This window comes from Rhododendron vialii, chromosome 10a (genome assembly GCF_030253575.1).
Source record: "Rhododendron vialii isolate Sample 1 chromosome 10a, ASM3025357v1".
NCBI classification, from domain to species: domain Eukaryota; kingdom Viridiplantae; phylum Streptophyta; class Magnoliopsida; order Ericales; family Ericaceae; genus Rhododendron; species Rhododendron vialii.
The window spans coordinates 31,051,222-31,122,546 of record NC_080566.1 but is presented as its reverse complement, the minus strand read 5'-3'; the positions used below and the strand labels follow the sequence as shown (position 1 = coordinate 31,122,546).

At 38.5% G+C, this 71,325-nt stretch overlaps 4 protein-coding genes, 1 long non-coding RNA gene and 1 other non-coding gene across 12 annotated transcripts in view; 3 read left to right on the top strand and 3 right to left on the bottom strand.

Annotated features, from left to right (window-relative positions):
- The window catches only part of LOC131304661 (putative protease Do-like 14), a 26,820-nt gene extending 16,183 nt beyond the window's left edge, over positions 1-10,637 (bottom strand). The window contains exons 1-9 of one of the 3 annotated variants that reach the window (XM_058331995.1): positions 10,510-10,637; positions 10,048-10,163; positions 9,827-9,898; positions 9,541-9,679; positions 9,135-9,448; positions 8,800-8,860; positions 8,040-8,159; positions 7,709-7,826; positions 1,611-1,703 (exon numbers count right to left, since the gene is read on the bottom strand). In XM_058331995.1, the coding sequence (XP_058187978.1) occupies positions 1,611-1,703; positions 7,709-7,826; positions 8,040-8,158 (330 nt within the window). In that variant the 5' untranslated portion in view covers position 8,159; positions 8,800-8,860; positions 9,135-9,448; ... (2 more) ...; positions 10,048-10,163; positions 10,510-10,637. Of the gene's footprint in view, positions 1-1,610; positions 1,704-7,708; positions 7,827-8,039; positions 8,160-8,799; positions 8,861-9,134; positions 9,449-9,540; positions 9,680-9,826; positions 9,899-10,047; positions 10,164-10,394 lie in introns of all 3 variants that reach the window. The other 2 variants (XM_058331996.1, XM_058331997.1) reach the window with 2 other exon arrangements.
- A 9,846-nt stretch (positions 10,638-20,483) lies between these two features.
- Positions 20,484-25,586, bottom strand: LOC131304343 (uncharacterized). 2 transcript variants are annotated; one of them, XR_009192376.1, is made up of 3 exons: positions 25,220-25,586; positions 20,962-21,378; positions 20,484-20,570 (listed from the first exon to the last, which is right to left on the bottom strand). XR_009192376.1 is itself a non-coding variant. In XM_058331562.1 (2 exons), the coding sequence occupies exons 1-2, from the start codon at positions 25,484-25,486 to the stop codon at positions 21,127-21,129; spliced, it is 519 nt and encodes a 172-aa protein (XP_058187545.1). In that variant the 5' UTR covers positions 25,487-25,586; the 3' UTR covers positions 20,945-21,126. The 2 variants fall into 2 exon arrangements, 1 of the variants encoding a protein (XP_058187545.1); XM_058331562.1 differs by lacking the exon at positions 20,484-20,570 and having other exon boundaries at positions 20,945-21,378.
- An 11,516-nt stretch (positions 25,587-37,102) lies between these two features.
- Positions 37,103-37,798, top strand: LOC131304211 (uncharacterized). The gene is made up of 2 exons (XR_009192327.1): positions 37,103-37,257; positions 37,562-37,798. It is a non-coding gene; the product is annotated as an uncharacterized LOC131304211 (long non-coding RNA).
- Positions 37,799-38,598: 800 nt separating this feature from the next.
- LOC131303965 (protein MIZU-KUSSEI 1-like) lies at positions 38,599-39,669 on the bottom strand. Its single transcript, XM_058331051.1, has one exon. It carries the CDS (start codon positions 39,533-39,535, stop codon positions 38,792-38,794), a length of 744 nt encoding a protein of 247 aa, XP_058187034.1. The 5' UTR covers positions 39,536-39,669; the 3' UTR covers positions 38,599-38,791.
- A 4,899-nt stretch (positions 39,670-44,568) lies between these two features.
- LOC131303683 (4-alpha-glucanotransferase, chloroplastic/amyloplastic) lies at positions 44,569-68,985 on the top strand. Of its 4 annotated transcripts, none has more exons than XM_058330667.1 (16): positions 44,569-45,055; positions 47,469-47,531; positions 48,585-48,673; positions 48,764-48,824; positions 57,660-57,738; positions 59,546-59,682; positions 59,796-59,954; positions 60,057-60,133; positions 62,383-62,522; positions 62,615-62,646; positions 62,732-62,806; positions 65,091-65,163; positions 65,291-65,379; positions 66,332-66,376; positions 67,162-67,311; positions 68,682-68,985. In XM_058330667.1, exons 1-16 carry the CDS (start codon positions 44,708-44,710, stop codon positions 68,784-68,786), a joined length of 1,722 nt encoding a protein of 573 aa, XP_058186650.1. In that variant the 5' UTR covers positions 44,569-44,707; the 3' UTR covers positions 68,787-68,985. The 4 variants fall into 4 exon arrangements, with proteins under 4 accessions (XP_058186650.1, XP_058186651.1, XP_058186652.1 ...); XM_058330668.1 differs by having other exon boundaries at positions 44,632-45,055; positions 59,546-59,686; positions 59,800-59,954; XM_058330669.1 differs by lacking the exons at positions 65,291-65,379; positions 68,682-68,985 and having other exon boundaries at positions 44,632-45,055; positions 67,162-67,310.
- On the top strand, positions 58,881-58,987 carry LOC131305814 (small nucleolar RNA snoR100). Its single transcript, XR_009193371.1, has one exon. It is a non-coding gene; the product is annotated as a small nucleolar RNA snoR100 (small nucleolar RNA).
- Positions 68,986-71,325: the final 2,340 nt, after the last annotated feature.

Genomic DNA, 71,325 nt, shown 5'->3' with positions numbered 1-71,325 from the left:
TTGAATTAAGACAGTTTTATCTTTTAGGCTTTTGACTAAGGCATGGATGTTTAAATTGGTTTTCATACATTTATAATATAGTCTGTATATTAATGCAACTGAATGACTTCCTTCTAGCATATTGGTGATTGCACCAGAAGTTTGAATGTTCAAAGTTAATGATTTTAGTAAGTTTTTGTCTCTTAAGCTTAAAGGTAAGTCTGGGTAACAATTAAAGTAAATTGGTCCATTATATAAGCTTGACTCCATTAATCCTAACAGACTGTCACTAAAATTGGTAAATCTACTATCCCTTAATGACAGTAATATTGCAGAATTTAATCCAGTCCTAATGAGGGGTTTGACTGCTACTTGTACTAATCCTACGTGGATGTAATTGTAACCTCGTTCTAGGTGTCTTTTGATTGACTCCTTACTAAGTAGAGTACATTTTTCTTGCTTTTTTGTAAGAGCATAAACTTGCTCTGTAGTTTTTACAACTTGATCAGTTTTAAAAGTATCATTTAAAAAACTAGTTTTGTATATTTTTTTAATGGAAATCTTAGGTATATTCCAATATCCTAATTCACTATCTAAATTCTAATATTCATATTCTTCTTCGTGTACTGTATCCGGGATTTCTGACAACGAAGCCATAAAGGAAGAACTGGCTGAGGAATTACACCTAAATAATCTATTCATGATTCTTTAACTTCAAAATTCCAAACTAGTATTCTAATTTGTAATTGTTTATGTTTTGGAACATACCCCTATTCACACATACCCGATTCCGACCTAGCTCATACCGTCACATACACACATGCCATTTCGATCTAATCCAAACCCTCAACTGCCCTACCCTGGGACTTACCAACGGGAATTACTGGGAAACCTACCCGAGGCGGCTTAAGTGAAACAGTGTCTAGACGATGGGTGGCTTTACTGGGTGCCCAAACTCATAATATTACAAACCAGACGACTAGTCCAAAACTCTAAAACCAAGATCATAAACAGAAACAGAAAGTGTAATTAGACTACCAAGAACCTCAACGTGGCTTTGATACCAAAAGGGGGGGGCGGAAGCACAGCACAGATACAGTAGAAGAACAGAAGAAGAAAATACAGACAGTGTATTCACAGGGATAATTCCAGATAATGCTGGATCATGTATATATATATATATATATATATATATAGGAAATTGAATTCTACACTCCCATTTTTGACATCTACACTCTTTTTTTTGGATTTTAGTGTTGAAAGTGTAATTTTTTTGCTAGAAGACAAAAAAGAGTGTAGATGTCAAAAAAGGGAGGGTAGAATTCAATTTCCTATAAACATATATATGTATATAAACAAGTATATATATACATATGTATATACCGACGTGTCCTCCCAACGTGTCGTGTCCCTCATTTTTTGAAAATTTGCATGTCGGCGTGTCTATCTCGTGTCCCGTGTCCGTGTCCGTGCTACATAGAGATCAATGAAAGCTTGAGAAAAAGGAAAAGAAAACACAGAAACAGATTATCTTCAATCCCTTTGTTCTCCATGGAGGCATTTCTATACATTGAGCTATTTAAGTAATACAATATTGCCTCCCTCTAAACAACAATGGGAAAAGCATGTACCTCCAAAAAACCTCGAACAAACTTTTTTCCGCGTTCAACAATAACATCACCCGGGAGTATTCCAGCTTGTTTAGCAGGGGATCCTTTTATAACCTGGTTGACAGCTTTGAGGATTAGGTAGTGCAATATGCAACCAGGAGGAATACCTCAATTAACAAGTACATTACATGCATCCATCACGGCGTACATACTAGATACTTGGCAATTTATGGTCATTTTAAAAATACTCCCTCCGTCCAATACTGCTGGTCCTTTATACCATTTTGGGATGTTTCAAAATGTATGTTTCTTTTCAAAACTAAAAGCATAAAAGTTCGTAATTTTAAAAAACAAGTGAGAAATAACCAGGCAATGTTGGAAAGAACACCTGGATCCCAGGAGGTCAATTCCATGTTCCCTTAAAACATTGGATTCCCAATAAGCAAAATATAGACATTGGGAGTACTAACTTTGACATTTATCATATCTATTAACAATCAAACACTTCAAAACCATGAATGACATACAAAATCTCATTGAGCACAAAGACAACAAAGCAAGCAATCAGCTAGGAATTACAAGGGAAAATACCAAAATTGGAACAAATAAATACTCCCTCCGTCCCAATTTAAGTGTCCTCTACGGGAAATCGTGCTAATAAAGAAGTCAAAATTTTGGCTCTAAACTTCCAAAATTAACCTTAAAACTGTCAAGTTGATTATATGTATTGAAATCACTTATATCTTTCAATACAAATCTCAAAAAATATGTAATATGGATCTTATTTGATAGACCTCAATTAGTTTTATTATACAAAGTTTTCAAAATCATGAAAAATATTATCAATTGAAGATATTATCAATCTAAAAATGACACGAATATAAAAAGCTGTCAAATCAATTATGAAGGAAATGGTACTTTTTAGGGGTAAAATTGGAAGTTTGGCATATTTTGATGGTTATTTTTAGAAAGTGGACACTTATTTTGGGACATCCCAAAATAGAAACGTAGACACTTAAATTGGGACAGAGGGAGTACTTGCTAGTTGCTCCTTTTCACTTCATGCTTAGCATTCTGCTAGAGAGGTACAAAGTGTTGAACAACATATCTAAAGTTTTTCAATGTTACAAGTCATCCCTTGTCTGAATCTAAGGATATTGGTGTATCTTGGAAGGATAAAGTCTCTCCTCCTGGGGATTGCTGTGAGCGAATGAATCTTCAATTCTTTCCTCCAGATGTTGAGGGGATAGAACTAGGGTTTCACCCCCTAGGGCAGTGGAGTTGCTTTGTTATGAGAAATGGAAGGACTGCATTGTTGGCCACTTTGTCGATAAAAAGCTTCCCTTTCCTATGGCTAGATAGATTGCATTCAAAGTTGGGGGGAGGTTTGGGTTGGAGGAGCTTTCTAATGACAAGGGTTTCTTCTTTCAGTTTGGGGTTGAGGATACTTGTAGAAAGATAGTGGAATCTGGGACATGGCATTTTGGTGGAAGATTAATGGTGTTGCAGGAATGGGATTCAGATTTAGATTTTGAGAAGGAGAGCTTGGTTAAGATTCCAATTTTGGATTCAAATTTATAATGTGCCTTTCATTGGACTTTGAACTGCTCCAGGGCTGAGCTACATTGCTAGTTCAGTTGGGAAACCATTATATGCAGATGACGTGACTGAATCTTCTAAAAGGATTAGTTATGCTTAGGTCTATGTTGAAGTGAAGTTAACTCTACTTTACCTCATTCCGTGGAGCTGCTGACTGCAACTGGTAAGTCAAGTAAGCTAGATATTAAGTACCGTTGGAGACCAGTGAAGTGTTTCTCTTGTGGGGTGTTTGGCCATTCTGAATGTAATCAGAAGACTGAGGGTGAAGCTGCTGTGACTGTTGCTACTCAGGGACAAAATATTCCTAAAGCTAAAGTGTGGGGGGTGAAGAGTGTGAGGCAGCAAGGGTGTGTTGATGGGCGGGGGCTATCATTCTGAATTCCCCTCCCTTGGTAGCTAAGGATGACCTGTCATGCAATAACAAGTTTGCTACCTTGCAGGATGCTGAGGATGCTATTCCGAACTCTGGCGATCTTGATGATGTTGGTGATGTGGCTCTAAGTGGCAGTGGAATTAGTAGTCAGAAGGTTCATCAAGTTGCTGTTTGTTCATCTCCTGTGGAGAAGGCTACTCTTGTTGTTACTGGTGGCAGTGATATTGGTACTACCTCATGTGCAGTTAAGGAAGCACCTGTTGCAGAGAATATATTATGAATACAATTTCCTCCTAATGATTGAGGCGTTGGTATGACTGACGCTGATCTGTATATCAGGCTTTAATATATGAATGAAGATGGTTCAAGAAGTCTGGAGGTAGAGTGAAGACTCCTAAGGCAGGGGAGAGAGGTAGGAAGCCTAAGAAGAAATGATAAAGTTTGCCTCATGGAATATTAGGGGTCTTAATAACAAACACCACCACACGCCCCCCCCCCCCCCCCCCCCCGAAGGCAGGGGAGAGAGGTAGGAAGTCTAAGAAGAAATGATAAAGTGTGCCTCATGGAATATTAGGGGGGCTTAATCACCCCCCCCCCCCCCCCCCCCCCCCCCAAGCAAGTGGAAATCAGAAAATTTACTGCTAGCAGTAATTTGAAACAAAAGTGAGGACTGAGAATTTATCGACTGTTATGAAGAATTGCCTCACTTATGATCGGGATTTTGTTCATAATACTGGTACTTGGACTGTTTGCTAGAACAATTGTATCCTGGTGTAAGTTGGGGCCTTCAGTCAGAATTCCTTTTTCCTCTGAGCAGATGGTGGTTGAGTAAGTTGAACAGGATCTGAAGTCTTTTGTTGTTTCTATTGTGTATGGTTTTTAACCAAGTAGTTTCTAGAAGACAGCTCTGGGAGGAGTTAAGGAGGATGGCTGGATCTGTGAGTAATCTACCATGGATTTTGATTGGGGATTTTTATACTGATAGAAGACATAATGAGAGATCAGATCCTAGTAATTTTCACTCTAGTGCTACAGATGATTTTAATAAAAGCCTGGACGATATAGATATGGAGGATTTAAACTCTAAGGGCTGGAGGTCTACCTGGCCTAATAAAAGTGATGGTCAAGGTAATGTAAGCAGCAGGCTGGATAGAGGCCTAGTTAATTCTGTTTGGCAGGATAAATCTCTGAGTCTGGCCCCAGGGGTAGGAAACCTAGCAAATTCTTCAACTTTTGGACTAACCATGCTAGGTTCTCTTCCATTCTTAATCAGTCTTTGAGTGTACCAGTAATTGATGCTTTTTTTCTATGTTGATTTTGTATAAAAAGCTTAAGAAGGTTGAAGCCAGATTTGAAGAGTCTTCTAAATGCTGAATTATACAGTGATATCAAGTAAAGAGTTATGGCTGCTAAGGAGGATTTAGATAGAATTCAAGTGCAATTTGCTATGCTCCTTGGGGATGTTGGCCTCCTTCCGAAAGAGTGTCCTCGCTCAGATATGCAGACCTTAGTGCAGCTGAAGAGGCTTTATTTACACAAAAGTCCAGAGTAAATTTTTCCATAAGAAAGTTGGTAGTCATCTAATGAGGAATAAAATCTTGTCCATTTTGTGATGAGTCGGGTGCCAGACTTGAGGATCCTAGAGAGGTGAAGAATGAAATCCTGAGATTCTATACTAAGATGTTAGGTTCCAAATTTAAATATAAAAGGAGTTCCTTAATACAGTGCCTATTGAGTATCATGCTGCCTTAACCTCCCCTGTTTCTGAGGATGAGATTAAGATGGCTATGTTTGCTATTAATGGGGACAAATCTCCTTTTTTCAGAATAACTGGGGGGGTTGTTTGCCCTGATGTGGTGAAAGCTGTTCTTTCCTTCTTTGAAAATGGCCAAATGCTGAGTAATGCTAGAGCCCTAACGCTAATCCTCAAGACTTGCCGCCCTCAAACTATGAAAGAGTATAGGCTAATAACCTGCTGTAATGTCATTTACAAATGTATTACTAAGGTTCTAGCTTCCAGGCTTCAACAAATTTTGCCTTGGGTAGTCAGCAAATTTCAGGCAGCTTTTGTAAAAGGCAGGTCAATAGCAGACAACATATTGCTTATGCAAGAACTGGTCAGAAATGATCACAAGGATTGTGCTCCAGTGAAGTGTGCTATTAAGATTGATTTGATGAAGGCCTATCACTTGGTGGATTGGGACTCTCTTTGATGTAATGGTGGCCATGGATTTCCCTACGAAGTTCATATTTTGTATCAAACAATGCATCACTTCAGCCATGTATTCAGTTTTTGTCAAAGGAGAACTAGAGGGTTTTTCCAAAGGGGAGAAGGGTTTGCGACAAGGTGACCCTATTTCCCCATACCTCTTCTTATTGGTGATGGAATGGTTCTATTCTATCTATCCTAAAAAAGAAGATGGCAGAGGGTCAATTTACCCTCTATCCTAAGTGCAGCAATCTATCCATCTCCTGCTTAGCATTTGAAGATGATCTATTTCTTTTGGATGGAGCAGATTGTTCCTTTATAGAAGTCATGAAGGCAGTTTTGGATGAACGCCAGACATTTTTCTCTAGTGTTGAGGCTTCTGTTAAGGAGGAAATCCTAGGGTTGCTTCCTATTCCAGAGGGATCATTGCCAGTCAGGTATCTCGGTGTCCCTTTGATATCTACTAGATTAAAGTATGAAGATTGAATAAAATTAAAGGAAAAAAAACTCAGCAATGTATTGCTAGTTGGTCTAACAGACTTCTATCGTTTGGGGGAAGAGCTCTGTCAATACAGTCAGTTCTATTCAGCATGCAACCCTACTGGTGCTCTCTTTTTATTCTGCCTCAAAGAATAGTGAAGGAAGTTGAGGCTACGCTTAGGGCCTTCCTTTGGTCAGGAGTGAGCCTTAACAAAACTGGTGCCAAAACTAAATGTTGATTGGGAGGCTGTCTGCACTCCTAAATGTGAAGGAGGGCTTGGTCTGAAATCTCTTAGCTTATGGAACAAAACTACTATGTTGAGACACTTTTGAGCCATACGTACAAAGGCAGATACCTTGTGGGTAATTGGGTGCATAGCTACATCATTAAAGATCAAAACTTCTGGCATATGAAACTCCCTACTGACTCCTCTTGGACAATTCGAAAGCTCCTGAAACTAAGAGAGCAGGGGCAGGGATTTGTTAAGCGTATCATTGGGAGAATGGACAGAATACCAGTCTTTGGCTAGACAACTGGCATCCAATGCGGCCTCTCTACAAGACTTATGTGGATGCTGTTGTTCTTAATTTGGGAAGGTCCTTAACTCATGAGGTCGGTTCAATCCTTTCTAATGGTACTCGGAATTGGCCTAGACCAAGAAATAGGTTTATCCAACAAATTTAAGCTGGCACTCCTAGTGATTTTCTCCCAAGGGAAGATATGGAAGATGAAGTGGTTCGGTCTCTCTCTCCCAATGGGCAGTTTTCCACCAAATCAACATGGGAAGCTTTGACGCAGTCCACCCTGAATGTGTTCTCTGCTCTGAACAACCAGAAACCTAACAACATCTGCTCTTTGAATGTGGATTTTCCAAACAGATTTGGAATGCTCTATTGGGTAAATTTCAGATTCCAAGAGGGGCAAGACAATGGGATTTGGAGCTGAATTGGGCAATTGACCATTGTAAAAGGAAATCTTTCCAGATGATGTTATTCAACCTGTCCCTAGCTGCTGCTTTGTATTTTATTTGGATTGTAGAATTTTTGGGGCCAATTCCAACTAGGCCAGTGTGGTTCTTGCTACTGTGGCGGAAAATGTGCGTCACAGAGTTAGTTCTTGGCTGTGTTGTCCATGGAACCTCCCTCTTACATTCTTGAGGATCTAAATCTCTCCTGTAGTTGTGTCCCCCTTTTGGGGATTGTTCTTGTTGTATTGCGTCGTTTTGGGGGCTTCCCTATTTTAAATCTGTTTTGGTTGGTAAAAATGCTCCATTTACCAGGGGGAAAAATCAAAAGTTGATATGGCCCACGAAAATGGATTTTGCAGCTACTCTGACAGACTGACACCAGTTATGTCAATATTCAGATGCACAGTAAAATTTCTTGTATTTTTCTTAATGTCATTGAACAACTAAAAACTAGAATTTGCTCCAAAACAAGGCGTACAAGAGAACATACCTCTTCGACAAGTACACCTTTAGAGATGTTGAACTTTGAGATAACTTTTTCCAACTTGCCTAAGCGTGCCGTATAAAGATTAGCCAATTCCATGCCAAGCCAAGGTCGATGGCATTGCCTATGCCATGATACCAACCATTAGACCCTCAAAGACATCATAACGCTCTCATTTATTAGGCAGCAAGTTCATATAAAATCCAGAAAACTTCTAGACTACAATTTCTCTGTTTTTGGAGAGAACAGGGGAGGGAGAGTGCATATAATTGAGAAACTCTTGCAACATATAATAAGCAAAGTACTGATGTGGAAGCAATGTTGAATTGAAACATACCGATTTTTCTTAAATTGCTTCAAGCATTTGGAAACTATGTTGATTGGCATAAAAGGGGTGCAGTCCTCATCATAAAAATTGACTCCAATGACGATTGATAAGGGGTCCCCCAATACCATTCTAGCACAAAATAACCATTAGTTGAAATTTCACTCAAAATACGTACTCACTCTGTCCAATATCGATGGTCCTATATTCCATTTTGGGATGTCCCAAGATCTATGCTTATTTCGAAAGGTCGGAAAAAGCATCCAAGTTTTGAAATTACAATTATAAATGGTAATGCACACATTTCAAAGTGGGGAAATATGAGCAATATTGAGAACCAAGCTGCAAAATTGAATTAGAGTGCACATCAATACGGGACGGAGGGAGTATAATCGACTCAAATAAAACCAAGAGCACTGCGAGAGATTGCACTGTATGATCTACATTCCATCGCATAGATCTTTCCTAAATGTAGACCATGAAATTATATAACTAGGTGGACAAATCCAGCCCGAATCCTAACGGGGGCTTAATTAAAATACCAAATGTGCCCATAACTCTGTGGAACTCTTACCAACTCGCTCCAACAGGGGCAAGAAGGAGTGGGGCAGGTTTTTCTCCACTCCACCTCTACCCCTAAATGCAGAGCACGCCAAGAAAAATTAAAAGACAAAAATCCACATCATCATTCGACACTAATCCAAAATTGAACATTTCGACATGGATAGAAGAGGGGCAAGAAGGAGTGGGGTAGAGAGAGTAAAATTGTTACTTCTTCTATAATGCAATTCGCCCTGAAAAGCTCTTTACAGTCAAACCTGCAATAATCAATACTACACAGCAAGAAAAGAGGGCAAGTGAGGGTAATCATCAAGGCAATTAAAAGCATCATGATCATAAGAAAATCATCTGTGTTCAAAAAAATCATAAGAAAATCATGCAATATAGACATAACGGACACCGTATAAAATTCCAGCAAAGTTAATAAGAGCTTTGTCCAACTCTATGTTCTGATTTTGGCAAACTGTAAATGCACAAAGATACGTCTTACATTCGCTCAATTGAGTAAGAAAACTGTAACATGTAAGTTGGGTTTACATTCTGTACCTGAATTTGCCAAGAGCAGCCGTTAGCACATGGGTTCCACCAAAGGAGCGGGCAAGGGCAACAACCATATCTCCAGGACAGATTTTAAACGAGTCCGAGGGACGATGAAGCTGAAACGATTTGGAAGCCACCTCATTGTCTCTAGGGCAAAGGATCTTGCTGGGATCTATAGAGATAGAATCATCTAAAGATCTAGGACAGGCAGTAGGTAAGGCTACATCAGATGTGATATCGATGGTAGCAATGTTGAAATGAAAATCATAAGCAGACACATGACCCAAACAACGTTTACCGCCCCATAGGTACACAAAAACCTGCAAAAGTAGAGAGCCAATGCTTTGAGTTCATTGAAAAGCATTAAGCGGCATCATACTGTACCCAACACTTCTATAACAGGAATAACAACCTCAAGGCCATCTTCTAAAGCATTTGGTTCGGTTGATGACCTAAGGAGAGTAGTACTAGTTAAAATGGTACCAGTGTGCGTCCATTAACATCTTCACATCCTATAATGGTCCCAGAACCCGCACGCACCATCTTCCCACCTGGACGTCAACATAATCATAAGTACCTATCTATACATGCCTTTGTGTGTATTTCATAACATGCGAGGAAAACTCGTATGCAATGCATGACGCATACAACACGAATAGAACAATGAATCATAACGTAATAATCTGGTATATACCTACCTACTGTTGATACAAGACTGACAACGGCAGCAGCCGCTTCCAAAACAGCTCCTTTCATTTCGATAGGAATATCTACGTCCATGTTAGCATACACACAAGCATCAAGCTTCTCGCCAAAAGTATTCCAAGCGCAGTCGCGTATTCATCTCTTTACAAGGAAATCAAAAACCAATACAAGTTTAAAGGAAAACAAATCTTAAGCAACCAATTTTTTTACCTACCCTGAGATTGTGGCAGTCTTGCTCTTGCTTTCATTGGGTCATAATGGGAAATGAATTCTCGACGATTCGGACCAAAGATCCTCGCCCTTTTGGGTTCGGGTGCCAACATATTTAATCTGGAATATTTACAGAAAAATCAATCAAGGAAAAAAAAGCAAAAAAAAAACAAGCTACCTCACAGCTAAACAGATAACTATACACCTTCCAAACCGTCGAGCAAGCTCAGTTTTGAGAGTTTAGATTCGATGCAACATATTTAAGTAATTTGAACTTTATTCAAACCAAAACAATCTGGAATTTTTACAGAACAATCAATCACGGAAAAGAAAGCAAAAGAAACAAGCTACCTCAGCAGCTAAACAAAAACAACTACAGCTTCCAAACCGTCGAGCAAGCTTGAGGGTTTAGAGTTTTTGAAACTCAAAAAACAGACGGGATTGGATGCAACCCAGAAAAACATACCTCAGAAACCCCTCTTTCTGCAGATGGGTCTTTCAAAGATTCGGATTTCTCCGGTGGCTGAGTAGATTGGTGGTGACCGAACGGTTAATAGTGTGTGAGTTAGCCGCGAGAAAAACACTGTTTCTTTTCTAGACTAGAGTATATATTTTACGTTTATATATACTGTTTATACTGTGTGACAGTGTGAGTTAGCCGCAAGAAAAGCCACTAAATTTTAGTTTTCATAAAAACCAAAAACAAAAAAACATAAGGCTTTGTTTGTTTTGAGTGAGCGAGGTATTTTTGGGTAATGCAGGGAGACAGAGAGAAATGGAGAAATTAGAGAAAAAAAACTATTAGGTTCATATACGAATAGTGAGTGGTTGGTTCTAAAGACTCGATTCTGTTCAAAAATAAATAAAGTATAAAAAAAATGTTTTCAATTAATAACTTCTTTATTTTTTCGACATGTGATAAAAAGAAAGTAAAAAATATTGTACCAAATTTACAAAAATTCAAAAAGGCAAAAATCAGGAAACATAATATTTCTTTTCTGAATGTCTGTTTTTAGTGATCTTATTTTTGAAGCAGTTGATACTATTATATTATATTTGATTTGCAAACATTAGATAAATAATAATTTTACTGTTAATATTTGTTCTCAGTGACCTTTTTTTAGAAGTAGTTGATATTATTATATTTGATTTTTAAATTTTTTTCATCATGACAAACTAGAAAGTTAAAAAAACACACACACACACACACTTAGGCTCCGTTCCAAAAACATTCTTAAAAAATAAGTACTTATTTTGCCACTTCTTATTAAAAAATAATAATAAGGGTCATTCCACAAAACCAAAATTAAAAGTTCTTTTCACATTTTCAAACTCAAAAATAATGTAAATGAAAAAAAAATTCAATTTTTTTTGCACCGTATTAAAGATCTCAATGAGATCTATCAAACAAGATCCATAGTGGTAGGAAAATTATTTGCGTAAACACATGATTTTCGAGCTTGAAGTTGTCTTATACAAAAAATAAGATTATTACTATGATAATGGTCGCCGGCGGAGGGAAATCGTACCGGCGGCTGCGCCGGGCCGTCTCCAGCCACCAGACGGCCGATCCGAGCCGTCCAAAAATTCTATAAAAAATAAAACAAGGAGGCCATGCGCAGGAATCAACAGCATCCGAGGTGTGTAGGGTACTTGATCCGAGCACCCCTTTTCCGTGTGTATATATGATCAAGCACCCTACACGGAAAAGGGGTGCTCGGATCAAGCACCCTACACACCTCGGATGTCGTTGATTCCCGCTTAGGGCCCCCTTGGTTTTTTTTTTTAGAATTTTTGGACGGCTCGGATCGGCCGTCCGGTGGCCGAAGACGGCCCGGCGCGGCCGTCGGTACGATTTCCCTCCCCGGCGCCCATTGGTACCTATGTAAATTCTGAAAAAATAAATACCACCTTCTTATTTTTTTGAAACAACCCTTATTATTAGACAAAAAATAAGTTCTTATTTGTTTTCTGGAACGGGCTCTTAACACGCAACTCAAAAGAATCCAAAAAAGATGAAAACAAAGAGAGGAAAAATCATGTTTTTAGTTGGCCCAAATAACCACCAAGTGAACGAGAAATTGAACTTTGGTTAAGGATTTTTAACACCCCTAATATACGAGAGATTATTCATTACCACAAAGGAATCTCCACCACAACTAGAAGGTTGGATTGTATGTATGATAATAAAATGTTAGTACTTCTATATGTTTCTTACTTTTAGGAATCTCGAAGCTCAACAGCTTCCTTGGAATGCTTAGTCTTGCATTAAATTATTTAATTTGTCAAGCTTTAACTTATAAATTTTGGCACCCCAATGTGAAAAATCATAGTTCTACTTCTGCCATCGTGCGCACCTTAAGATTTCTCCGTATGACCGATTCCACCATTCAACTAGTGGGGGCCATTAAAATTGAGACAATGCGCCGTATCAGCCGATCGACAATGGTTTATCGTAAGGCGCATACGGATCATAGATCTTGAAAATGAATGGTTGAGATATGATTTTTAATTTTGATCGATAAAAATAATTTATTATCAATTATAATTAATTTTTAATGTGGACCGTTGATTGATGAGATTGACGGCCGTGTGCCGCCCTACACTTGCACTACACTGGGTGCACGAGCGCACTACAGCAACCCCGGATCTGGTTTATACTTTATAGCACTTTGGGAGATTTTAATCACAAGACCGAGGAAGAGGATAAACCCTATATTTCAAGCCATATAAGGAAAATGATATGGTGTCTATTTTTATGGTGTCTTTGTTATACCTTTTATGGTTTTATGTTATGCCTCTTGTGGGTTATTGATGTAGGACAAGAATTTAGAATATTTCAAATATAAGAAAACTTTATATTAGGAAATTATTTGTTTTAGTAATTCCTCTTTTAATGCCATTTGTATATGCATATTCCTCTGTGTCTTTTAAGGGTGTAGGCCTAAGAGCTCGTTTGGATGCGAGATAAGGACTATGGTTATTATTTATGAAGAGTGATAAAAATAGTATGGGGTATTGGTTAATAGGAGACGACCCACATTTATGTGATGTTTATGGAGGGGGATTAAATAGTTGTTGGTTTGGATGGTGTTTTAGCGGGCGGGGGGGGGGGGGGGGGGGGGGGGGGGGGGGGTGGAAAAAATAGTACTTGGTTTGGATGGGGGATAAAAAGGAGGGAGGGAGGGGTAAGGTTGTTTTGTAGTTGAAATGGAGGAGAAGAGAGTATTATTTTGGCCTTATCTGGGGATATTAACTAATAACACCTCAAAACTCACCCATAATTAATCTCCCCCCCCCCAGCAGGGGTATTAACCGGTACAAGAGAAGATGGGGGAAACCTAATACCCCTGCGTTATTGGGTTGCCAAACTACGTGATAAACCTGGGCCCATGGTCTTAGAAGGGGGGAAAACTAATACCCCTTCTTAATACCCCATCCAAACGAGCCCTAAGAGTTATAGTCAATTATTCAACTTTTATCAATATAATTTTATGAGTTTATCTCTCTTCTTTTGAATTCAATAACTGCTCGTGACTATGAGTATTTATCTCATTTGAAATAGTATGCAAACTATTCTTTCATGAATTCCGTTGTGTCATTTATGTTACGCCTTCTGTGGTTTTATGTTACATCATGTGTGATTTCATGTTATAAAACATGTGAGGCATAACATGGAACCACACATGACATAATAGAAAATTACAAGAGGTATAACAGAAAACCACAAGAGGCATAACAGAAAACCACAATAGGCATAATGGAGACACCGTAAGAGTAGACACCATAACACGGACTTGGGGAGCCTGTGGTGAGCTCCCTCACTACAGGGTTGCAGCTAGGAAAAATAAGATATTCGTATCGGTTCAAATGGACTAAAAATTGAGTGCTCTAATTTTCAATTCGTTTAAACCAATGCAAAGATTTTTTTTATTATTTTATCCAACAAAGTCATAATTAATTTTGATCTCTAAAGCTCTCAAGTTTCTGCTCTACAGGATCCCAATTAAAGAGCAGATACTCAATTCTGAAAGTCATATAGACAAAAATTAATTATGATCCTTTAGAATAATATGACAAAAAAAATCTTCCCCCCAGTTCAAACAAATTAAAAATTAAAGCATAATTTTTTAATTATGTATTTTTTTTACTAATATATAAACTGTCTTAAAAAATTAAATGAAAATGTCATTGTTTTGGTATTTTTGAGCATCTTTGAGGGCCGAGGGGGTGCCTCATTAATGGAAACGGCAACGTTTTGCCTAGCGGCAACCTGTGGTGCCTCACCACAGGCTCCCCAAGCCCCAAACTATCCTAATTTGACTATTTTAGCGAACTTTCCAAAGCAAACGTTGGTCAAACCGTCTAAGAGCAAGTACACCAGTTATTAGGTAAAAAAACTAGCAAACAGTATACATTTTTTATTTTACCTACTCATTTTTCTTTCAACACTACACCATCTATTTAACCTATTTTCTAATAAAATATTATTACTGTTCACGAATGACTATGTATTGTTCACGGATGTATAACTATGTACAGTTGGAGAGAGGGAGGAAAAAGAATTAAAAAATGGTTACCGAGTAAACAATGGATCGATAAAGATGCCTATGCACTATTATTTTACATCTTCCTTTCTCTCATCTGCTGCAAGCTGGTTTTGTCCCTTTCCATGGGTAAAGTAGCTTAGTTTTGTTGTTTGGCTCTGCTGGTAAACTTGCTCTAAGGCGCTAGTTTTGGTCCCGAAGGGCATGGGTTCAAACCTACTCTCAACAAATTGAATAATTCTTCTGTCTAGTTTTTTGGTTTGCTAAAATTAAACATTGTGGAAAACCTTATTCCTCCTCATTTGTTTCCATGAACAATTCCTTAAATTGTGAGTTTACTCTTATCTCTTATGGTACGGACAATATTTTTTCGTTCATTTTTGGGTTTGGTCCAACCAATATTTTGAATAGTGTACCGGCTGGAATATCGACCGATATAGTACGTACCAGTACCGATGACATAATGGGTACCTGATAAGGATAATATGACCTCCCAAGCTCAGCTCAAATCAAAGAGCCCAGCACAGCCCTAAGGGCTTAAGCTAGAGTCCCAAAAACATGGAATCGAGCCTATAAGAGCTAGCCTCTATTAACCAACCCAAGGAAAGAGGCCAGCTCGCGAGCACAGCTCATAAAAGAATATCGAGCTCAGCTCACCAAGTGAGCTCAGCAAATATGACAAACCTGCAGCCAGGACCTTATCTCGTCCGAAGAGATTGGGTCCGAACGAGATAAAGTCCGAGTCTTAGAGGATAACCATAGAGATTTGTCCACTATGAAGACTCCTAACCTTGATGACAATCACAAAGTCCAAAGGTGAAGAGACTTCTCAAACCTGATAAAGATCAGGAGAGTCCTAAGGTGAGGATGACACCACGAACACCAATCAATTCCCATTTCCTACAGATGAGACCCAAGGCTCCCAGTCCCAAAGGACTCCTCCCAAGATGTCTATATAAAGATCACACCTCCATATCACAAAGGTACACAATTAATACACGATCAATTCTATTTAGCTAAGGCAAATTGACTGACCTAGGCATCGGAGGGGCGATGGCAACAGCCACGCCGGTGCCCATAGTTTACTATTTCTATTTTGCAGGATAGCTGGAGGATCAAATGGACGATTGAGGAACCCCTCCTCCGAAGGTGACCCAAAACCACCTCATCAATACCGTTTCGCATTTAACTTTAGTAGTGTCAAAGAATTTGGCATAAACATTCAACCCCTTTGGATGGGATATCATAAGAAGAGAACCAAAAGGATTATTAGTTTTGTAACGCCCCCAATTTTGGGTACGTTAAAAAGATAATTTTATTGAAAATTGAAATAGAGTCCAAGAGTTTGGCTCAATATTACATCATAAATCTTACAAAAGTACTTTTATACAAACAATGAGGGAACTAGGGTTCCTAACTACTGCTCTTCTTCTTCCTCCATCCGGGCTAGCTCTTCGGCTCCAAAGGCCTCCAAGGTGTAGAGTTCACACTGTTCATCTATGAGGTCTGACATATTATACCGGCGTCGCCACCAATATAATAGGTCAGGGTCACCAAAAAGGTAACACCGTGAGCTTAAAAAGCTCAATAGAATAATCTAAACCCACTAACCCTTAACTTACAAACAATAGAATTTATACACCAGACAGTAACAATAACACATCCATATTCGATATTCGACTATCGTTGGTGTCCATGATTTTCTGTGTTTCTCTTACGCGACTCATCGTAGACCGCGTTCCCATTTTTCACTTTTCTTTTTCCAAATCAACGTTTCCAAAATTTGTGTTTAACACACCCAACCTCGGTTCCGCCACTCCGGGTTCCCGAGTATCCGCACCATGGTTCCGGCGCTCCGGGTTCCCATTGGCACACAATTGCATTGGCACCTCTCCGCGGTAATCAAGCCACACACCCTACCTCGGTTCCGCCGCTCCGGGTTTCCGGGTATCCGCACAATGGTTCTGCTGCTCCGGGTTCCCATTGGCACACACACCCCCAACTCACATAATGCCACCAAAATTGGTCATTATGTAGTTTCAAAATATTTCCTTCTTCGAACACTTTTTTCCTTGTTAACCACACCCTAGGTGCCATGTTTCTATCTTCCTTGATTTCGGTGTCTCGTTTTCATGCATAGACTCTGCGGTAGGACTTTTCGCATACGACATCATTCATTGTAATCTTTAATCTAACAAGATCATCCAATTCTAGGTTATTTTAGCATGCTTATACATCCATTAGCGAAATAAGTTTACTAATCATCATGCATTTCAAACATTCCAAACATAGATAACCTTATTTATTATGGAAATAACGATCAAAGTTACTCCTACTTGAACTAACGACGTCCTATTCTCCATCATACGATTCTATACTATACATAGAGTGAATGGGCTAGGATTCCTACCTTACTTCTTGGTGGTGGTCGGCTACGGTGAATTGGTTGTTGGTTTTGTGATTCGGCAGCGTAACGGCTCCGGTTTGCTTCGAAAGGAAGAGAGATGAACTTTCCTCTTCTTTGAAACAACTTGCTAACTAAACTAAGTTACTTTAAAGATCTATAGGTGGTTTTGGAAGTGATTTGGTGGTTTCTCTCAAAAACTCTAAAGAAACTCAAGAAACTTTGAACTTTTGAACCAAGAACACTTAGAATTTCAAGAGAGAAGTGAGAGCAAGAAGTGAAGGTGTGAGTTCAAGCTTGGAATGAGCTTCTATTTATAGGCAAGGCTCACCCTCTCCCTCCTCTTGGCTGGCCCCTCTCTCTCTCTCCATATCCCATTTTTTAATTCAAGAAATCAAGCTTTCAAGGAAGATCAAGGTCTAGTTTCTAGGTTTGCATGGCTAGGTTTAGTCCTTGGATTTGATTCTTGGAAGATTTGTGGAAGAAAGGAGAGTTTGTACAAGATTTTGTGTTAAACAATTGATAATTGTACAAAGTAGGACAATGGAGGTTAGATTTGTCAAAGATTGGAAGGATGAAGAAGATCATGGTGGTTAAGGCATGGTACAACCCAAATCTTTCATCTCTCTCTCTCTCTCTCTCTTGCAAAAGTACACGCACACACACACACACACACACTTATGTACAAATAAACATAGAATAATAGGTACTTTGATACTTGAGTCAAGCAAACTTAAAGGCTAAGATTCCTATTAAACTAGTTAATAAGCACATGTGTACTAAGTCAATTTATTAGTCATCCAAGTACATATATAATATATAACAAAGGTACTATGTACTCTAGGTAGTTCAACTCCCCATTAAATTAATCTAATTGGGTACAAAACCCCAATATAAAACAATATAAGAGTACTTAGGAAATCTTAGGTCTTTTAAATCCAAGGTACATACATAATATAATATAGGTACAAACACCACATGGGGATTTAGAAAATGACTAGTTTATGAAAACCCTAGTACTAGTTGGAAAGACTAACCTTATTACCCAATGGATAATAAAATCCCTAGTATTTATTGTCCAATGGACAAAAGTAATAAGGAAGCTTTTATACTAAAATAATCAAAATGTCATTTTAAACAATTATAAAATTCTATTTTTTATAAATATTAGTACTTGAACAAATCCATCAAGGAACACTTTTAATATAAAGAATGGGGTTTCTATTATCCAATGGATAAAAGTTCTCCTAACTTTTATTGTCCAATGGATAAAGAAGAAAACCAAAATAATAAAAGAAAATAATTAATAAATTTTCAAGTCTAGGGTTTAAAAGGTTCACAATGTTCAAAGATGGGCAAAAAGGTCCATCTATGGTTAGGGAAATGTAACTAAGTGACTTCCTAGTTTGGTTTCTCCAACAAGTTGATTAGAAGCTAACTAGACTTGCTAAGTATGGCTTAAAAGTCAAGAAACAATCTTTGAAGGGCTAAAGTGTAATTATAACAAATTATGGAAATTTAAAAGGAAATATTAAAAGCAATCTAAGTAATTAAAAGAAAAATTCAAATATTTAACGAAATTTTTATTGACTGAAAATCAAGGCTGTTACAAGTTTCTTGTGAAATTCCTCATTTAGATTGAACATTTTGGTGAGAAATGAAAAATAAGTACAAAAAAGAAATATTTTAATTGGTCGTTCCCTTTTTCCACCCAAAATGACAAGATTTGGTGAGAAAGAGTTCATCTTTCTTATATCTCCCTTTCTCACCATCCAAACGAGCTGTTACCAAACTGTGTAAGAAAGATGCTAATGGGGTAGAATACCCTAGAACTATGTCCGTTTTATCTTGATTTATCGTACCCTTTTTAAACCCAAAAAAAAACCATTTGGTGCCAAGATAACTCCATCAAATCTATGGTTTCGTGGCACCAAACGAAAAATAGAAACCAATGGGATTATAACCCACTCAGTGTCGGCCCCGACGTTTGGGTTGCCCAAGTCCAACCTCAAGCTTGGTTGCCCGCTTATTATTAAGTCATAAAAAATTAATAAAAAAATACAAGGCAAAAAAATCAATGTCATAATGTGCTTTTAGTTTGAATTCTATAAAAAATTAAAATTAAAAATTTTGGGTTTTAGTGCTTTATGATTTAGCATGATTCGATTCAAAAAAAAAAATTGATGGGTTTCTATTTATTTTATTGTTCGTTTTTTATTTTTTTTATTTTGATCATTGTTCTATATTTAATGATAAATTGAAAAAAGAAATATTATGGACCAACTTGAAAAAATACAAACCCGACTTAAAAAATGGTTAATTTTTTGTATTGAAGTTTTTTTTAAATTGGTGAGTTCTGTGTATACATTATATATATATATATATATATATATATATATATGCATGTATATTTTTCATATTTGCATACATCACTATGTAAATGCGAATCTGAGTAGTTGTGTAGGCTCAAGGGGGCTTTTTCTCCACAACCATAATACGCATCAACCCAATTGGAGTTGTAGCTGTTACTACGGCTGTTGTTGCTGAGGCTATGGTGGCTGCTCTTGCTGTTCTTGCCAGCTTCCATGACTACTTGAGAGAGAGAGAGAGAGAGAGAGAGAGAGAGAGAGAGAGAGAGAGAGAGAGAGAGAGAGAGAACGACTGATGTAGAGAGAGAATTAGAGAATGAGGTTTGAAAGGGGAAGAAGCAGGTATATATTGGTGTTAAAGGGTATTTTCGTCTAAAAAAGCTTAAAATTGGTGACACGTGTTCTTGCAAGGAACAGAAGGGGGCCAACTGGGTAACGGTAATATATGAGGGGATAAGTATGGGCATTTTTAAACGTTAGAGGGTGTTCGTGTTCAAAATATATAGATGAAAGGGCCTCCATATAATTTCACCTATAATTTTATCTCGTACAACAATGATTGTCTTTAAACTTTCTCATCGTCACTTTTCAAAATGTCCATGTACAAAGTTGAATACTTTTTGTCCATCATAAAGCATGCATGACAATCTAGTGATTCATGACAATTGACAATCAGTATTAAATATTAGAGATCACAAATGGTGTATGTTCAATTGAAGTTACCTCATCACTCATTAGTCATTACGATGCCATTGAAGCAATCTATTTGTGTTAATCCTCCTCAACTCCATTGTATTTTCAAACCAATCATGTAGAAGTAGACACAAACAGTAAATCATTTGAAAAGTTACCTACTAAAATACATAAACTATCTTAAACGACATACCCTCAACAGAAGTAGTGATTGTGCTACCACATAATTTATAACAAAACTTCGTGATAACCAATGTTTGTTGTGGAATCCAATTCATCCTTGAAAAGGACTTTAATACAATCAAAAGATGTGCATTTGGATACGGGTGTTAAAATTACAGTTGACACACATATTGGGATACGGGTGTTAAAAGAGATGCAATGGTTCAATGAATCAATATCTTACACATTTTTACGCCATCTTGGGTTCAATATCCAGGTATTATGCTCATTCACTTTTCAATCATTTCAAGAACTCTGTTAAAACATCTTCCTTTGAAAAAAAACAGAAATGCTACACACACATACAATCTGTGCACAGATTGTGCACAGATTTTGTTATGGGGCCCACCACGGGTCCCACACAAATCATCCGAGCCGTTCATTAAATGTAAAATATTTTTTCAAGGGTCCCCGTAAAAAATAATCTCAATCCGATACCTATAGATGCTCGATCCAATCGTATAACTTTTCATTATCCGAAAATCTGAATGAAAAGTTAGATGGTTGGATGAAGCACCTATAGGTATTGGATTGAGCTTATTTTTTACGGAGACCCTTGAAAAAATGTTTTACATTTAATGAACGGCTTGGATGATTTGTGTGGGACCCGTGGTGGGCCCCACAACTAAATCTGTGCACAAAAATCTGTACCGGTAGCAGGACTCGAAAAAAAATAACCTAACCACCAACTTCCACTGTACCATTTTACATGCATACGGAGATGAAAAAACCAACCTAAGGACCAACTTCCACTGTACCGTTTTACATATATATTCAGATATATGCTTATATGTGACAGATACATCTATATATCTGAGTGCACAGAGCCAGAGGGAGGGATGCATACATCATTTTTCTTTTCTGTGTCTGGTGTTGGAGGAAGGATTACTTGAGGGGGGATCCAAGCCCAAACACTTGAGAAAAGCTTGTCTAGCCCACCCTAGATAATGGCACGGGTGGTAATATCGATCCAAAGCTGGGGCATCGGTTGCATCCTTTGCTGAAGAGCTTCCTTCCCTCTCTTGGATTTCTTCTCTCCTTACTCTTCTTCTGCTTGTGCTTGTTCCCGCATCACCTCTAATACTATGGCTCTCACCCGCCTGCAATTATTATATGAACTACCACATTATGGTTCACGTACTAATCAATATAGAGATTAGTTGAAATGAAAATTAAACAGTCTATTGAACCTAGGGAAATCAGAAAAAGAATGGAAAGGCCATTCTTAGAATGTCATATTCTGGTCCCAGTTGGCATTGCAGAGTTCTAATTGAAAAGATCAGTTGATTCAGTTCACATTCACCTCTTGATCTTCTATTTTTACTAGATTCCTTTTCAAATAAACTCACTCTAGTCTAGCATCTCACAAGAGCATCACACTCCAAATTTTACCATTTCGTAACCTAACTTATTTATCCACGAATTTTTCCCGGGGAGTTGACCATAAAAATTGTTGCATTCCAACCCAATAGTGATAAATAACTATGAGAACTGGTACTAAAACATCATCACTAGGCCAAAAAAAATTTATTGAGACCGTAAAACCATTTTCGTTGGCCAATTGGACCTACAATATCAGATTAAAAAAAAAAATGAACCTACAAGGGTGGGTGTCAGTTGCAATAAATTTGATCCCAAGTTATCGTATTCAATTTCAGGCTCCTATCTTCGCTTTTCGAATTATAATCATGCCATGATGTTGAATTTATCGTCTGTTTTCTTGTTCCAGCTTCACTCCAATTCTCCTTGGTCATTCATCGAATTTGACTCCAAGAAATAAGAGAGAAATTTTGGAACTTATATAAGTAAAATAGTGTACCGAAACGGTAGTCAACAATAAAGATATAAACCTAAGACAAGGATCAAAAAGCAAAATGTCCAGTCTCGAGGAATAAATATTAAATATACCTTAAAACGACTGAGGTTTTCCTTTTGTCCTTGAATAGAGGACAAAATTCCCCTCGATATTATCTCATCTAAATTCTAATACATCCAGGGACAACTCCAGAAACTTTGATTTCTCCAAGTCCAAACAAAAGGTTCTCTTTTTTACCCATTTTCTAAAGTATTTACTTGAATTGAAAAATTACTGCTGACCACAACAGAACAAATACTGGTACGACCAGATTAAAAAATTCATGGGCATTAAGGTAATGTCACCATAAACACAAACACTAAGTTAACTGGTCAGAATGATAGTCGATTGACACCATGCCCTTTTTCTATTTGCAATCAATTGACGAGTGGAATTCAGGGTCCATTGAGTGGTGTATACTATTCTTCTATCATTGACACCCCCTAGTTCCTTTTATTCCTGGATCAGCTGGTGCCACAGTGAAAGTAGGATTTCTCTCTACGCCACGTAGCCAAGTCTTGTCAAAGCCCAAGAGTTGTGTGAAGCCTAAGGATGAATTAGGATTGTGTTGGTTGCGTGTTGACCTGATGGTCACATATGACATAACAAAATTTAGGTCCCTGACAGTTAATTTAATCAATAATCTTCAGTTGACAAGAGAAAGATTACCAGTTTACCACTCAGTTGGTAAATCAGGGTACACCTGTCAATATGAAAAAAGATTACCGTAAATAGAATTCACTATGTGACTGTCAAGGCATCAACGAGGTATATTCTACGTAGCACTGACACAGAAAAGCGACACGACGCTGACACTCACAAAAAATTTTAAAAAAAATGGAGAACACGACAAGTTGGAGGGCACATTTTAAAAAATATAAACACATTAAAAAAAATCAAAATAACGTTGTAGATGTAACACCATATATACCCTAAATCATATTTATCATTGCACATTCACAACAATATTTCAACCAAAAATATTTCATCATTTACGCATCTTCATAGTTCATAAAACATTATAAGTCATACAATTAAAAACTAAAACTTCAAAAAGTTTTAATTAGAGTCTACTCTTACAGTTAAAACCCCCAAGTCATTTTGCGAGTGTCAGCATCATTTTTTAGAGTGTCCCCACAGTGTTCAAACAAAAAATGTTAATAAGAACTAGGACACTTCGGAATTGAGTGTCACACACATGTCCAGAGAGTGTCAGTGTCTAATAAGTGTCTGACACTGTTATGTGACCTCCAACGAAGTACCCATGCTACAAAGGGTATACCTGATCGGAAGATGTTTTCCCACCTAATTAAATGCCCGGCTTCAAGTAATCCTTTAGAAATTTTCGAAGTCATTTAGTATTCACCTTATCTAATAAGTTCCGCAGTGGTATGACACAAATATGTTGGATTAATTTCCATGCTACAAATATGTTAGTTAATTTCCAACCTAGATCAAAACAACTTGTTGGAGTTTGTCCCACATCTCCAAAACTAGTATATGAGCCTGAGCCGCCTCTCCACTCTTTGCCAATTGGTTTGAAGTTGGATGTTTTAACACAACTGGCCCACCCACCCACTCACTCCAAAAAAAAAAAACCAACTGCCCCACTCTCAACAAGGAAAAAAAATGGAGCAAAGAGAGAGTACAAACCTAATTATAATGAGTGAGTAATATGTGGTTGGTCTTTCAACTTTGTTGTTATTACCATTAAAACTGCCCATAATATAGATATAAAATCTGAGCTTCTATATAAAATGTTTTTGATAAGAAATTCCATATAAAATGCTCAATCAAACGATTTTCTAACCTATCAAATGCTCAATAAAATGATTATCACTTCATTTGCATCTTTCAAACTGAAAATGAAGGCTTTTTTTGATGTCAGCCTTTATCTCTATTCAAAGTGACAATGAAAGCTAAATTATTTTTCCAATGAGTGGTTAACAAGGGATGTCAGCCTTTATCTCTACACAATTGAAGGACTCCCCAGATTCAACATAGGATAATATATATCCAGACATAAACAAGGTTGAGGATAAATGTTGGGGAGATTCAAAGTAATGGCACCAACTGTCCTAAACGAGTAAACTTCAACATACTGAAAACCAGTGAAACTTAACATGCAAAGCATCAACATATGGGCCTCATAGATATCGGACGGTTCCGGAAACTAGTGTCCAAATCTGTGCTCGTAGCATTTTTGTTAACGTATATACTTTTCTATACTACAAGTTTGCAAATCATCCCAATAAATACGGCCTGTGCCAAGGATGCAGAAAGAAAGGGGAAAAAAATGGACAAAATAACAGCTCATATTTAACCCATAAAGTTCTTGACATTGCTACCAAACATACCTTTACCCGTGGCACTACCAAAAACAAGTACTACTAAATAAATGTCAGATATTCTCAACTTTCTCTTCTCCTACGCGTTTTGAACTTTTCCATGGCAAAAATGAAACAGAATCCATCAATGCCACATAATAACCAAAAATACATAAAAACCACTGTGCAGCCTAGGAGTAATTATTCCATGCCCTTGGAGCTCCATGTGACGGTGCCCCAAACTTTTCTTTCGGGAGTTGACCAACACTATACCAGTTTGAAACTTAATCATCCATTAATTATGTGCACATTCTTTTCTTGTAATTATGCGTTAACATGGTAGAAACATTTTCTTGATAACCAGGTGTCCAACCAACTTATGCGCACCTCGACTAATCCTGAGAGATCATAAAATACATCGTCCACTAACGGTGCCCCATTTGAGGCCGGAGGAAACACCGTCCAATGGTAGAATCATGATCAGATGACGTGGCCATCAATATCCGATTAGTCTTATTTTTCACGAATTATTTTTCCACCCAGCGCTGCTAAATCAACGATTTGCTCAAATTAAAAATAAAAAAAAAACGATTAGCTCCAAATACACCAACAACATCAAACATAACAATAGCCAAGCCCGTTAGAAGATTTCTAAGTATTTCTAGAAAAACTCTTTAACCAATCCCAAAGGACCTAAACCTAGAGAGAGAAACCAAGACAAGAGAGAGGCACGCCTCAGGCAGCTGATTGATAACGCACCTTGGCAGTGTTTAATCGGCTGGAAGCGGCGGTGGCGGCAGAAACAGCGGTGGCGATCGGCAGCGGTCGGTGTCTGGAGGTTTCGCTGCGGCGGAGGACGGCGGAAGACGAAGCGGCGCCTGCGGCGGGGGAGGGATCTAGTCCCAAAGCGAAGGCGATGAAATAGTAAAGGAGTATTACGAGGAGAAGCATGACTATTAGCTGGATCCATACCAGCCATGGTATTCTGTGACTACCGATGAAGAGGTCGTCCCCAAAATCAAACATAGCAAACTTGGGAGTTTTTAAATTCTGGAGAAGAGGAATGGTAGGTGTGAGATTAGAGAGAGGGAGAAGGGAAGAAGAGGAATGCCGTGGAATTTTTGTATTGGGACTTGGGAGGTAAAAATATACTCCTAAATGTTTGATTTAGAGGGAAATTTCATTTTACTCCCTCGAACTTTTACACTTTTGTCTATTTTACCCTCTGAATTACCAGATCAATTTGGTTGGAACTGGAAGGTCATGAGGTGGAAAGCGGCTATGCGGTGTGGCGGCAACCGCCCCAATAATGCAAGTGGGAGTACCAACCTTTTTGAACAGGAACAACCAAAAAAGAGATGGATTCGGCTTTTTTGCGATTGGACCGGACACAAACTGCTTCACGTAAAAAAGATGAATTATTAAGGGCGGACAGAGAAAGAATTCGGTTTTCTAAATTCAGTCTCATCTCGTCCATTCATCTCAGGAATCAATAATTTAGATTTTAAAAAGACTCTTTGTGAAAAAATAGTTTCCTCCTGCGAAAAGTCTTTCAACACAATCTAATCATTAAAAACACTTTCCGCGATTAAGATTACACAAATTGCTCTATGGAGTTCGAACACAGAAGGTAAAGAAGTCATCCCCATTGGACCAGGCTACTCAAAATAGACCAACTGTTGGTGGATATTATTATGATTGGTATACCAGCAGGGGCGGATCTAGTGTAGGCCCAGATGGGTCACGTGACCCACCTGAAAATTGGGTCTCAAAGAAGAGCCCCCAAATCTAAGTAAGTAAGTAATATATATATATATATATATATATATATATATATATATATATAATATCTCGTAAATTTTTGAGGCCCCGTTCCGGAACGTGAAATAAGTTCTTATTTTTTAAGAAGGCAATTTCAAGCTAAAAAATAATAGACTTATTAAAATCTAAAAATATGCAATATGGATCTTGTTTGAAAGATTTCGATGAGATCTTTTATACGGTGCAAAAAAAATTTAAAAATATGAAATAAATACTTATTTTTAAGAAGGTATTCTGGAACGGGGCCTAAATCTGCTTGATGGTTCCAGTGGTAAGATGCCTCGCTTCCCTGCGTGAGATATGAGTTTGAATCCTTGAGCTTACTTTTTCTTTTCTTTTTTGTGTTTCAATAGTTAAAAAAAACACCCTCCTTAAATTTTTAAATAAGATGAGACTCGAACCCACGCATAAACTAACTCATGTAGTATTGGTACTACAAAGTCATTTAAAATTATGTCATTTGCCACACAAATCAAGTCCTATAACTATAAGTTCCACGTAAATTTTTTAAAAAATACTTAGTTTCTTTAACATTTTTTATTTTTTCTATGAGCTCAAAATTAACTAACACTAACAAGAAAAATATTTGATGTATATATAAACTCATTTTTGAATTAAATAATAAAAATTGATGTGAGTTTGCCTACGACTTTCAAATAAATAAAGCCGGTCCTAAAGGGGTGACCCATTTGTAGACAACTTCTGGATCCGCCACTGGGGTCACCCCTCTGTAGACAACTTCTGGATCCGCCACTGGGTATATGATCGTTACTGAAGCTAGTTTATACCAATGGAAGAAAACAAATTAGACAATTAAAATTAGAGACTAAATTCTATACGCGTGCAACGTAAACCTCTATGTTTAAGCATGTTGAATCAATAATTGACACATCATTGATTTATTAAAAACATTAAGAAATCGGCTTCGATACCATTTTAAGCCAATCCTAGCTTAAAAACGAATGGGTCCACTTTAATTCTATTTATGTAACGCCCCTAATTTTGGGTACATTAAATAAACAATTTTATTGAAATTTCAAAATAAAGTCTAGCTCATTATTATATCACAACCTCCATAAGAGTACTTTCATTACAAAAGGGAGGAAAACTAGAGTTCCTAACTACAGCTCCGCATGCTCCTCCATCCAAGCCAGTTCTTCAACTCTAAAAACCTCCAAGGTGTACAGCTCACCTTGCTCATCTACAAAATCTAACACATTATACCAACGTCGCCACCAATATAATATGTCAGGGTCACCAAAGGTAACACCATGAGCTACGAGAGCTCAATAGAATAATTCATACCCACTAACCCTTTAACTTACACACATTAGATCATAATATTAACGATTTCCACGAAGTACATGCATATCTAACAAAAATATTTAACAATGACACATCCACATTCGTTAATTAACTATCGTTGGTGTCCATGATTTCTGAGTTTCTCCTACGCAACATTTCGTAGACCGTATCACTGGTTTCACCTTTCATGTACCAAATCAATACTTCCAAAATCGTTTTAACACACCCAACCTCGGTTTCGCCATTCCGGTCTCCTGAGTATATTCACAATGGTTCCGCTGCACCGGGTTTCCATTGGCACACAAAATCTACATTGGCTCCTCTCTACGGATAACCAAGCCATATTACCACTGAGGCTACCACGTCCGGCCACATTGGCAATCTTCACAATGGGCTACCAAGTCCGGCCACATTATGATTTTCACAATCCACGCAATGGGCTACCAAGTCCTGCCACATTGCGAGTTTTCACTCACACAACGGACTACCAAGTCCGGCCACGTTGTGGTTTCCGCAAATCCACACAATGGGCTACCAAATCCAGCCACATTGCGGGTTTTCTTACACACAATGGGCTACCACGTCCGGCCACATTGCGGTTTCAAAACATACATTGCCATTAACACACCCTAAGTGTTATGTCTCTAACTTTCTCAATTTCTGTGTCTCGTTTTCATGCATAGACTCAGCGGTAGGACTTTTCACATACGTAATCATAAATTATTCATTATAATCTTGAAACTAAACTAGCAAGATCATCCAACTTTATATGATCAATCAAGTTCAAATTTACCACTTAAAGCATAACGCCACATGTACAGACGCCTTTGGAGTGAAAATCACTTATGTTTTACAACAAGAAAAGTAATACCAGCAATTCAAGTATACATACTCATAACCATCCTAAAGATCAAAATACGAATACTTCCAATCAAACGATAAATTTCTATCTTTCAAAATTCGTTCTTTCCTCATTTTAGGGAAGTTCAAAACAACATGTGTTTTTCCGAAAAATAAGGTCAAGTTATTCACATACCCCCTTCCTTTTCAAAACTTTAGTAAAATATCTTTCAAGTTCTTATGCATTACAACATACAAGCATCATAATAAACCTAGAGTTTAATGGACAAGGAAAATACTACGTATACTTAGAGATAATGAGGACGGAAAAATCTACCGTTCTTCTTGACAGTAGGTACGGCTATGGAAAAAATAAGTATGTCGGACGGAGTAACTTCCTACAGTGAGCTTTCGGTAATTTTGAAAGAGAAAGGTTTCTCTCGAAACTAGATCTTGACTGAACTACTTAAACTTTATGGATCGAAAGGGTGGTCGAGTGGCGGTTTGGTGGCGGCCTAGGGTGAGTTTCTTGAAGAACTTAATGATAAGCACCCGAGAATGTAATGTAGGGTGCGCTAGTGTTTAGTTTTAATTTAATTTAATTACTAATTAGTTATTGTTAACGTTGTTTGCTTGTAGAGTGTTTTTGTTCTGTTTTATAGGTAAATCGCCAAACAGGGGAGTTTTCGAGGCGTAAGGCATGTCATTGCTCGAGCAGAAGTTGGTTTGCCCAAGGCAGAAGCTGAATGGCCAAGGCAGAAGCTGATTTGCCCGAGCAGAACCAGATTTGCCCGAGTAAGAGGCAGGCAGCAAGGCAAAGGATGACGGCCAAGCATCGAGCTAACCAGCTCGGCATCGATGTCAAGGCAAAAATTCCATCGATGCCGAGACCCTTAGTAGTCCAGTCCCCTAACTAGTTCGGCACCGATGTCGAGCTACTTAAAAGCAGATTTTCTGAGCATCTTGGAAACATTCCAGGCGCAGATCTCCGAAGTATAAAAGCTTATGTCATTGTTTTGTAAAAACAAGTAGCATAGATTCAATAGTACCTTTTTCTAGATCTACTTTAGATTTCATTGCAATTCAAATTATTCTTGAGTGTTCTTCATTTTTCAGTTTTAAATACTTTAATTTCTGCCTTTAGTTGTTAGTTTTTGATATTGTTGCTTTAATTAAAGTTGTTTATTTTCTCCCGATCTATCTTAATCTCTAGTTTTCTTCTAGTGTTGTTTTTCAATTATGCTAAGTAGTTTTTCACTTGCTCTTATCTCTCTAAATATGGGTGAGTAGTTTCAAAGGTTAGGTCATGGGGTGATTAGCATCTCATGGCTCGGGCGAAAATTGCATTTTGCACCCAATAAAGCTTTAAACTTTGATTTGAAAATTGATGTGGGGTTCGGGTTTGTTTGTCAAATCACCGAGGTGTTAACCTCTTTGATCATGTGTAGGTGGGAGCATCGCCTACCCACCACACATGATGCTTAGAGCTCTGTCGCTCGAGGTATTTGTCAAATGAATTCTAGAGCTAGCTTGGTTTTCAAGTCATTTTATCTTCCGATTTGAGAAGTTTAACCAAGTATCTTAAATTGTGTAATTGGGTGAAGAGTGTAATTTAGCTCGAGTCTTGAGTGTTAATAATTCCTAGACCTAGCCTATCTTTTCTCTAGTTAATTTGTTTTTAATTTAGCCTTTTATTTCCACCGTTTAAAGTAAAACAAAGTTGGCTGTCTAAAAGCCGAAAGCCCTTACTTGCATCTACAAATCCGACCAAGCCATATAATTATTCCCTTGGGTACGATCCCGGATTTCCGGTTTATTATGCTTCAATCGACGTGTTAAACCCTACGCTTGGGGTATTATTCCACATTATCTTGGAGAACGAAGCACTTAAGAACAAAGAAGAACAAGCAAGAACAAGGCAAGAATACAAGACTTTCTAGAGAGAGAGTTGAAAGATTTCAAGGTGTGTGTTGAATGACAAGTGAGGGGTCCTATTTATAGCAAAACTAACTTCTATTACCCAATGAATAAAATTTTCCCTAACAATTATTGTCCAATGGTTAAAAGGGCAATTATGATAGGTATGGTATTGTCTTGTCCTAAGAAAGCTTTCTTGCAAGAAAGGATAAAATGATATCTAGGCTAGAGAGTAGTCTTCCCATGTCTAATCAATCTTAGGTCTAGGTTGGAAGCAAATCTAGGATTATTAAGGCTAGGATTGTGTGTTTGAAAAAGACTAGAAATGAGTTGTTACATTGTACTTAGGCTTGAGTGTGAAAAGGGCTAAAGAAGTAGCTTGTGTAAGTACCCAAAACACTAGCACACACTTCACTCCTCCCTCTCCCTCCCATTCGGCGCTCTCTCTCTCTCTCTCTCTCTCTCTCTCTCTCTCTCTCTCTCTCTCTCTTTCCATCTCTCTCTCTTTTTCTTTGTTCTATGTACTACTTATAATTATATATATAGATAACCATATATATATATATGCACACTTAGGTACCAAGTAGTCTAGGATGGGAGGTGATGAGTGACAAGACTTAGGTTGCTTCTTTTGGAAGCAAAATAATGATCGACTTCTTTTAGTATGACTTGTCTTGTCAAATATATATACACATTGGTAAGCCTAGTCTCCATTATCCATGGGGTAAAATTATCCCTAACAATTATTGTCCAATGGTCAAAGTCCAATGGTCAAATGTGTAATAATGGTAAGTAAGGGTGACAAGACTAGGCTTACTTCTTTTGGAAGTAAAGTAATGGCATGGTCCAAGATTCTTACATGACTTGTCAAATCAATGCTTCATTGGCAAATCAAATTTCTATTATCCAAGTGTTACAAATTTCCCTAGCAATTATTAACCAAAGGATAAAAGGGAAAAGATGCAAGGTATGGTATTGAAAAGACTAGTCATGAAGTAAAATGATTACTTCTAATGGTCTAATGGTTTAATATGGTTGGAGGGGTTTGTAAGGCTCAAAAATGATCGAAAAGGTCCATCTAGGGTTAGAAAATTGTAACTAGGTGAATTGGTAATTCGGTTCCTCCAACTAATCGGTTGGAAGCTAATTCTACTTGCCAAGTAAGATTTCTAGCCTAGAAATATAATTTAAAGATTTTATTTTACTCATTAGGAAAATATACAAGTGCTTCTGTAAGCATACTTGTCTTTAGAAAATGACTAGATTGTTTGGTGCGAAAAGATATAATTTTATGAGTCTCAAATCTAATTATGATAGATTATTATAAATTAAAAAGGAATTTCAAAAGCAATACAAGTAATTAAAATAAAATTCAAATATTTAACGAATTTTTTATTTACCAAAAATCAGGGTCGTTACAATTTAACTATAAGGGTTTTTTTTTAGGGTGGCGCTAATGTGATGATGCTTTTCTTTAGGGCCACGAAAGTTTTTGTTTTCTGACAATTATGCCCATTAATCCTTCTCGTTTGACTTACTTTTACTTCCCCCTCTCTATCTAAACTGCACGCTTAATACTGTATTTTTATAATCACAATTGATGGCTGGAGGAGGAGACTACTACAGAGGTGAAAGGTTCGAGGCACCGTTCTGGATTCGCTTGGTGATCATTGTTGTTGACCTTCACATCTCTACCCACACCTCAGTTTCTATCAATGAAAAAGGGACAATCTAAACTTTCGAACAAAGTGTGGAGAGAGAAGATCGATAATGGAACAATTGGGATTTCTGATATTTTCAATTTCTATTCTATTCATCATTTTTTAGGAACAGGTTCTCCATTTCTTTTCATAGAAAGATATGTTATCTGCAATTCTGTATAGATTTAAGATTGGAAGTACTGATTTACTTGAATGGGTTTTCCACAAGGGGGATGCATTGAATGGGGATTTGGTATGGGCGCTTGTGTCTGGTTTTGTAGTGAGAGTGGACAAAGGAGAAACAGAGGTGGGTTTTTTGTGGGGGCCGAAGAGGAGAGGGAAGGAGGGGACAGGAATCATTCGGGTGGTCGTCGTGGGATGGTATTAAATTATTAATGGTTGGAGCGGTGAGCCACCGGATGGGAGAAAGAGGGAGAGAGGCAAAGGGGTTGCAAAGTGGACAAGTGAGAGAGAGATGAGTTCTCAATTGCTTTGACTTGGGGGTAAAATTGTCAGGAAACAAAAACAGTCGTGGCCCTAAAGAAAAACATCATGGCATTAGCGTCCCCTTTTTTTATTTCAATATTGCATACATTAGTAGGGGTTAAGAGGGAATTAGTTAGTTAGCTCACGGGAAATTCAAATGCTGTCTCTAACCCTGAACTTCAAACATCTCTGCCAAGACTCGAACCCTGATCTCACTTGTGGAAAGACCATGAGATCACTGCTGGGCTAAAAAAACCCTTTCCCTTGGTTAACCATTAGCGTTAAATGATGGGGAAAAAAAAACAGAAGAAGAACTGGAATGGAATTAAGCAGCTTCACAAATAGAGAAAGAAAAATGAAATAGAGCCTTTGAACAAGAACCAAAAAACATTCCTCGCGGAAACAAAAACCAAAGCCTCAAACAACTATAACTCTATAGGCTCCATTTGTTTCGGTGTAAAATGTTTTCCGGTAAAATGTTTTATCTATTTTTCGGTGTTTAGTTTTGTAAAAAATGAGGAAAATATTTTATGTGTCAAACATTTTTCATTAATTTGATGAAAATGATTTATCCTTAAATCTTCCGTAAGTTTTTCTCTGAAATGAACCCGTTGCCCTCTACTGCAATTCTCATTACTTAGTTCCCTTGATCGTCAGTCCCGACATACGTTCAATCCAATATTCTCAGATCTCTCCACCGTTTAAGCCCCCCTCTATACTATTTTATCAATTTCTGAAAAGATTTTCAAATGTCAACCAAACACCAGAAAATATATATAAATATATGTATGTACAGTTGGGTTCCGGTAAGGGATCCCGCATTTTTTTAAAATGCGGGACTCCCCTTCCTGATTGAATTTCGATGATCCGAGCCGCTCAAAGTGATCAGAACGTGATTTTAAGGGTCCCCGCGAGAAATCAGCAAAAAAAATGACCGGGAAGGGCTTCATCCGAGCAGTTTTCATTGAACGGTTCAAAAAAAATTGCTCGGATGAAGCCCTTCCCGGTCATTTTTTTTGCTGATTTCTCGTGGGGACCCTTAAAATCACGTTCTACACACATTGAACGGTTCGGATTTTCAAAATTTGATCGGAAAATGAAAGTCCCGCATTTTAACAAAGTGAGGGATCCCTCACTTGATAATTTGTGTATGTATGTATGTATGTTTGAAGTTTATTTTTTGATAAAATATTTTACATCGAAACAAACGGAGCCCAAGATCTTATTAATTCGTAGTAATGGTTGTTTCTGTGTGGGTTGGGTAACAATTTTTTTTTTATAAGCATTAGGTAACATATGTTCCTTTTTAACTCCATTTATCTGATCTCCCTAACTCTCTTTCTCTTTTTCTTTTGATAACTTCAAAATTGGGTGGGTAAATATTAAATTCAATTGTTACATGTAAAGGCGCTATTAAGTTTGCCAATATAAATTCTAAAAATAATACCAAAAATATAACTTATACCTACTTATTTGTTTGTTTGATAAAACTATTCAATTATTAAGAGACCAGTATCTATAATAATAGGATGACATTTTGGAGGCGGAGGAGCAGTGGAGACATAGTGGCAGCGGTAAAGGAGAGGAGTTGCAGCAGCAGTGGTGATGTGGAGGAGGTGCGGCAGCATGGAGCGGAGGAGGAGTAGTAAAGGAGCAGAGGTGAAGATGCGTCGGCGACAATCAGTGGATCGGCAGCATGCGGTGGAGGTGTTAGGTTTAGGTGTGGGTTGTTCGTTTAAGGTTTGGGCCGGCCAGTTTGGGCTTGGCCCAGTTTGGTGGCATTTGGGCGTTTTTCTTGGGTTCGGGGCATTTGGGTTTGGGTTTCAAACAGTAGATAGATTGGGTCAGGCCCATTGGGTCCTGTTGGTGTCTTGCTAACAGGTTTTTTACGAAAATCGAGAGGTGAAAAGATAGGTTTAGATTTCGCGAGACGAAGGAGCTCAATGCATCTCTACTCCTGTTGTATTGTTACAGGTTTTCATACTCTTAATGAATAGAAAACTTTTTTTGCCGATCAAAAAAATAATAATAATAGGAAAAATTGCATACAGTCTTGTGTATCTGAATCTATTTTAAAACAAAACATAAGAAATTAATACAAGTATCTCTAAAAATAACTTCATTTTTTTTCCAAACTCGTGGGTGATCGAGCGTTGGATTGTTCAAAATGATGCATGGGCGGGTGAACTTATTATAATTTTAACGTTGTTGAGGTAAAAACTACTACTATATATTTCAGTTGAAATTTGATACGTGGATAGAGCGGTCGCTCGTGCTCATATGCACCTCGGTCTGTCCTTCGATTAGATGGGATAGAAATACACATTTTTTTTAGGAAGATCAATGAACTTTTTTTTCGGAAGAAAAATTACAATGTGTAATCGTCATTACAATAATTAAGACACGCCAGTAACAAGCAAATGCTAAACACGCTCACACTCCTGATAGGTGTAGGCTAGCTCTAATTTACCATTTGAAACGGCCCGCTACTTGATCCTGCTAATTAACATGTAGTCTAATCACGTGGCTCAAAAATTATAATTTAAATTAATTAATACTGTAGTAATTAATGAGCATTACCTTATATATTAGGCAACGTTCGTTTTGGGACTAGGGATGGATTTTATACTGTATTTGTTTTTACAAAGCATAGGAAATTAATTAGAGGCACTCCGCCACCACGGTAGTATTTTTTAGAACGGATAGAGTTGACTTATATATTTGAGCAAATGCTCTATGTGCCTTTTTTTTTGGCAAAAAAGATTTTATTAATCTTTGAAAGAAAGAAAAAAAAAGATTAAACGGATCTTGGGCATATCAGCAAAAACGCCACCCGATTACCAAAATCAAAGGAAGGCAATAAGACAACTGCACACCCTAAATTAATTAAACCTAAAAACTACAACCAAAAACCAAACCAAATCAAACCAACCCAATGCCAAAAAACAAGAACAACCCGAAGGAACAAAACAAATCAAAAAAACTGACAAAATCTCGAAGTTAAAATTTCAACAACAGAGAAAACCCCTTCCTCGAAATCATTAGCCTCCTCCATGAAATCATCTTCATTCAAGTCATCGACAACATTGATCTTGGTCTTCTGCTATTTCTTTTTCCTTCATTTCAATGAATTCTTTTAAATTGAAGTTTCTCCCCCCTCTAAAATTGACGTCCAATGTGGCACATAGATCCATCTTCCTGCGAGCATCCTTGTAAAGAATGGAGCTTTTGTTCCATATATCATCGGAAGATAAAGAAGTAGATGGGGCCCTCTTTTTTTTAAGATTCAAGTTATCAACCTTAACCCCAATTTCGACAAGAAGTTTCTTCTTATTAGTCTTCCTCTTCGTCCTTCTCACTCTCCTTTCCAATTTATGAATAACCACGATGGATGATCTATCACCAGGAAAGTTACTCCCTTCTCTCTATGTGCATTGCACTCCCATCAACTTTAAAAAAATATATATATATTTGTTTTATGCACTTGTACAAAAGTCAAATGTAACATCCTTTTTAATTGAGGTGCTTAAATGTTATATTTAATAACTTAAAGGACTAAAGTGCAATTTTTTTTAAAAAAATTGTGCATGAGTGCCGTGTGTGTGCTGATGTGTTGTGTGTGTGAGTGTTTCTTTAAAACAAAGAAAACAAAAAGAAAAAAAGAAAGAAACCCAAAGCAAGAGGACTCTTATACTACGTTAGAGAGAGAACTGACGGGAGAGAGAGAGAGTTATCAAGAAGAAGGGAAGGAAAAGGAAGAATTGGGTCTTGAATTCAAGCCTTAATCTAGGTAAAATTCGTGTTTGATATTGTGTTCCCAAGAATTCGTTTTAGGTATGATTGTGTTTTAAACCTCTAATTTCAATTGAGCAATCTGGGTTCTCAATTCTAAGATGGGGTTTTATGTGTTCCTTAAAATCTTGATAGGATGAGAGTAGGTTTCGATATTCGTGAACTATGCTTGCTGGAACATAATTCCTTAGTTGCTGAATCTGTTTTTGAATGCTAAACTGTAACTGGTTGCTGAAATCGTGATATTTAAGTGCTGAAAACTGCACTTTGGTGCAGTACGTTGATGGATAAATGCTGGAAGTTACTACTTTATGCTGGAAACTGAAGCTTAGTTGCTGGAAATGCAACTTTAGAGCTGAAAATGGTTATTTAGGTGCTGAAACTATTAATTGGTTGCTGAAAACTGCTATATAGATGTTAAAATCGCCTCTATATTTGCTGAAAATCACCACCAAGTGCAGAAGTGTAGGAGTTAGGTGTAGTATGCTGAAAACAGGTCGTATTTGACTGAGATTAATGATTTGTAATTAATTTGACTAACAGAGGAATTAAGAAAGGAAAACGTTTCCGAGCAGTGGCTTTATGCCGTTGCTTCCTGTTGCTGCCTATGGTTGTAATTGGCAACCATATTGAAAAATTATCCTATGTGGGAAGTGATGAATTCATCATGCACTTTAGTTGGGAACAAGCTTAATTGGATAATTTCTTTACTATGTAATGATCTTCTCTAATGTTTATTTTTCCATTGTACTGAAACGTGTTCCCGGGGCTAGGTGAATTTGGAAAGAGCAAATTGTTGCAATTCTTTCATTTTATGAATATCTCAATGAGCTTACTCATATGTATGGATTATATGCAAGGTTCGGAGGCAACAACGAGTACCTCAGCTCCACGTAGGGAGTGACTTTATTGGTTTTCTTTTTGTTGGAGACCGAGGTGAGTGTTCGATTCATAGATGTTCTTCAATTGGATTGAATTTGTGATATTGCACTGTGACTTCGTGTCGGTGGGCAACAACGGCCAACGGCCGGACTTTGTGTCGTGCCTTTGACTTTGTGTCGATTCAATGGCTTTATGCCAAAATTATGACTTTGTGTCGAGCTAGTGACTTTGTGTCGGATTAAAGACTTTGTGTCGATTATTTGCTTAATGCTTAATTAATGATGAACTTGGATTTATTGTCTATATTGAACAACATCCATGTCTCATTTACACTCCTGTAACTCGTTTTGGGTTCCAGTTTTGCAGGTATAGGTCGGTGTCCACTACAGGTCGCGTTTTGCATTTTGTGACTCGCTCGAGAAGTGCGTAGTTGAGGCCTGTGGGAGTCTTCGTCTCCTGGCCCGTAGATGATTTTTGCTTAGTTTAGTTCTGGATAATAGTTGGTTATGTAAAGTTTATTTATTGTCAGACTTCCGCTGTAGTTTGTAAAATGACAATCATTTTTGAGATGTAAATAAAATGTGGCTGTTAAACTTCAATATTTAGTTATTCTTGGAATTGCTAGTAGCTAGTTGTTGTTGGGCTGTTGTCGCGTGTCGTATCGGGACAGGCCAATGAGGTGCTATTCCGGAACGGGGCGTGACATCAAAGTTAATATTTTCTCAATACCAACCATAATTAACTAAATGGCCGAAAGTAAATATGTGCAAATTGCGTGTAGATTTCAAATATTTTAGATCCCTCTTAATAAATCCTAAATGAAAAAGAAATTTTTTGTACAATCCACTTATGCATATGCAGTTGTCTTATATTTTTCTAACTTCCTCATGAATTAAACAAGTTATGAGCACATTAAACTTAAAATTTATTATGATTTTTTTATAGCTTTTTTAGGAAGCTGTCATATTCTAAATACACAAGATTAATCCAGATAAATACATATGTTTTATTCTAACCTTCATTGTAACCCAATTTTTTTTTTGTTTAACTCAAAAAAAAGTCTGGTTACAAACTTTGCAATGAAGAAAGAAATGTTCAAATGACCAAAGACATGCAAGAAAGTGATTTTTGTTAGTTTGTTTTTCTTTTCTTCCACTTCACTTTCTATATATTTTTTTTCTTGTATCTCTTCCTTTATAATAAAACGTACTCATTGTATTGCTCAAGCTATGTAGGAATTTCTGAGCCCGAGTTAAAAAAACAAGTTCTTCATTATAGACTATAACCACTTGGAATCTTGAAACATTAGGAAAAAGTAAGATTTTTTTTTTTTTTTGTAAATCCATCTATAGAAAAGAAGAAGTCAAGAGTAGAAGAAAGTAGAATATATGCATCCGTAAACCAGCGACAAACAAGTCTGAATGCATTTGAAGGAACAAACAACAATTATCGAAACACTATTCTCCCTCTCTTTCTCTCTTGCATGCCTCACCTATAAAATCCATATAATTTAAAATATACCTACAAACACTAATAAAAATTCAATAATTAAACCAAAACAAATTACCTTAATTGGAAAATAATAAAATCAAACCCTCACAAGGAAAATGCTCAATTCGGGTCCATTATTCCCATCAGGGCTCAACAGATACAAGGTCTCCGAATCCCTGGACCCCACCACGCGCTCGAAGTGGGCCCTCATGTACGCCAGCTCGCCGTCCGGCCCTTCCACGTCGGATTTCCCGGGCAAAACCCCGGCCCCCATCGAAACTGCCCTCAGCAATTCCATTATCTGCAAGTCCTCCTCCGTGGCCTCCCTCTTCACCCCGTACCCGGACTTCTTCCCGTTGCAGTACATGTTCCACAGGGGCTCCTGCAGCAACTCTGTCCTGTCCCGTTCCGGCCGCTTCTCGCACTCGAGCGCGATCCGGACCATCCCCACGCTCATTTCCCGTTGCAGAGCGTTGGTCTGCATCGCCAGCTCTACCACCAGCGTCGGCAGCGTCCGCGGGTTTTCCTGGACGGACAGGTTGACCCTTCCCTTTCGGTACCCGAAGAGGGTGCCGGTGACGCGTTTTCCGGCCGTGGAGGAGGTCCGGTGGTGGGTGTCGGGCAGGACGCCGCCGGGCAAGGAGGGGAACTTGCACATGGGGGAGATGATGGGGAAGGAGCGGAAGACGGATCGGAAGACGTGGAATGCCTTGACGGGTTTGTGCTTTTTCTTGTTGGAGGGTTGGACGAGGGAGGTTTGTTGGGAAGGCGGCGGCGGCGGCGGAGGTTTGGACGACGCGGTGGCGGAGAAGGAGGAGGAGGTGGGTTTTGGGTCCCCCATTTCCTGGAGGTTCAGGGCCAGCAATGGAAGATTGTCATGAGAGAGAGAGAGAGAGAGAGAGAGAGAGAGAGAGAGAGAGTTGGTTTGAGAAATTTTGCTACAGGACCTAAAATTGTGGTGGTTTAAGTTGGAGATTGGTATTTGTGAGGCTTTGGCTGGGTCTTCGGAACCTTAAAATGTGGGAACTCTAGCCTATTGCTTTACCAAAGGGAAGATTTTATGATTATTCCATATGTCAACCAAATTCTTTTTTTCAAAGATTTTAGAACCTCACACGTTACAACCCAAAACACTAACTCATAGATTTACATTGCGAGTGAGCCTCACATATACTATACTATGCTGAGACACATACACAAAAAACTTACAAACCGTCACGATGCATGTGGGTAAGCCAACCCATACATACATACAGCACTAGAGGTGGTAGCAAAATCGACTCTCTCTTTTTTTATACCGTTCCATGACATATTTTGGTCGTATGTTTTTAATTAGTTGGGAAATCGAATTTGAAGAAAACTATGAGTTCGTTTGGTTCTTATGCAAAGAAAAGGCAAGAAATTAAAATTAAAAAAAATTTCCCTCGACTTATTTGGTTTGGAACAGTACACGTTAATTCGTCTACATTTTTCACAAACTTTCTTTCTTAACAATTTTCTTTTCTTTTCGTTTTCCCTTTCTTTTTCGTTCCATAAGTTCCTACCATACTCTATGTAGAACGTAAGTGGAATCACATCTTCTCATGGATGAGCTTCTTGGTGGTTGGTATATTTTGAGTAGCTTATCCCAAAATCAAAATAAAGGGAAAAAAAACCATATTTTTGTGAATAGCTTTTGAATTTGCTTACGCCGTTCAAAAATTTTAATCGAGATCTTTCTAAAAACGGCATGAAATATTTGAAAAATTAATCACGAAAGCATAATATTACTTTATCCAAAGGTGATTACTACGACCCAAAATGGTACAACAACTGGAAACTAAAATAGTAAAATGAAAGGATAGGGCCTTCTCTTTGGGGCAGACCCCGAATAATTTCTTTGCTTTAATTTGAGTTTTGAGTTCGGGTCTGGGGAATGAAGGGCAAAAAAAGAAGGGGTTTGGACTCGTTCCGGGTTTGTATACATCTACCCTGATCCTAGGGATGACAATTCTCCCCAAACTCGATGGGTACCCATCCCGTCCCACTTATTCGGAGACGGGTATTCTCCAAAACTTTTATCCATAGGAGCGGGTATGGTGGACCTTTAAAAATCCTTGCTCAAATATGGGGCAGGTGATATCCACTCTCGAATACCCGTACCCACCCTATATGCCATAATATAGATTTTGTATATAGACCTATATATTGTGAATGGTAGTATTTTTTTTTGCGACCTTCTATTCTATGTTGCATTTAAATAAAAAAAATTTAAGTTGCTTTAGCACTCATAAATTATTTTTGGTTAAGTCTTATTGTTCTTTTTGTTGAAGTAATTGAATACAGGTTTACCTGAATATACCCAATACCCATTGGGTACGAGTGTGGTGGGTTGTCCACTATCCCTTCCGGGTATGGAGGTGAGGATGGAGAAGAGTTCACCAATTGGGGATATGTGGTGGAATAGGGTTTCCTGACCCATACCCCTACCCATTGCGGATCCCGACCTGATCCCTAATTCTACGGAAAGTCTACACACACATACAATCTATGCACAGATTGTGCACAGATTTTGTTGTGGGGCCTACCACGGGTCCCACACAAATCATCCGAGCCGTTCATTAAATGTAAAATATTTTTTCAAGAGTCCCCGTAAAAAATAATCTCAATCCGATACCTATAGATGCTCGATCCAATGGTATAACTTTTCATTATCCAAAAATCTGAATCAAAAGTTAGATGGTTGGATGAAGCACCTATAGGTATTGGATTGAGCTTATTTTTTACGGGGACCCTTGAAAAAATGTTTTACATTTAATGAACGGCTTGGATGATTTGTGTGGAACCCGTGGTGGGCCCCACAACGAAATTTGTGCACAATCTGTGCACAAAAATCTGTACCGGTAGCAGGACTCCTAATTCTAGGAGTGGAGTTTGGGTGTACAAAAAATTCTTAAATAGGGACCAGAATGTGTTTGGAGGTATAAAAAAGTTTTGAATTTTGGAACGAAGGAAGTGATATGCGGTCCCGTCCTCCACGTATCCTGTCCTATAAAAAGACGATCAAAGCTACCAATGCAATTTTTGTGATTTTGTCATCCAATTTCGCAGTATCTTGGTGACGATTGCTCGGGTGATTCTTTATGTGAGGCGAAGTATGTGGGACTCACAACAATGTTATATGCGGTCCTGTCCTCCGCGTATCCTGTCCTATAAAAAGATGATCAAAGCTACCAATGCAACTCTTGTGATTCTGACATCCAATTTCGGTATCTTGGTGACGATTGCTTGGGTGATTCTTTATGTGAGGTAAAGTATATGGGACTCACAACGTCATTCAATTATCAAAATCGTTTATTTTACTGATATCAATATGTAAATTAATTGTACGTTCTAGTGATTGGATACTAGGAAAAAAAGCCAATTCTAACCAATGCCCATGGGGCACAACTTTAAGCGTATTAAATGAAGACAAAATAGGGTCAAATCTGTATCAAATTTTATTAGCTCTGTATTACTTATTTAATTTGGTTATAAAATGTCATAACTATTAACTATGTTTTATGTTTACTTTATGTGGTTATATTAAAATAGTTTCTGACTGAAATTTTTTTGGGTACGCAAATTACTATTGGATGTATTGGTGGGCAATTATTTATAATGAACGAATTTTACAGGTTATAAAATCCGTTGTTAGTAAGGTTGAGGAGGATAACAATGGGTAGTACCCAACCCCAAGGCGTTTGGCCAAATAAGCGTGAGAAAGCAAATAAGTGATTCTCCTCTAGCTACAAGGTCGCATGTACGAATCTCACGCAGGTCATACACTTCAGGTCATACGCTTCAAACATTGGTGTCACTAGAGGGCTTGTTTAGTCGTTAACTTCAAGGCCTCGGAATTAGTCGAGTTACGGGTAAGCTAACATGTACATCCGGTTTCAAAAAACCAATATAATGAGTAGTACCCATCCCATTCTCTAAATATAGCTCCTTTCTATTTTTTTATTTTTGTAAAATTTATATTCGTCTAAATAATAGTATATTAAGGAATAAATTAGTGATGCATTATGTTTCTTATTCTTCCTATATATTAATGATAGTTGTTGGTTGCAGAACTATAGATGTAGAGACTATAGTAAATGTAAATAGATCTACTGTATTTATTATGGATAAACTCATCCCCAGGGGCAATTGTTAGCCGGACTTTTTGTTCAAATAGTTACAGATGTTCGATAAATCTGATTTTTTGGATGGATGATGTATGCTTTGAGAACTAAATTTTTTTGGTTCAACTCGTCAAATGTATCATAAAGAATTTCATGTTGCGTCACAAGAGGATTCACATGAGAAGATACTGGTTTTTTTCCGACAAATTATATATAGTTGTATGTTTTCGGTCTGAATTTTGAATTTGCAAAAAAATAATAGTGCATTGTAAGTCAAATAATAATATACTATCATGTAGTATGAGATACACCATTCGTAGTATATCTATTGGGACTAGAGGGACACCATGCACGCAATCGACACGCATCAATATCAGAGAAAAACTCATCCTTCCGTATATATATACACTCATACATACAATGGGTTGAAAAAACTCTCCAGGAACCACATTCTGACATCCCGCTCTCCCTCACCTCCGTTGGTGAACTCTCCGAGTGCTCTCTCTAGAAGAGCCACAATCGGCTCCCCCATCACGCACACATAGCACACGAGACAATGGGGAAATTATCCTATGCTTCACTCATATGGGGGAATATTTTGAGTAGCCTAATCCAAAATCAGATTATGTTTACACGGGTCAAAAGTTTTAATGTAAAGGCATCTTTAAACGGTATTGTTAGTATCAAAGTGCTTAATATCTCCTCAAAACCCATAGGTTTTAATGAAGGTGCAACTTTATTTACTTATTCCTATAACGCTCCTAAACACCAATGGGTCAATTGAGACTTGGCTTACCAGGCCTTTGCCCAAGAATCTCCCCTCTTGCACTTTTCTATAAGCAACATGCCATTCAAGACGCTTGAACCCTTGAGCTTTGGCTCTAATATTATTAGTTAGAATCAAGTACTTTCTATCTCACTAAAACTCGCACTATACGGGCACAACTACTCATAATGTATAGCAACTCTTGCGGGGGAGGGCAATTCAGTAAAGTGGGGCACCATTATTTCATTATTCATAAGAGGCATTTAACAATTCACAATTACCCAAAATTAGACTTAAATATTCATTATTCATAATAATCCATATGCTTCCAAAGTTCTTATAATGGATGTGGTATGTTGAGGAAAAATTTTGTAATATATCCTCTCTTTTCTTCACTCTTTATATTGATTAGAATAATTAGAATTTTAGATAAAGAAAAACTCAAACTAAAAAAAGAGACCTTAGATGAGGACAAGTCTTTGAATAGTTATATCTACACTCTTCTCTTCTCTATAGATACAGAGCATACCTGTCCATTATTCTTACAGTTTTTATTAATTAAAATTATTGGATTATTCTAGAAAGGTAATCTCAGATAAAAAAGAAGATGAACCTAGAATTAAGGCTTTTCTAGTTTCCAGAGAAGACAAGATGAGCCTAGAATTAAGGCCTTTCTAGTTTCTAGTTAAGGGATGGGCTATATCTATCTCGATGGCTAACAAATGTACGTTTAATTTCTTGGTTTTTGAGGTGTGTTGAATTATTATTGAGATGGTAGTCCAGTTAGTAGGGTTTACTATCCTCCTCGACAGAGACGTGGATTTGAGTCCCGGTCTTACGGCTGCGAATGAGTTTTCAGACCATTAAAGGGGAGCATATGCTAACAGTGCACCATTTGGTGTCATGGCGACGACTCGAACCTAATATTCCATGGACAAGCAAGTCACGCCCAAGGGGAGAGTTTCAACGTAGGTTGCATCTCACCCTTTTTGATTATGAAAGAAAAAAAAAGAAAAAAGGTGTGTTGAATTCAAGATTATGTTAGGTCTCTTTTTCCGCATAATCAATTAGGAGTAAAATACAGATATAGATTTCCAATTCCATGGCGAACTCACTCTCACTCCTCCCCTCCCCTCTCTCTCCGCTTCCCAAACTCTCCAACCCCTCCACCGCCACCACCGCTCTCCGCCTCTTCCCCTCCACTCGATCGAACACGCTCATAACTCGCTCCACCCAGTTCACGGTTTCTAACCTCTCCGCCGCCGTCGGGGAAGACTTGCCGGAAGACTACGCCGACTGGTTTCCGAAACCCGATCCATACGTCCAACGAAGAGCCGGCGTTCTCCTCCACCCGACATCGTTTCCCAGCTCCTACGGCATTGGAGATCTAGGCGAACAGGCCTTTCGGTTCATCGATTGGCTTCACGACGCTGGTTGCTCCCTCTGGCAGGTGAACTTTTTTTTTTGGAAATGCATGGTGTCCTGGCCCGCTTGCACGCACCTTGGAAATGTCTTCCCTCCCCCCGCCAGGGGTGTAAACGAGTTGGACCTCCCACAGCCAGGGGTGCCAGGGGTGTAAACGATGTTCGAGCTAGGCTTGTAAACTCAAGCTCTAGCTCGGCTCGTTTATATTGAAGCTGAGCCTTTAACGAGCTGAGACTTGCTAATTTACTTAATGAGTCTCTTTAAACGAGTCGAGCCTGTACAAACAAGCCGAGCTTTTGCGAGCTTGGCTCAGCTCATTTAGTAAACGAGCCTAAAAATCGAGCTCAAGGTTGAGTCGTTTACTAAACGAGCCGAGCCACGAGCTGCTGAGCCCTACCCACAGCTTCATAGGCTTACGCGTGGTTGAGGACCTGAGGTGGTCCAAGAGTTCCAATCTTTTCACCTATTTTGTATTGGATGCTAGCACCTAAAAGCGGATTTATCCCAACTTACTTAAAAATGGTTGATGGGGAGTGTTTGTTAGCAGTTCTGAATAATCAATTATTTTGCTTTTTTAGCTTATCTGAACTACATAAAGTGAGGCTAAAAAAAAGTAAGATTAGTAGCTTTGTTACTTATTTTGAGTTGACAAAGTTACCGCATCAAATTAGACATTGGTTTGGTAACAACTATTCTACAACTTATTTAACCAAACAGTTTACAGTTCTATCCATAGTTATAAATAGCCACACCAAGCATATTTGCAACTTATATTAAGTCTTTGAAGCGAATAATCAGAAAATATATAATAACAAACAAGGCCTAAGCACAATGGCTTTTTTGTTCGAAAAGCCTTTTTTAACTTAAGAATAGGATGCTCCACCACTCTAATCAGTGGCGAATCTAGTAATTCAACATGTGCACAGCTATGTAACAACCAACTTAAACATTCATCACCAAAAAAGAGTATTGAATGCCAATTTCCGAAAGTTTTTAAACTTAGCCATATGAAGATGTTCTAAACATGAAAGTCCTCCTTTTTAAGTTAGATTTGATGATTAAAGGAGGTGCTTTGTTGTTTTTTTCGGGAAGAAGTTAAATTAACTTAGAATGGGCACTTGTGCAATTATTTAAGAAGATAATTTAAAGGAACTATATGTAGGGGTATTGTTGCTGGGTTAAAAATCTAGGGGAGCATGTGACTCATCGTCCCTCATTATATCTGCCACTCAGCACAATCCTTACTTTTTAAAATCATTTCAGCTAAATCATATTGGAAAGTGCCCAACATCTCTCTTATCTCACATGCTTCTCAATGTTATAAAATTAACTAGAACATGAAAGAACTTTGTAAGAAAAAGTAAAGGATGCTTAACTTAATATAGGTATGGAAGATAGTTTTCCAAAATCAATCTTTTGGACCAATCGAATTCTAATTAACATTACCTTGTTTCTTTTTTCTCTGTCTTTTCTCTTCTTCTCACTAGTTGGAAGAAGGGGTGGACCTTAATTGGGGGAGGGGGGGAACGTGCTACCCCCAGTTTCCAAGAAAAGGAAAAATTCTCCATTCTTCCCAAATTGCTTGTCCTTTTTGGAGAACCGTGCATTGTGCATGCAAAAATCATGTGTTTATGTGATTTTATTTATCAAAAAAATGTAGACCAACTTTTTCTTCTCAATGAAATCTTTAAATTGGCGTAAAAAATTTTGGAAAAAAAAAATCATGCTAATACATTATTTTTTGCATGGAAAATGCACAATTCCCCAAAAAGGGCGGGCAATTTGGGATAGAGGGAGTACACCATTGGACTAGGCACTTACCAGCTTCAGAAAATTCACAATTATCATATGGTATCTTATGAAGTACATGATAATCACTTTGGCTTGTTCGTTTTGGATACTCAAAACCCCTACGCGCTGTCCCTAATAAATTTTCTCTATCTATCTCTTTCCACTCATTACACTTTAAAACCTCCCTCATAACCCAAACCGAACAGGGTTTGATTTCTCAAATGCACAGAGTAGGTTTTCGAACGAACCATGAACCGATGTCATTTTTGTTGAAAATGACACGTGACGTTAGACATAACGTTCACTTCACAAGATGAAGAATTAGGTTTTGATACCAATCAGAGTGTACTTCCGAATCAGTAGATTTGAAGGGACAAGCTGGTTTACTTGTAGTCTAATATTTTTAGATGTTGAGCTACTTTTACAACATAGTTCATCTAAAAATCGCACTCCATAATTTTAATATACTGCTTTCCGCTTGTACATACACATTCAAGAGATTTCCTTCTGAATACCTCTCTGATATTGTGTTGCTATTTTTGAAGGTTCTTATTTTCTACAGGTGCATCTACATTGTTTTCCAAATTGCATATTACCAATGTGTGTGTTCATTGATGTTTACTCTTATTTCAAAACTTTTTTTGCAGGTTCTTCCTCTGGTTCCTCCAGGGCGGAAAGGTAATGAAGATGGCTCCCCATACTCTGGACAGGTTACAACATTCGCTAAATATTTAGTTTGTCAATAGTGTTTTCTTTACCTAGAAAGCATTTAGTAAATTCAACACAAAACCAGGAAGATTAGATTATTGGAGGCAGCAGGTTATCTGCATTTGGTTGCAGCAGTTATTATTGGGCAACTCATGCTTGATATCTGTTGGCAGTCTGTACAGTGATGCTTTGTTTTACACTATTTGCGTTGCTAACATTTTGAAGGCTATTGGTGTGTATCTAAAAAGCACGGAAACGGACACGAGATACGTGACACCAAAACGACATGATACGAACACGCGAATACCCTATTTCTCAATAGTGTTGGACACGGAGATGTTGGGTTTACGGTCACTAATATATATCAACTATATTGTTATGTTTATATATACCATAAGCATACGTGCCAAATTATATAGTAGATGAGGTACAATAAGTTATCAGTCAGCAAATCCTTAAAAGTTTTGCTAATGAAATTTAAATCTTCCAATTGCATATCATAGTGAAATGTCAGATTCCGAAATCCTTGATAATCAACTGTTAATAAGTGTCTAAGAAGTGTCATTCACATTTATTTCTTAGTGATAGGCACCAAAGAAGTGTTGGACACATCACAAAAAGAGTATCAGGCACGTGTCTGAATTAAGATTTGGATTTTCTAATAATGGACGCGGAAAAAAGAGTATTGAACTCGTGTCAGACACAGACACGCGCCACCTTCTTTAAGTGTCGGTGCTTCTTAGGTGTGCATTGATTTGGAAGTAGTAAGCTGTCCAGCTTTCTGTAAGATGCATTGGTTGTTAAAGTGAACTTCCCTAGCATCACCTCGATACTTCTAATTCTGCTGACAAATAGAAATAAATGTGGATGGTTCTAGGCATCAAAACACACTTCTCTGATTTTCAGAATCTCTTATTTAAGATCCATTTGCTCACTAGATCCCTTTGGACAAGAACCCTTCACCTCCTGGAATGCATATAGTATGATCTTTCTAGGTATTGGAGAACAAGTTCTACTGAGTACTGACAGTAACCGGTCTTGGTGATTGCTTTCAGGATGCAAATTGTGGTAATACCCTTTTGATTTCTCTTGAGGAGCTCGTGAAGGATGGTCTGTTAATGAAGGAAGAGCTTCCAAAACCAATGTGAGTATCTTGATTTGAAAGGGCATGATCATATTTGCCTTATGTATCGGCCATATGGGGTGCGTTGTGCTCATTACGCCATCATAACAGTGATGGAGACTGTGTAAACTACTCAACCGTTGCTGACGTCAAAGATCCTCTGATAGCCAAGGTAAAGTACAAGAAATCATTATCAGTTTGGTCTGGTGTTTAACTTTTACATGGAACAAGCAATATTTCCCCGAGGTGCTTATTTATGGGGTATGAACTACCAGTAATTATTGCTATTTGCTACAAAGTTAGTAAACATCCTCTACACAAAGAAACATTATACGTTTTCTCCATTCCATGCGACCAATGCATGCTTAAAGAGTTGACTGTGCATGTTCTGCCCCAAGGCGGGCACACTTGTGCTTTTTCGACGCCTGCCCATATGCAAAAACTTCAAGACTACTTTTGGAGGGTATGGTAGAACCTATGTGTTAAGTCACGCAGGGTAAAAATTTGAACAGGTTCAACTGACACGTCGCCCTTGCTTTTTCGTGTTGAAACTTTGTTTCTTGTGTTATAATCCATTCCAAATCTAAGAGGATGCAAAGAGGTTGCTCGAGGGCTCATAATGAAATTTAATGTATTCCATACGTATTGGAAAAATTACAAAACTTGTCTTGACTCTACAAGGGTTCTGGGCCCCGGAGGGTCGACGGGGTATGGGAGCCGCAGCTTGGAGTTCCTTGATCAATTCATGGCGCACTATTACGCGCCCAATTGAGACTAAAACATAGAACTAGTAAGAGTCAAAAGGTACGCTTCGTAAAGACAGTATAGCCACCATTGTTGGTTTGAACCCACAACTGTTATTATGGTAATCACATGAAAGATTAAAAGTGGAGTGGCAAATTATAATGCCTTTCATAACTTTTGTTTAGTGGGAGATTCTACATGCGTTCTGTAATAATAGCCACCATAGGAATTACAAAACTTGTACTTACATAGGAACTGTTGTAATATATATAAAAAGTGAGCGAATTTGAAGGACTATGTTTACAAGCACCACTTTTCAATTCGGCTCTATAGAGTCCACCCACTAGCCCGAATCAACACTTTGTTGAAAAAGATGAGAGAGACCTATACATTATACACAGTCATACATGAGACTTGATGTGATACGATACAAACTTTTTGACATTTCTTGCTAGTTGCAAATCTTTATGTAATTAAGATGGTGTTTTCACTCTTCTACTATTTTCCAAGTGTTTGCACATATATATTTTTTTTAAATTTAACACTACTTCAAAATTTCCCTTCCTTTTTTAGTTGAGAAGTTTAATTGCATGGTATATTTTGAAAGTAAAAGGATTTATTTGTTTTACCTATCTTGTATAATGAGGTTTTGAATGACACCACCGCAAAAAATTCCTATAATCGCCACTGACAACAAAAGGCATTGAAATTACACAAATAAAGCCATTGTATGGATTACGATGTGAATAAAAAAGCATTGAACAAGAGTACAATGCATGCCAAGAACAAAAAAATTGATAGGCTGATTCAACTTACGGCAGTAAATAATTGATCAATGTTGAAATTCGTTGGAATAAAATAACTCCTAATCGATGGTGTTTCATATAGTTTGATGTACAAAAAAAAAGAAAAAAGAGAAGCTCCGCCGCTAAAGAGAGAGAGAACCTTAAAACTAGATCTGGGGGAGGGGGGCCTCCGCCTCCTTCACCCTCCTCCCCCCGTTCCCCCCCTTGATCTACCTGCCGTCGTTTTCCTCCCCGCTTCCCCCTCTCGTTCGTTCGATTCCGATCCTCTATGTCTTTTCTGGTGGTTCGACACTTGTGATGGGGTTCCATCCGTGTTGTTTGGAGAATCTTGTGCAGCTCAAAGCTGGGAAGGCGTGGTGCGTGGTGGTCTGGCAAGCAGCGGGCGTCGGTATGGCTAATAAAGGTGAGGTTGGAGTTAGGGCTTCGTTTTGTTGTTGCTTTTCTTTCCTTTTGCCGGCCGTTTGGCCTGATAGTTTTCGGCTGGTCTCCCAGTCCAACTTGTACTGGTCTAGTTTTCCTAGGTCCAGTGGGTGTTGGTGGTGGGTTAATAATTTTAGGTTTAGTTTTGGTTGCTTTGTCTGAAGTTTTCAGCTGTTGTGTTCCTTTTGTGCTTTCGGGTTGTGCCGGCAATTGTGGTTGTGCGTTGGGAGGTTGCTAGAAGCTTTGGTGCTCGGGTGTGATGTTCGGTGCTTCGTCGTGGTCATGTGGGTTTGCCTTGCCGGCGGTTGCGTTCCAGAGCCTGTAGTGTTAGCAAGGCTCGCATTGGTGTGTCCTACCCATACTTGTTAGGTTTGCTGTCGGTGGTTCACCGGCACCGTGCCTGATGATATGGGTGTGCCGGCGTTAAGCATTATGCTGGATACCCTACCCGCCAGATTACATCTTGTGCAGAGCGTGGGTTTGAGTTGTGGATCCCGAGGGATCCTATATTACCAGATCGGAGACGGGTTCTAAGCCCTGCATTTGTATGGTCTGCGTTCATAGTAGTGCCTTTGGAGCCTCTTAGTGGATGTGCTCCGTGTCTAGATTTTGGTAGTTTTGGTTCACTTCTGATTTTTGTGATGTAATTTGTATGCCTTCAGGCTTCTCCATTTGCAATGGATTGACGTTTTAAAAAATAAATAAAAATTTACTTATGGTTTTTGATTAGCAATAGCTAAACAACCTACAAGGTTATAAAAAGGTGTGGCTTAGATTTCTAATGTAGTATTTGATAAAGGTTCTTGCCGGGTTGGTGTGATGCTGGTAATGGTGCGGAGTTAGATGATACCAACTCCAACCGACACCAAAAGAAAATTACTATTTCTTCTCCAAACCCGAACGTAGGTAAAAAGTTGAGAAATACCCTAATTGGGGAGGCTTTGGGTTGGGTTGGGACAGGGCAGGGGATACTGTGATCCCCAACGTCAATATGGTAAAGTGACAATTTGTAAGGAATGATTTGATGGGTGTTATACACAGTTGACAATTAGGTTTTGATTTTCTCAATTTTAGTTCCCTAATGCTATAAAATGTTAGTTTGGGCTACATTTTTAGGGGTGTTAAGGACTAGGCTATATTATGGGTCTTAAAAGTCTTTGGTGGTTGTTTGGGCTAACTGAGGACTAGGCTACGAGGTTGACGAGGAGGAGTTTTGGGCCAATGTGGACGAGGAGGAGAAAATGTTATATGATGACGGTTTAGATACTCATGGAGATGGTGTGGTGATAAATGAGAGTGAACATATTTTGACATGCAGACACTTGTTGCCTGATAATTATATAGTAAAAGTGTTTCGACAAGGTCATATAGATGATTAGGTTAGGGTTGCTTCATATCGACGAACATAAAGATTTAGCTATTTTGAAAGTGAAAGGAAGCAGAAGATGTCGCTTTTCACTTCCGTGAATTTGGTGATAGCAAATTTATACGCATAGGTGAGAATGTATTTGCACTCAGCCATTCTGACCAATGGAATTACAGTTTTGTAGTGGATGAAGTTGCTCATGCTAGCAGAACAGTGCGCCATATTCCTAGTTACCATTTTGAGTATGGAATCCCCGACAACAAATTAAAGTATATTCAAATCAACAATATGCATGGTTTGAAATATGTTTCACATGGAGCTCCAATTTTTGACTTAAAATGGAAAAGTGGTCGTGTTGATATGTTACACAAAAAGCTTTGATTTCGTTATCTCGCTTGAGCCTCTAAAGATTGTGGTTGAGGTTTGCAAGGAAAAGATAGAGGAAGGCCGTTGAAGATATTTAAAATGTTGACAATAGTTTTACAAGCAGAATCATGATGTAGTGTTTTTATTTTCTTTTTATTCTTCTTTATTAAGAAAACGAAAAAAAAAAACACTACATCAAGATTCCAAGATATGAGTGTCAACATTTAAATATCTTAATTGTCTTCCTTTAGCTTTTCCTTGCAGAACTCAACAACATTCTTTAGAGGCTCAAGCGGGATAGCGAAATCAAAGCTTTTGGTGTAACATATCAACCCGACCACTTTTCCATTTGAGTCAAAAATTGGAGCTCCATGTGAACCATATTTCAAACCATGCATATTGTTGATTTGAATGTACTTTAATTTGTTGTCGGGGATTCCATGCTCGAAATGGTATCTAGGAATATGACGTATTATCCCGCTAGTTTGAACAACTTCACCCACTACAAAATCGAAATTGTAATTCCATTGGTTAAGATGAGTGTGCAAATACATTCCCACCCATGCGTATAGATTTGCCATCAACAAATTCACAGAAGTGAAAAGCGACATCTTCTGCTTCCTTCACTTTCAAAATTGCTAAATCTTTATCCCCGTCGATATGAAGCACATCTGCCTCCTAAACATTTATATCACCTGGTCGAAACACTTTTACTATATAACCATCGGGTAACAAGTGTATGCATGTGATAATATGTCCACTCTTGTTTATCACCACACCGGCCCCGTGAGTATCTAAATCGTTATCATATAACATTTTCTCCTCCTCCACATTGGCCCAAAATTCTTCCTCCTCATGGCCTAGTCCTTAGTTAGCCCAAACAACCACCAAGAACTTTTAATACCCATAATGTAGTCTAGTCCTTAATACCCTGATAATGTAGCCCAAACTAACATTTTATAGTATTATATCAATACGTTATCAGCAAATTCTCTTAACAAAATCAATATACGCCCTCCTTTTAGCTTTAAACCCTTGATTTTTCCAAATTGAAGTCTCTCAAAAATTCCCTTGAGCAATGTTTCAAAACCCGGACAGTCACACCTGTTAACCCGTCAACTGGCTTGTATACCGGGTTGATTTGACTAAGTAACCGTTAGTTTTGTAAAGAGGCTACTTTGTCAAAATCTCTCTCAAGGACCGGTTCAACTGTCAAACCGAAGTTGCTAATGGCTCGAACGTCGGCTTTGCGTATGCCGGGTTGATTTGACCAAGTAACTTTTAGTTTTGTAAAACCAGGCTACTTTATCAAAACCTCTCTCAAGGACCAGTTCAACTGTCAAACCGGCAAAGTTGCTAATGGCTCTAATGTCGAACAGGCAAAGCCGCTACTGGCCCAAAAGAAGCGCTCTCAAGGACCGATTGAACTGTCGGAGCCGTTACTGGCTCGAATGAACCACTCTCAAGAACTAGTTGAATTGTCAAAGCCACAAATGGCTCGAACGAACTGGCGTGTTAAAATTTCAACTCTAAACACTAGTTTGGTAGGTCTCTGTTAACCACTTCAGCCACGTTATAGATTCCCTAAGGCCTAGGAGCATATTTATAATGTAAATGATAACTTCTACTCTTTTTTGAAGCCGATGTGGGACTCAAACATACCATTCCAGTGACTAAGGCGTAAATTCCTTGCCCTCCGTCAAATTGTTCTCATCTCCAGATCCTCTCTCTCTCTCTCTCTCTCTCTCTCTCTCTCTCTCTCTCTCTCTCTCTCTCTCTCTCTCTCTCTCGTGAAGATTACTGAAATTCGAGACGATCGAATCATGATCTACCTGAATCTCATGTTTTGAGCTCAAAGAATTCTAAATCCAAATATTTCTGGTTGGTCGGTGATTTGCGCGGGATCTCTCTCGTTCATTCTGGTTCGTTTCTGGCTGGATTCAGATGAGGATGGATGTGCAACTAATTTTCCAGTTTTGGATGGTTTGCTGATGAAATAATCTGGTTTTGCTCGTGGTGCTTGGGTTTCGCTTGTCTCGAGTGATGGTCGTGTGGATTTGATTGTAATTCTGGCGAAGGTGACTACCCTGACCTATGATCATTTCTTGATTACGAACTCTGATGGCCCTGCAGCAATTCAAATTATGGAATTATCTGCTGAGGTTAATATGCTTTGAAAGGCGTTGATAGAGAAGGGGCTTTCTGTTAGCCCTAGGTCTGTTCTTCCTACTGCTGGGCCTCCGATTGCTACTGATGGTAAGATCCCTTCCCCTGTGTCTTGGAAGGATATGGTTGCTCCTGTCAATCCCTTAATTTCACGTATGAATTTACATTTCTGCCCTCCTATTGTTGATAATAAACTGTGTGAATATTCCTGAGGCGGTTGATAGTGCTGGGGTAGATAGGCGGAAGGATTGGGTTGTTGGATACTTTGTTGACAGGAAACTACCATTTACTGCTATTAAGAGCATTGTTCAGAAAATTTTGGACAAATTTGGCCTTATGGAGGTGCTTCCGAATGAGGATGGCTTTTTCTTTTACCAATTTGATAAGGCTGGGACTTCTAGACAGGTGATAGAATCTGGCACTTGGCATTTTGGGGGTAGGCTTATGGTGCCCAAACAATGGCACCCTCACTTGAATCTTGTCAATGAGCAACTTGCCAAGATTCCACTGTGGGCCCACTTTTACAATGTTCCTTTGGAACTCTGGACTGAGGAGGGTTGAGTCATGTTGCAAGTGCTATTGGGAAACCTCTTTATGCGATCACCTATCGGAATCTTGCAAGAGGATTTGCCAAGATTTGTTTGGAGGTCGATGCTTTCGCCCCTTTGCCTGAGAGTTTTGATTTGTCTTTACCTTCAGGGGCTTCTTTTTTCCCATTAGGGGTTGGTATCCATGGAAGTCTCTTAAGTGTGATTCCTGTCATGTTTTTGGTCACGAAAGTTGTGAAGCTGAGGAGGTTCCAATGGTCTCTAGACAACAAGTGTGGGTTGCAAAGCCTCCTGTACTTAGTGTTGTTGGTGCCCCTTCTACCAATATAGCTGCTGTTGTTTCTCCTAATAAAGTTAGTCCTCTGGCCGGTGGTTTTGTGGTGACTTCTCCAATCGTGTTGCCTCCTCCTATGAATCACCTGGATGATATTGCTGATGGTTGTCCTGATAATGGTGAAATGGAGATCTCTAAGGTTGGGGTGGCTCCTGTTATGGATTCGAAGAGGAAGGCTGCTATGGTAGGGTCTGATCATGGTCAAAAGCTTCTGTCCCAGTCACATGGCTCTTCTTCTGGTACAAAAGCTGGGGAGAATATGTTTTCTGTCTTGCAAAGCTTGCAAGGTGACGAGGGCCAGGTATCTCTGGAATATTCTGGTGGTGATCCTATTACTTTACCCACTGATGAGGAATTTGATGCTGGTATGACTCTTGATCTGACCTCTATGGTTTCTCCGCCTAAGAAGAAGGGAAGGGGTCGTAGTAAGGGTGTAAAGAAGCCTATGAAAGATGGGGATTCTGTTGCTCCTCTCCTTGGTGGTCCGGGTGGTAAGGTTCTATCTTCTTAACCATTCAAAATCGGTGCTTGGAACATAAGGGGCCTTAACAATCCCCCAAACAAAAAGAGGTTAATGTTAGATAGCTTGATTTAGATTGTTGGGCCCATGTTCTAACAGCATAAGCTTTTGGGATTATGCTTTTTGGGACTACTTGTAACTTAACATGGTATTGGGTTAATGTTAGATAGCTTGATATAGATTGTTAGGCCCATTTCCTAACAACTTAAGGTTTTGGACTACTGGTAACTTAACATGGTATCAGAGCTCTTTTGCGAGAGGTCTTGGGTTCAAGTCCCTCTATCTGCATTTGTCCCCCGTTTGCATTCTGCTTCTCCCCTTCGTATTTCGTTTCTCTCTTTCTATGAAAATTTGCATCTCCATGTGCAAGACGGGGTTGCACATGAGAGAGGGTTTTAGATAGCTTGATATACATTGTTGGGCCCATTTCCTAACTACTTAAGCTTTTGGGAGAGTTGGTAACTTAACATGGTATCAGAGCTCAGGTTGCAAGAGATCTTGGGTTCAAGTATCTCCTTTTGCATTTGTTTCCTAGTTGCATTTGCTTCTCCCCTTCGTATTCTATTTCGTTCCGTCTTTGAAAATTTGCATCTCCACGTGCAAGACGGGGTTTTATGTGAGAGAGGGTGTTAGATAGTTTGATATAAATTGTTGGGCTCATTTCCTAACAGCTTAAGCTTTTGGAAGAGTTGGTAACTTAACAGTTAATTCCCTTATTTTTTCTTATAAATTGTTTGTTGTGGGAGTGGTCGAGACTAAAGTTAGAGACAATAATATGAGAGTGGCTATTTTTCCTTTGTAAGTTTCAAGAACTTGGACATCTTGTAAGTTTGACTGTTTTGCCATGGATTGTTCCTGAAATTATGCTTCGGTCCCCTGCATGTTTCAGAAATTTACATTTCAGCCCTTGGAAGTTCCTAAATTTACAATTCGAGCTCCAAAACTTTCTGAATTTTAAGTTTGTGCACAAATGATTCTGCAATTGCAGTTATACAAAATAATAAGAAATGCATGGACGGGTGTGCTAATCAGTGTCCGACGAATGTCCATGTCCAACATGACACACCCTTCTTCAAAGTGTCCGTGTGTTTCAGGCCTGGACGTTTTTTCAGTGTAGGAGATTAGAGTCCCAACTCTTATTTTCTTTGCTGATACTAGACGCACCATATAAAATTGTATGTTGCCGCCTTGAACAATTCTATTAATGCTGGGCCGCTGGCAATTCACTTGAAGAGAAAAGGGGTTCATCATTCATTTCAAAATTGATATTTAGAAATTTTGCATCATTTAACAACGTTCTGCCCTCGTCTTGTTTTGGTTTTCCAAAGTTATAGTGAGTGTTTTCCAATGTTAAAGCTCAGTGTCGGAATATAACTTGTTCGTGTTCTTTGTGCCTTATGTCATGCTAAACCTGCACATCATGAATCCCATTGTTTAGGCTGTGGGATCGACTCTGTAATGCCACTTTCAGAGGGCATGCTAGATACAAATGCCTTTATTTCTGTTTTCCAATTTGTTTATTTCCTCTTTTGTTTGTAGTACTCGGGTTATACATTTTAAGTTTCTTTTTGTGCTGCGAGATATCTATATTACATTTTCTGGAATATTTGGAGCCTTAGTTGGCTCGATACATATATGGTGCCCAAGTTGTTCTCTTTTTAAATGTATCTGCCTGTTCGGGTTTCAAATTTTGAGTTTGGACCCCTGTTGAAAAAGGCTCTTCTATGAATCTCTTAGGCTGCAAAGAGACTGGTTCTGAGTGAAGGGGATCTCAAATGTCAGCTTGAAGAGTTCAAAAAAGACCCTGATGTTACAAGTAAATATTCTCCTCCTCCCCCTCCTCCTTTTATGACTTTCTGTGAACCAGAACTAAAAATAAAAAATAGTTGAAGAATTGCAGAATAAGACATTGAAATTATAATTGTAATTCTTAGGAGTTAAAATTTACTGGAGAAGTGGTACGTGCTTGTATGTCTCATTGTTTCATGCTGCTGCATTACTCATGCAAACAAGTCAGATGACATAACATGGTAGCAAGCAATCACTGAGATTGTTGATTATTGATCAACAAGGCAAGTCATTTATATTGAGGTATTGTCATGTTTAAGGGCTTTAGATAAATGTCGCTTTGTTACTTCTGATGGTAAGTTTTTTTTACCTTGCCTTTGATTTGCCTAGACTATTTTTGTGAATCGTTTGACAGGTTTCTCACATAAAATATCACAAATGGAGTTACTACGCTTTGCCTAGTCACAACCTACCAAAAATAAGAAGCTTATTTGCATCAATAGACTCCAAATAATTTATTCTTCATCGGAAGTTTATTTTCATGGCAACACTTGTTAAGTAATTTGATATCCTTCATTCTCTTTATCTAGTGACTCTTGTTTGAAGCTATGTTATACATACTCTTCTAAATGTATAAAGTATCCTCGTTGGACACTGGACTTTCAAATAAGCGTATGAGATCTTTGCATGGCGTGTTTAGTTTTACATTCATCTAGCATGCATACTTTGTCCACTTTCTTATATCATGCATGAAATGCCTAAGGTACCTTGTGAGTACTATTCAGCTTAGGGAATAAAAGATATATTGTTTAAAAAAATGATACCATTTTGGCATGTACCCGACTCCTTGTGTTCTTGTATAGAACCTAGAGGATTCTGGCACTTAAAAATATAGCCGAACACTCATCAAGGCCATGTGACATAGGTTTAGAGCCGAACACTCGTCAAGGCCATGTGACATAGGTTTAGAGTTTTTATACTTGCTGATATTTGTTTTGCTTTTCCTATCTATATATTCGTACACCAACAAGCACCCATTAAATAGAAATTATACTTGTGTATGCCAGCCCACACATTGGAGGATCAACTTGATGAAATTTGTCCTCAAGCATAAATTTATTTGACCTTGCCATGTCCCTTTTCGTTGTGCTTTCCAATGCTCTGGACTATGAAAGAAGGAAGCATGGTAATGTGCACAAAATTGATTTGGGTCTCTAGGCCTGCCCTCTCTAATGTCTTTCGGCTTTGATTTGGGGGCATGGTTCCGCAGCAAAACGTCCCTTTAGCTCATCGGTTCCTAGAGGTATAGGGGGCCACTATTTTAGTGGTATTCTGAGAGCAGCCACTTTGTGCATATATTGCCAAAGGTTAGGTCCGTCTCTAATTCTCCCTTCCCATGACCCCAATGATTGGGGACTAGATGGGTTCCGTTATTTTGCCATGTCCCTTTTCCATGGAATATTTCATATGGACCAGTAAAGGTCCTGCTATAGATGAATAAATTCACTGGAAAAGTTCTGGTGTGAAGAAACTCACAGAAAAGTCGAAGACCAAAAAATATGGCAAGATGGATTTAATTATTCAACAAGTTCAATGATTGACTTTGTTATCATTATTGATGGACTTAGTTTTCCAGCAAGTTTCGACTTCTATTTTCATATGCTCCCATTTTACATTCTGGAGAGACAGTCTCAACTTTTTTGCCCTATTTACTTTCGATTCAACCAAAATAAACTCAAATGCGATAGCTAAATCAATCTCTGTGAATTTTATGATAGTTGTCTGCAAAGGGCTTTGCCCAAAAAGTATTTTACATAACTTTTACGAATGTGCAGGTTGGCTTGAAGATGCAGCTTATTTTGCTGCCATTGACAACCATCTAGATACATTTAGTTGGTATAATTGGCCTGAACCATTGAAAAATCGCCATCTGGCAGCCTTGGAAGAAATTTATCAAAGCCAAAAGGATTTTGTAAGTCCCCTAAGCCTTTGATTGTGGGCTCGTACTTTTGCACTACAGCTTGGGTTAATTCTGGTGGCACTTACTGAATAGTGACGATCTAGTTTGTGATTTCACTTGTGCAGATAGAAATTTTCATTGCGCAACAGTTTCTATTCCAAAGGCAATGGAAAAAAGTCCGTGACTATGCACAGTTAAGGGGGATAAGCGTAATGGGAGACATGCCCATTTATGTTGGTTATCACAGTGCAGATGTTTGGGCACACAAGAAACAATTTTTGCTGGTGAGCTGTTACTAATTGGAAGTTTGGGCTGCTAATAGCTAAGCATGCCTATAAAATACTCATATCCTCATGCCAGTTGCTAACCATACAATTGCCAGACAGAATAGGAGCGGCTTCCCTCTTCTAGTGAGTGGGGTTCCCCCTGATGCCTTCAGTGAAACTGGTCAACTGTGGGGCAGGTCTCTTCTATACTGCGTTGCTGATGCGAATAAGCTTTTTCTTTCCCTCTTTTTATATGTGGTATTTTTCTCAAATGGTTCCATTTATAGATTCTTTGGATATACACTTATGGGCTCACTAAACCACATACTGAATTCTCCACCTTTTGCTACTGGTCTGCCTATTTGACGAACTTTGCTTGCGTGCATGGTGTCATATTACAAATTGGTCCCAAAAGCTTGAGGCATTAGGAAATAGGTCCAAAAATTTATACGAAGCCATCTGACTATAAAGTGAAGTCCCACGTTGCCATAGTACAAAAGTAAGGTGCATTACATAAGTGAGAGGGTGTTCTCACCTCAAAAACAAGCTTTACGATTGGATTCTACCCATGACTGTGTAACACTAGGACCCCCTCTCCCATCTTGTGTGCGAGACAGAAAACCTGAATTCGACTATGTGCAGTTGTGTACAAACACGCACACTAGAACAATTACCAGAATAGGTTTAAACCTTGCACCTTTTGGAGACTGAGCTCTATATGACACTAAATCACTAAATGTTCCAAAAGCTTAAGCCGGGGAAATGGCGCCAACAATATGTCAAGCTGTTAAAACTTGGACAGTATAATTAAGCATTATTAACTTTTACACAATTATATGAGATATCGATGTATCAGAAGTTGCACGTCTGGGTCAAAGCTAAAGGTATATCATTCTCCCAACAATCGATTACCAGTGTTGAGTTTTCTTAGTCATGCTCAAAACATGGAACACAATAGTTTGCTCATTACTAGTGTTAATTATGCCAGGCGTATTTGGTGCTAGGCTTTCCAAAATAGCCTGCAATCTCCTCACCAAGGCCTGACAAAGTCTATTTTATAGTTTGGATGTAGCGCTTGAGTGAGTCACACATCATGACAGATGCCTGCAACCAGACGTTCTCCATGGGTGCATCATTGATCACACACTTTCTCCTAGCCTTTTTGCCTTTGCACTCTGCATAGATTATAGTTTACTGAACAAAAAGAAGAGATAAAAGCCAAGTTAAACGCTAATATATTTCTCCTTCTCTAACATTAAAGCACCTAAAGGCCTTAATTGTAATTGCTGATGGCTGGAACATGGGTAGTTCTAGTGCCTAGAACTGGAACAATCATGTGGTGTGTGAACAATACTTTAAATTTGGTCCAGTTGTACAAGCTCGCATGAGATACAGGGATAGTCAAGGAACTTGTGGTTGGCAGTGTGAAGCAAAGTCCCACATCGCCTGGGTACCAAAGTAATATGAAGCATATAAGCGTGAGGACACCCTCACTTCAAGAACTAGCTTTTGAGATTGAGTTCTACCCTAGACCGTGTAACAGGCAAATCCTCTTGGTATTCAAAGGAATTTTCCATGATGGGTACTTCTCAGGAGATAATCCAGCCACATTTTAACAAATTTTCCAGAAAGTTTCAGAATGTCTTTTTCTTCCCCTTTTTTGAACAGGTCAAAGAATATGAAATTTAGAGCATGCTTCCAGTGCCTGACTAGCTGGGGCAATTAAATATGTCTGATGCAAGGTTATCAAAATTTTGGGTGCAGTTCCAACAGAAAATGCCTCTCAATTCTCCCTCTTATGGTTACAACTTGAGTGATCATTTTTTCCCTCGCTTAAATGCGTTCAAGAATGTAGATACTAGTTTGTTTTATCATTTATGCCGATTTTGTACATTCTAGCCTTCACACCTTTTCTCGTTCTGCTCCCTGGTTACGGCAGCTCGATTTGCACAGATGCATTCTTGTTGACCATTAAGAACTCTGTTAAGATGTGAGGACAGGACAGATTTTAAGGATGTGAAATTCAGCCACCCAAAAAGATTACCAATAAATATCATGGAAAGTGGACAGTTGTGATAATTTGTCAGCGCGTTCTCATTGATTGGTCTGAATTGTTAGATCAATTGTTTTAGTTATCCTCATACCCGTAATTGTCGATTCACAAATTCTTTAGGCACTTTATCGACTCCAACTTTTTATGGCTGAATTACTGGTTACTGCAACCAGCAGCTGTCATAGGATGCAGAGTGGTAACATTCGATCTCAAATAGTTCCTTCCGTTATTTTTACCACCTTTGTCGTTTCTCCTATTTTAGTGTACGTATTTGATTTTTATTGTTCCTTATTTTTTTAATTTAGAGGATGCACATTTAACTGCCAGTCGAAGGATGTTCACAGTTTGGCGTTCCGACCTTCTTACTAAGCAACTTCGTCTTTGACTTTACAGCCCTCTATATGACTGGAAAGCGATGGAGAAATATGGATTTTCCTGGTGGATATGTCGATTACAGCGTGCACAGGATCTATTTGATGAATTCAGGATAGATCACTTCAGAGGATTTGCAGGCTTTTGGGCAGTTCCTTCTGGTGAGCTTGAGCTTGTGTGAACTTATAAAATTGGTGTGATTACTATTTTATATTTCACAATAATATGTCTTATGGACCTCCTACATCTGCAGAAGCAAAAATCGCAATGGTTGGACGATGGAAGGTCAATTCGTTAAATCCGAGATCTCGTGATATTTTTCTCTGGTTATCCCTCCATTTCACTCCATATGATCTTTTATTGACTGTAGGTGGGACCTGGAAAGTCTTTATTTGATGCCATCTACAGAGATCTCGGGAAGATTAATATAATAGCAGAGGACTTGGTATGTTCCAACTCCTTCAGAGTTGATCTAGAGCCTCAACTCTTCTGTCTTTTCTTTCGAAGTCCCAATCTGGTTGTTGTGTAATAGCCCTTGTGGAATTGTACAGTGTAAAATATTTCCTAAATATTAGAAAGTTGGATCTCCACAAATTAAATTCTGGTCCTCTGTTTCTTGCATTGATCCATACTGCTTCTGATAGTTCTACCAAATTTATTGTTTAATTTCTTCTAGATGTTTCATTATGATGCGAGGAGAGCAAACTTATGTTAATGAGGAGCAGATGACAATTATACTCGATGTTTTCCATGTTATTTTACATGAGGAGTATAGGGTGAATACTCCATTAAAAAGTATTGAGAGTTAAGACTGTTAAGTGAGATTTCACCACAATGTTCCTGCTTCCCATACTAATGGAAACTCGCTCTGTCGTTGTTCATTACCCAGGAAGAGCCACACCCATTTTTTGACATAACTGACTGTGACCTAGGCATTGAGGCTTTCGGGGGTAAGTGACTTGGTGGTTGCTATCCAGAATGGCTATTTTTGGGAGGGAGTCATAATTTTTAAATATGGTCTGGAAGCGGGGCACTGGATTTCCAAAGAGGTTGGTAACTCTTATGGAGTAGGTATTTGATTAAAAGGGATTTGTATTTAGGAAGGCATTGAACAGACACAGGAGATTTGCATTGGAGATAACAGAAGGATTAAGTCTTGGAAAGAAACATGGTTCAGGATGCCCTTCTTTTGAGGAGTTTCTAGAGTTATACTGCATTGTGGTGGACAAAAAAGCTTGGGTGTTAGACTACTTGAGGATTTCGGGGGTAGGATTGGTGGCTTTAAGCCGTTGATGAGTTCTTTGGCTTCGATCCCGTATGGATGTTGATTGGCAATAGGTCTTGGTGTTGAGAGATAGGAGTGGGAGTTTTTCATTTAAATCCTTCTATTATCTCCACATCAAGGGAGTTAAAAACATCATTCTTCCTCAAAGGTACCTCTTTTGTTTGGACTGCAGTTTTATGCTTCATCCTTAACATTAACAATCTAGGAAGGAGAGGCTATTTGCTTTCCAAAGCTGTTGTAAGTGCCACAATGATGGAGTGCTGGTTTGTCACTGTCAAACAGTGACAGAGCTTCGGGGTTTGTTATCCCTTTTTTTTTTTTGGTTTATTGGATAATGCTGGCCTCAGATTGCAGCTCTACATTCAGGGAAGAAAGGATATCCTTCCGAGAGAGTCCTAAAAGCATGGAAGGCAACACCTTGCGTCGTTTTGTGAAGTTCATGGAGTAAGGTGTTGTGAAATTTGTGGTTGAGATGAATTAGACTCAATTATGTGCACAGGTTCCGCCCCTTTTAGCATCTTATCAACTATTTATATACGTAGTATCAAATACAAATCTGTGACAAATGCAATAAAGCTTAGCTAGAGCGGCATTGACAGTAACTTAGAAGAGAGCTTTGCAAGAGGGGTATCATTGAGGAACTTATAAGAGAAGAGAGTTGCACATGTTCTTAGGTGGACAATCTAAGCCAAATCCTGGAAATGAAAGCACCTTATATCCTTGTTCAATTATCTAAATGGAGCATTTTATCACAACTGGCCTAATGTCTTTACAGCTTCACTCATGAGGACATAGTTTTCTGTTCTTTATATCAGTAAGTTTTTTAAGGCCTGCTACTTGGTCTGTGTGTCGCCAATGGTCCACAATCATGGGTACAATACAGGCCACATGACATCGGCGGTGCAAAGCAAACCAAACCAAACCAAACCGAGCCTTATGTCCCAATCACTTGGGGTCGGCTACATGAATCCTTTTCCTCCATTGAGCTCTGTCAAGGGCCACTTGTTCACACAAACCTACTATACTCATATCGTTGCGCACCACAGCATCTAATGTCAATTTAGGTCTACCCCTCCCCGTAGCATTGCTACCCAAAGCTATCCTATCCGCTCTCTTAACTACTGCATCTGTCTATGTAGTGCACATAGAGTGTCCTAGCATGCCCCAAGAGTGTTCTCGAGTGTTTCTGAAGTGTCCAACTTGACAAAATCTTGGAAAGAAAAAGAGGACCCTTTGCATTTGAGTGCTGGACACGTGTCTAACACCGGCATGTGACCTCTAGCAAGGTGTAATAGGTGCTTGCTTATTTGTCAGCATTTTTTTTCAGCATTAGTGAAACTTACAAAGCTTTAGATGATCTTGCGCTGGAATATATTTTGTTTTCTGCACTAACTTACTTAAGCTTGAATGCTTCTCTTCTTTCCTTGTTTCTGTCACATGACAGGGAGTAATCACAGAGGACGTGGTTGACCTTAGGAAATCCATTGGGGCACCTGGAATGGCTGTCCTCCAGTTTGGTACCTACTTTGTCCCTTCGTGTAAAATTGATTTTCTCACCATTGTTTTGTGGATATCTTTCCGAAGCAGGATTGAGTTCGTACATACATTGTGAATTGTTGTCCCACCTTTTCATTTTCTATACAGGGTTTGGAAGTGATTCTGGTAATCCCCATTTGCCTCATAATCATGAATACAATCAAGTTGTCTATACCGGGACTCATGATAATGACACGGTAAAATCCTCTTCGCCTTGTGTTTGTCTGTCATCGAAGATGATTATTTTTATAGGAGGCATAGTAAGAGTAGGGCCTGTACCAGGTGCTTTTGAAAACCTGGTTATTGTTCTTGAAAACAAAGAAATGAAAACAGTAAAGGAATTACCATTGGTAAATCTTCTCGAAACTTCTTTTAAGGAAATTTCCTCAAGAGCCCTTTTGGGAAATACTTAAATTATTTTCAAGTTGATTTGTACTTGTAATTGCTTTGCTTTCAATACATAACGATTTTTTTTTCATTCCAAAAAACCCTGCAATATCATATGGATCAACAGATGATGATCTTATTATCTTGACATTCTGAAAAGAGTTTCTGTTGTTGAATATATGGCTGCAAGTGGATGGATTCTTCAATTCCATTTCACAGTGCAGAAACCCAAAGTTGGCTTGAATTTCTAGTGAAGATCAACACCAGCCACTTTTTGTTGATTCCCTTGTCGCCACTTTAAATCAAACGCAAAACGTATTATGAAGCTTTTGTTTGCCTATATGTATTGATGGTTTGTGAAGCTCAAGTGTGGCAATTTGTTTGTTGACTGGTGAGGGAGAGATATGGCTTGAGTTTCAAATACTAGGACTTTGATGAGGGAAACCTTTGTAATATCTTCTCCATGTTTTGTAATACGCTGCGCGTGAAAGTAGGTACAGGCCGAACCACACAAAATTCATTTGTTTGTGTGCATTGTTGACCTTATGGCACACCACCTGTTTCCTTGGTGTTCTCTTCTGGCACCCTTTTAGTCCCTTTATCAGTAAATAATTCAGGAAAAGGTCCCCATTCTGATTTTACCCAGCAGAATAATGAATAGGAAACTGAATATTTGAGTTCACACATGGAATCTCAGATCAGATTAGTTTAGTCTACTTTTCACTTTGTAATCAGTCTGCTACTGGTTTCTTGTTATTTTAGATTCAAGGTTGGTGGGACAGCTTGCAGCAAGAAGAGAAGTCCAATGTGAGTTCCTTGTATCATTTTTCATATTTCTGTGGTAATTATTTGATAGCTCCCATTAACCCATGAATTCCTTTTAGCAAGTTAGAACAATATTTCATCACATGCTTTTGTTTTGATCAGTGTTCTAAAAGTCGTCCGCCTAGTCGGCGCCTAGGCACTAGGCGGTGGTCTGCCGCCTCGACTTGGAGCCTAGGCACTAAATTAGGCGGCAAGACGATTAGTTGGCACTAGGCGGGATTAGTTTGTGACTAATCGGCTAGGCGGGATTAGGCATTTAGGCGGGATTAATAGTGGGTTAAATATGTGATTTTGCAAATCTAAGGGGTAAACGTTGTGGTAATATACTAAGGGTTTAGTGCAGTTTAATATAATGTATACATCCACACTATACAATATAAATGATATATATATATATATATATATATATATATATATATCTAAACGTAAATCGATATAAATATAATGTATAACTCTACACTGTAGAAAATGTAGTGAAGTTACGTGTATATAGGCTTTGTTTCTTTGTGAAATTGTGTGTATGTAGGCTCTACTTTTTCTGTTTGGATGTTATAAAATGTTTTGTTCTACTTATGTTCATCATACTCAAAATTTGGGAAGGGGGGAGAAGAAGTTTTGGAAAAATTAAAAAAAAGGGGAAAAACCCAACTAATTTCTAGGCGCCGATTATCCTTGAATACTAGGCGCGAGCGCTAGGCGGTGCCCGGCCGCCCTACTAGCGCCTAGCAGCTTTTAGAATGTTGGTTTTTTGATGTTGCTTGTTTCAGGTACTGGAGTATCTTTCAATAAGTGGAGAGGATATTTCATGGGCACTAATACGGGCTGCACTCTCTTCTGTGGCCCGAACTGCAATAATACCCATGCAAGATATCCTTGGGCTGGGGAGTTTTGCTAGGATGAACATTCCTGCGACTCAGGTGAGACTTATATTTGTACTTGATGCTATGCCTCAAATGTTTTATGTCTAACTAGATCTTAGCCTTTTAGTCATAGCCTTTCTGAGTCATGATTCAAAGGTAGAGCGGTATCCCGTGGCGACTGATTCATCTAGGTTTTTTCCCTCTTTTTTGAAGTTTGTTCAGAATAAGGTTCAGCAGTGTCAGCCCAAAAGTAAATTATAGGTGAATTGCTGGCTGTTTGACAATATTTTTTGGGTTCTTCGTTGCTTGCAAAATGGTGAAGTGAAACATCATTAGCATCCCACTCGAAGCCAATTCGCAATGAGCGGAGAAGCTTCTCAAACTTATATACTAGTTGGAGAGGCGATAAGCAATAGAGTTAACAAACTCTTGTATTTCGTCACACATGTGACTCGTGACTTGCATGTGGAAAAGTAAATAAAAGAATAATAGTAACATAGTGATCACAACGGAAAAGAGTGCGCTTATGACACAAACTAAGGAGGAATGAGTAAATTAGCAACGAAGTGTTATGTATGTCTGTAAGCTTCGAAAAACCTCCGTTCTGATACTGTGTTAAAAAATTCAACTCAAAGTCCAAAGTGGAGAGGCTCTTGAGACTCATGCAAGTGGCAAGGCAATTTTCAGACCATGAATCGAAATTTCCTTTCTTTGGCTTGTGAATATCAATATATTATCGTGAATCCTAAGATTCGGAGAATGTTTTTGAAGTACGGAGTATAGTTTATGCTAGCTACTAAAGGTGAATTATGGAAAAAGAATTGGAAGGTTTTGGCAGAAACTAACTACTACTTTCTAATAGGTAAGATCCTTCATTATATGGCAAGAGATGCGGGTCGCTTTAGGGTTTTAGTATCCTTTATGGGATCGTTTTGCTACAATTTAGGAATTAGAGGAAACAAGAGTTTTAAGAGCTACTTTTGTAGAAATCATGTATTCATGGAGGATATCATACTTACCAAGATTCATAACTAATCGAGTTATCGTCTAATTGCTAAGAAAAAGTAAGCAAATTGTCTTGCAAAAGTTGAGTTCGTTTGATTTGACTTGCATCGTATCGAACTATTTTTTTACACGGTAAAAATAAGCCTAACTATCTTTAGAAGTTGCATTTTGACATCCTTGAATACAGATCAAAAAAAATACCATAAGGTTTAAGAATTAAGATCTTTGAATGATTCTTATTGATCGAATCCTTTAATGACCAAAGGATCTGAAAATTTTATGCGAGCATCGAATATTTTCGTTCTGAATGCTCAACTAGTTATCTTGTTGCATCTTTTAACAATAAAAGGTTTTGTGAATTATACTTCCAATGAATTTCCTGCATCTGCTTGTGTGTAATAGTATCTCTTACCTGTATACAGTTTGGGAACTGGAGTTGGAGGATACCTAGTTCCTCGAGTTTTGACAGTATGGGGACTGAAGCAAGGAAATTAAGGGCTATGCTTTCAATGTATGGCCGGCTTTAAATTACTACTGTGACTGGTGTGTGTTTTTTTTTGCAAGTTTTTACGTCTTCCTCGAGTTCCAATAAGGCCATGTGTGTGTGTGATCATACCACAGCACTAAAGCACCGAATCCTATCAAAAGAATGCCATGTGTTGCATGAATAAAACAATGGCCCAAAATTTTGAGTTAAATGAATGACTAGCTTCGCCTTTTAGTGCATTCTTCTTTAATTTTTTTTGTATGTATTTTTGTGATATTAATTTCACGCGTGCACGCAGAAAAACTCTTCTGTTATTCATTCTGGCCGTTTCTAGCAGGCTATTCCTGAAATATGCGGCTTTGTCTTGGCATTAGCACATTAATTCACTGGAGTAGTAAAGGGAAGGAGGAAGAGAAAGGAAAATTAAATGAAAAACAGAACTTAAATTACCAAATTTGGTAAGACCTGATGTATATTCTAATGTAGTACGCATGTGCGAGTGGGAGCTTGAAATTGTAGATTGGAAACATTTCAAACTATTAAAATTCGTGAGCGAGAAGGGTTTTTTTTTTTTTTTTTGAACTTCAAAAACTGCCTCAGAGGCTACAGAGCGAAATCAGAAAACAGAAGCGATACAATAGACTAAGGGGTGGCAGGCGGTGTTGAGGGCGGGGGTGGCAGGCGGTGTTGAGGGCGGCGGATCGGTCGGTGGTGGGTTTTGAAAACAATGCTACTCATTTGCCGTTAGGATTGCTTCGTGGAGGAGCTTTCTGCAGGTGATGCGTTTCTTCCCAAAGGCATGGTGCGGAGAAGGTGTTAGTGGTGGATCTAGCGGCTGAGGGCTCTGTAAACGGCGCTACTCGTTCGCCATTTGGGTTGCTTTGTGGAGGAGCTTTTTGCTGGTGGCGTCTCCCGTCGCTAGCGTTTCTTCCCAACGGCATGGTCTCGCACCTTCCTCTCTCGTCGTCTCCGCTTCCTATCGCTGCCTTCTCTCTTGGACGATGTTTCTTTCCTCCGGTTTTCGACATGCCGGTTTACCTTCACCTAATGGCAAGGCTTGCATCGGCGGGCTGTGGAATGTTGCTCGCTCGGCTCCACTGTCTCTTCTCCTGAGTTGGTTCGGTTTTGCCTAACGGCAGTGAGACGAGCCGTGAGGTGGTCGGCGTTTTGCTGTTTTGCTTTGCTGTGGCGGTCGGCGGCAGTTTGGTGAGTTTTGGTCAGGTGCGGCGGCGGCTTGTTAGGGATTGTGCTGATTGGGTTTTGTTGGGCTTTATTTGACTGGGCTTTGTGCCTTGTATCTGGGCTTTTACGACCCTTTGTGTTTGAGCTTATTTGTTTGAGTTTGTCCTATGATATCCGGGCTTTTAAGTCTTTAAGTGTTTGTGCTGCGTTCCATATGGTGTATGAGCCTATCCATTTTGGTGTTTTCTTTGTTGACATCTTGCCAATTAAGAAATTAGGTCCCCGGATTGGGCACATGATTAAAAATATGATGCCGTCCTTTTAATCTTTGTAATAATTAAGATTAAAGGGGGAACGAGCTCAGTACTTTTTGTTTGCAAAATGGCATTGAAGCGCACCAAACCATAGGTGTTTTTTTTGAACTGCTGCCAAACCATAGCTTTGACGAAGTAATTTTGGCACCAAATAGGACTCGCTCGTCATTTGAAACCTTAAACTAGCCCATTAAAATATGCGTTAAAATATTTATCCATAGCTGCTGATTCTTTTCTTTTTTTTGAGGAGTGAGGGGAGGCAAGTTTTTTTGGGGAATAGAATCCTCTCATCCCTAAGATGTTTCGAGTGGGGGGCCTTTCTCCATCTCTTACCTAGGTGGTGGTGTGGTGACGGTCTGCCTTAACGGGTAGTTGTTATGGCTCGAACCAAATATTTCATAGCTGGTCTGCTTGGTCGAGAATTCTATGGTCACGCCCAGAAAGAGTTGCTACGTTAGTTGCTCCTTCTCACCTTTTTATGATCAAACAAAAAAACCTAACCTGGTCACTATCGATCTTTTTTGTTTTGCGCATTGATCAGAAGAAAATTGGTACGGTGCTGGAAAAAAATTAGGAAGGAGTATTACGTCTACGGTCTACTTGTTGGTGGAAAGCAAATTAGGTTGACATGTAAAATATTTTTCATCAATTGGATGAATGAAAATGACTTATCATTAAATCTTCCGTAAGTTATTTTCCGAAATGAACCTGCTGCCTTCTACTGCAATTCTCACTGCTCAATTTTCTCGATTGTCAGTCCTGACCCACGTTCAATTCTAATATTTCCAGATCTCTCCATCGTTTAAGTCCCCTTCCCTCTCCCTACACTATTCTGTTGATTTCTGAAAATATTTTCAAGTGCCAACCAAACACCGGAAAATAAAAGTTTGAAATTTGTTTTCTGAAAAAATATTTTACATGAAAAATATTTTATATTGTAAAACATTTTATATCGAAACAAACGGAGCCAGAGAAAAGAACACATATTTACAGGAGTATTCCTTACAAAGAACAAAAACCAAAATTAGGGTGGTTTTGGATAAAGAAGTTAACTTCTTCTTTTTTTTAATCTTTATTCAAAAA

Coding starts and splice junctions, on each gene's coding strand:
- LOC131304343 (XM_058331562.1), bottom strand. CDS start 25,486: ATGTTTGATTTTGGGGACGACCTCTTCATCGGTAGTCACAGAATACCA. Junction 21,379..25,219: donor GCCGATTAAACACTGCCAAG/GTGCGTTATCAA, acceptor TAATAATTGCAG/GCGGGTGAGAGCCATAGTAT.
- LOC131303965 (XM_058331051.1), bottom strand. CDS start 39,535: ATGGGGGACCCAAAACCCACCTCCTCCTCCTTCTCCGCCACCGCGTCG.
- LOC131303683 (XM_058330667.1), top strand. CDS start 44,708: ATGGCGAACTCACTCTCACTCCTCCCCTCCCCTCTCTCTCCGCTTCCC. Junction 59,683..59,795: donor ATCAAAGCCAAAAGGATTTT/GTAAGTCCCCTA, acceptor TCACTTGTGCAG/ATAGAAATTTTCATTGCGCA. Junction 59,955..60,056: donor ACAAGAAACAATTTTTGCTG/GTGAGCTGTTAC, acceptor ATTGCCAGACAG/AATAGGAGCGGCTTCCCTCT.